This window comes from Cygnus atratus, chromosome 14 (genome assembly GCF_013377495.2).
Source record: "Cygnus atratus isolate AKBS03 ecotype Queensland, Australia chromosome 14, CAtr_DNAZoo_HiC_assembly, whole genome shotgun sequence".
NCBI classification, from domain to species: domain Eukaryota; kingdom Metazoa; phylum Chordata; class Aves; order Anseriformes; family Anatidae; genus Cygnus; species Cygnus atratus.
This window is the reverse complement of record NC_066375.1, coordinates 12,120,159-12,190,833: the sequence shown is the minus strand read 5'-3', so window position 1 is coordinate 12,190,833 and position 70,675 is coordinate 12,120,159. Positions and strand designations below refer to the sequence as shown.

The 70,675-nt window shown below is 50.1% G+C and overlaps 6 protein-coding genes across 6 annotated transcripts; all 6 read right to left on the bottom strand.

Annotated features, from left to right (window-relative positions):
- Positions 1–15,454: 15,454 nt before the first annotated feature.
- On the bottom strand, positions 15,455–19,724 carry PCDHAC1 (protocadherin alpha subfamily C, 1). The gene is made up of 2 exons (XM_050713687.1): positions 16,983–19,724; positions 15,455–15,478 (listed from the first exon to the last, which is right to left on the bottom strand). Exons 1-2 carry the CDS (start codon positions 19,410–19,412, stop codon positions 15,455–15,457), a joined length of 2,454 nt encoding a protein of 817 aa, XP_050569644.1. The 5' UTR covers positions 19,413–19,724.
- Positions 19,725–25,991: 6,267 nt separating this feature from the next.
- Positions 25,992–29,601, bottom strand: LOC118256190 (protocadherin alpha-2-like). The gene is made up of 2 exons (XM_035562929.1): positions 27,133–29,601; positions 25,992–26,060 (listed from the first exon to the last, which is right to left on the bottom strand). The coding sequence occupies exons 1-2, from the start codon at positions 29,599–29,601 to the stop codon at positions 25,992–25,994; spliced, it is 2,538 nt and encodes an 845-aa protein (XP_035418822.1).
- Positions 29,602–35,557: 5,956 nt separating this feature from the next.
- On the bottom strand, positions 35,558–38,729 carry LOC118256191 (protocadherin alpha-2-like). The gene is made up of 2 exons (XM_035562930.1): positions 36,258–38,729; positions 35,558–35,611 (listed from the first exon to the last, which is right to left on the bottom strand). The coding sequence occupies exons 1-2, from the start codon at positions 38,727–38,729 to the stop codon at positions 35,558–35,560; spliced, it is 2,526 nt and encodes an 841-aa protein (XP_035418823.1).
- A 7,940-nt stretch (positions 38,730–46,669) lies between these two features.
- On the bottom strand, positions 46,670–49,166 carry LOC118256192 (protocadherin alpha-2-like). The gene is given in 5 exon segments (XM_035562931.2): positions 46,670–47,032; positions 47,034–48,041; positions 48,043–48,237; positions 48,239–48,739; positions 48,741–49,166. Coding segments are annotated over 5 exon segments (2,493 nt in total).
- A 7,131-nt stretch (positions 49,167–56,297) lies between these two features.
- On the bottom strand, positions 56,298–59,237 carry LOC118254402 (protocadherin alpha-3-like). The gene is made up of 2 exons (XM_050713686.1): positions 56,763–59,237; positions 56,298–56,330 (listed from the first exon to the last, which is right to left on the bottom strand). Exons 1-2 carry the CDS (start codon positions 59,235–59,237, stop codon positions 56,298–56,300), a joined length of 2,508 nt encoding a protein of 835 aa, XP_050569643.1.
- An 8,547-nt stretch (positions 59,238–67,784) lies between these two features.
- Positions 67,785–70,289, bottom strand: LOC118254403 (protocadherin alpha-2-like). The gene has a single exon (XM_035559592.1). The coding sequence runs from the start codon at positions 70,287–70,289 to the stop codon at positions 67,785–67,787; it is 2,505 nt and encodes an 834-aa protein (XP_035415485.1).
- Positions 70,290–70,675: the final 386 nt, after the last annotated feature.

The following is a 70,675-nucleotide window of genomic DNA, read 5'->3' as shown; positions in this document are numbered from 1 at the left end:
CACCTTTCCTATTGAACTTGGTCTTAGAAGTTGGTAGGTGCTGAACCCCAGTGAAAGGCTCTTCCTAATTATCAGGATCTTCCTTCTCTGACCAGCCTACATGCATCATGACTCATTTGTAGTTGAGAAGCACTGGCTTTTAGCTTCGGTAGCTAAAGGAGCTTCTCTTAGAGAATAAAACAGTACTTCATAAACAGACCCAGCCCTTCTAATGTATTCCAACTGACAGACTCTTCTTTCCTCAGTCTCACACATAACCTTTCTCAACATCTCTTAAAATTTCTGTCTTTTTTGAACAGAAGTGGCAAAAAACAGATCTTGATATTCTTAGTACCATCTTTTCAATATTCCCCCAGGTCCACTACATACTTGACTGATGTGTCCTCAGACACATTTTTCTTACGGATGGACACATCTTCTGGGTAGCTTCCCTCCTCACCATAGTCCATTCACGAAATCCCACACATTAAAATAAATTATTTTAGTTCTGTTCCAACATTTAGTTGCATTTGTAAAGAGATAATAGGAGTGGCTGATGCTTTCAGCAGCCCCAGTCCAGGACCCTCCTGCCTGGCTGCTGGAGCCCAGTGTCCATGGACCTGGGGTCTCTGCCCTAACCGAGGAATGTGGCTGCCACTTTCCTCTTTGCAAGTCCAACCAGTAGTAATGCGGAGCACATATCCCAGAGGTAAACAGAAACACATGGGGCTGGTAACACTCACTGCCACAAACACGGCTCTGCCTTGAACAGCACCGACACACAGGACCCAGGTAAATCACAAGTTCCAACATACATCCCCTCCTCTGGGGCTTGCAGGGACAAGAAGCCACTGGTGCAGGCACACACACAGCACTTTCCAGGTTCACAAGCATACACATGGTCTCAGGTCCCCTGAGGACCAGAACAGCCCCTCTGTCTCCTCCAGCACCCATGCCTGGATCCCAGCCCCAACCCATCCCACTGGTCCCCTGTTCGCCAGCTGGTCAAGCTTGGTGCTTGCTGCAAAGACACACTGCTCACACTATGGCCCCCCAAACCACTGTCTGTAGGACCCTCAGGTTTACATCCTTAACTGCTGCAAAATCCTACTTTGCCTGCACTTTCTTGATAGCCCATCAATCCTTGTGACTGACATTGTTTCTGGTTATTGTCTTCATTAATGTTTATTGGTCAGATTTTATGTCTCTGTATGTTTATCTCCATACATTTCCTTATCATCCCAATTTGGAAAGGTCTTTAGTCAGATAATCTTACTAAAAAAAATTCTCACACTCTCCAGATCCTTAACAATTAGTGTGACTGACAAGGACAAGAGGCAAGGGGCACAAGCTGAAACACAGGTTCTGCCTGTGCATAAGGAAACACTTCATTACTGTGCAGGTGACTAAGCCCTGGCAAAGGTTGTCCAGAGAGGTTGTGGAGTCTCCCTCCTTATAAATACTCAAAAGTCATTTGGACATGGTCATGGGATCATTTGGGCTCCTGTGCAATGCATCTCTGTACCTTCTGCACTGACATTAGGGACTCTCCCTTTCCCTGCACCCTGGTCCTGGCCTGGACATCGCGTTTCCTTTGCTCCCAGTCTTCCTGTTCTCAGTTTCCATTCTCAGCTCCAGCTCCAACTTTGATCTGGGCCACAAGCAGACAACTGCAATTACAAGAAGGTCCTGCCAGCTCTTGGCTGAAATGGGGCTCTGTGTTGGCAGGACTTGCAAGGGTCTAACAAGTTCAGTGAACAAGAATTTCTCAAAAGCTTAGAACTCAGCCAACTTGAGGAGAGACCTCAACAGCTACCTAACATGACACAAAGATTATTTCTTAACAAATATCAAGTCTTTTTTCCAAAATATGCCTTGCCAAAGCTTTTAATGGAAAGTTCAGCCACATTTTCATTACAGGCAAAATGAATATTTTTCACCACTCTCAGCCTGAGAAATGACCAAACTGTTCAGTCAAACTTGGCTAATAGGCAACCCCCGGTTCACATGTATCACCACTCAAGAGGCCTAGAGGGTTTTATAATAAATAGCATCAGACCACTTTTATACTAAGCAGTGGTATGAACACAGCCTGAAACTCTGAAAGGTTTTCCTTCACTCAATAACGGAAAGAGATGGAAATACAGAAGTTCCTAACTCCAAGTTAGCCATTTGAATTGCTTTCATTAAACAAACAAACAACAACAAAACAACAATAATTAGAAGGTTGCTCACATTTCTGAATCTCCTTTCATCTGTTGCTGAAGTGACAGAGTTCTCTTCAGGTGACGCATATGATTAGAGCAAAATGTCCTCCATATAAACAAAATAGGTCTACTACTACAAGCAAATGCAGCTTGAACACAAGATGCTACTATATACAGTAATTACTACTATCCATTCTCTCTCTGTAAAAGTATTTTGAAAAACATTCCTTTTAGAAGAATTAATATTACATTAAAAATGCACTGTATTAAGTAACCCAACACTATTTATAATAGTAAGTGTGTCTTTCAGACAGAACAATTTTATATATAAAATTCTCACAGCTTTATTGGAAGCATGCCAGGCTTGTGCATTAGCAGAAGCTGAACATTCACTAGGAACAGTCTAATTGTACAGCATCATGGCTGATAAATAGCATATTTCTCCTACCTCTGTGAAGGTGGCTGGAAGCCCTTGGTACAGCAAGACAAAGTGTATTATGAGACAGTGTAATATATACTTGTTTGGTATTTTAATGCATTTTAAATAGTCACAAGCTATGGAAGTCTTCCAGAATGCACACCAAAATCTCTTATTCCCAGACTGTGATTTATTTAGATCCAATGTATTTTATATACATGAGAAGAAATGTGGCAGTGTTTTCAGAGGAAAAAAAAATACAATGTATAGCTATTTTAACTCACTTCTTTGATACTCCTGCTCTAGCTTGACTTTTGTTCTACTGAATCAGTTAGGAGGAAATAAAGACATTTAAAGGTTTTTGAAATTGAATGTCTTTGCCTTTTTCAATGCTTTGGACTGTCATGAGATGGCAATCATAACTCCTTAAGTCTTCTGGGTCCAGAAAAAAGTGCTGTCTCATTAACAAAAGGACATCTTCCTTCTCTAATGTGAGAAGAGCATCACTGACAGCTGCAAGCTGTCTAATCTTGAATACTAGATCCACTATAAAAGTTAAACTTTTCCATGAGTTTTGCAATAGTGTAATCTCAGATAATAAAACCCAGGCTGTGAAGTGAGGTGAAAGATGCTTGCAGGTGCTCAAGTATTTATTTCTGTCCCAAATCTACTTTGCATTAGTGACCACAAGATTGTTACAAGAATAATGGAAGAATAAATTCTTATAAAATCAATTTGCAAGTAAATAACTAAGCATTCAAAAGGGCATTACAAAGGAAATTTATGGCTGATATTACCATCGTTACATATTTTAAAGGAGATTTCAGAATTATTCCAAAAACCTCTATAGTATCTCACAGAAGGGACAAGGAATTAAAAACCCCTTACAGGACTTCAGTTTGGATGGACAGGTGCAGTGGCCACCATCACAAATAAAGTTACCTCTTAATTAGTATTAACAGTACAGTGCAAGCATAGGTCTAGGTAGGTACAGGCCCATTTTGGAGTATTAGCAATGATTTTCAGTAAACTGAATTTTATATTAAATTAGAATGATACTTAAACTAAGTGCACTACAAACCAGCCCTCCCTCTTGTTCTTTAATGTTACTGGTATGTCAAATCTGGCAGATATCTCTACTACATTGATGTGTATGCTTCTTATGTGCTGGTTTCAACAAATTCACAAAATGTTACTCAGAAGAATAAAAAAAAAAAAAAAAAACACATAATGTATCCTTTTAAATTATACCCAAATCATACCATACATAGAAGGATGAAGTTATTCAGCATGTATCATGTATGAAAACTGACATTTCCTTTCACCATCTTTCTGATGAAATTCGTAATTGTTTTTTTCCAAACACTGAAGCGGATTACAATGATTGCTTCTAATCCCTTTCCATCAACTTTACTTGGGTGCTAGAGTTACCAACAGGTCCAAGACAGAGTAACAAAAGCTGTGAATTTGCCAGCAGAAGAGCATTTAAAGGGAAGAGTAGGATTTCCTTACAAGATGTAGCATATAAACCACAGATTCTTATACAACGCAATACAAACTAGTAGCTGCGGTAAAGCCATTTCCACACCTCCTCATTGAGTAAGGACACCACTCCATGGAACATCTCTCCTCTTCCCTGCTTACAGCAATCCTAGAACCCTGAGTGCACAAGGCTATCAGCTGATTCAACTAATTAAGCTCATCATTTATATACTGCTGATTTATCCTATGAACCCTCATTTAATAAGGAGAGAGAGAAGAAATTTAATTTAAAGGTAAGATATAGACCTCTTGTGGAGACTGAATTATTAAAATAAATGCTTTCTATTTTCTAGAAAATACTTGTTCTACTGCAGGAAAAAAAAATATTTCAAAAGAGAGTACTGAGTTTAAATGGCAACATTTTGGACACAGGGGTGCAGGGGTGGCCTCTGTCAGCACAGCACAGCAGCTGCCCCATGTCAGATAAGAGCCAGTTTCAGCCAGCTCCAAAAGGACCTGCTGCTGGCCAGAGATGAGCCAATGAGCAATGTTGTTTGTGTCTCTGTGAGAGCAGATTTAAGAAAAGGAAAAAAAAAAACTGCTGTGCAACAGCAGCTGGGATAGAAGAGTGAAAAACAGCCTTACAGACACCAAGGTCACTGCAGAAGGAGGGCAGGAGGTGCTCCAGGAACGTGGTAAAAGTTCCCCTGTGGCCTGTGGAGAGGACCCTGGTGGAGCAGGCTGTCCCCATGCAGCCCATGGGTCCCACATGGAGCAGATCTCCACGCCGCAGCCTGTGGAGGAGCCCCTGGTGGAGCAGGTGGATGCGGCCTGGAGGAGGCTGCAGCCCATGAAGAGCCCCCGCAGGAGCAGGCCCTGGGCCGGAGCTGCAGCCCGTGGAGAGGAGCCCACGCAGGAGCAGGGGGTCTGGGGGGAGCTGCCGTCCATGGGGGACCCGTGATGGAGCAGTTTGCTCCTGATAGATGGACCCCATGGTACGGACCCATATGGGAGCAGTTCTTGAAGAGCTGCTGCCTGTGGGCAGCCCATGCAAGATCAGTTCAGGAAGGACGGCATCCCATGGGAGGGACCCCATGTGGAGCAGGGGCAAAGAGTGACCGTGAAAGAACAGCAGACACAAAGCATTAGAAACTGGCCGCAGCCCCCATTCACCATTCCCCTGTGCCACTTGGGGAAAAGACATAGAAGAGCGTGGATGGGGGGTGAAGGTGTTTTTAGTTTGAGTTTCTCACTTGTCTAGCTTGCTAGTAATAGACAATAAATTTCTCTAATCTCCCTATACTGAGTCTGTTTTGCCCATGATGATAATTGTAGGGTGATTTCCCTGTCTTTATTTCAACCCTTGAACCCATTTCATCATATTTTCTCCCTCTATCCCTTTGAGGAGGGGGAGTGAGAGAGTGGTTGTGGTGGACATCAGCTGCCTAGCAGGGTAAAACCACCACAAAGAGAACTTGAGATTACAGTCAAAAGTACAAAGCTACTTCCAGATACTGAAACTTTGCCTAAAGCTAGGTACGTGTGTTTTGGTTCACATGGCTATGTGGCAAAGCAGAGCTTCCTAAACTTGTGTTATTTGACTATAATTTTCACTTTAGTCACTGCTGGAGACAGCTCAGTGCAGCCTAGCATTAAGATTCATAACAGCAGAAGCCACTGGCTGTGCATCTGACGGGAGTTCAGATGTCCTGGCATGAATTTCAGGTCTTTCACAGTTTGAAGCATCTGTTGGGAAACAAGCATCTGTTGGGAAATATACAGACATCAGGAACCCCTGTAAACCCAGTGCAGATTTTTAAAATGGCATCATTTTCAGAAAGGCTAAAACAACTTTTAAATGTTTACATTTTGCCACATTGCAAAGAATCACAGGAAAAAATATAGGTTAGAAAGGACCTCAGAAGCTCTCTATTTCCATCTTCTACTCTAAGCAGAGTAGATTGGATTGCCCAGGGCCTTTGCCCAGTCAGGGTTTGAGCACCTCAAAGGATGGAGATCCCAGCACCATTCTGGGTCCTGTCCCTGGGTTGCACCCTTCATACAACAAGCAATTTCTTCTTCATGTCCAGCAAGAATTTCCCTTCCTGCAACTTGTAACTATTTCCTCTTTTTCTGTCACTGCAATGGCCTTTAGGTAGTGGAAGACTACTATTAGATCCTCTCTCACATTTTTTATTTTGTCTTGTTTTTAAATCAAGTTGAACTCCAACAATGGCTGTTTCCAAAGTTTCACAAGAACCTAAATTAGCTACATTAAAGAACATTGGCCCCTTTTCCTAGATGACAATATAAACAATACAAAAGAGGACCACTTGGATTTGGACTGTTCTTTCATGCAGTGGGGACATAGAGCTCCAGGCCCATCAGTTCAGAGTTCAGTTTTTTTCCAGAATAATCTGGTTCCTCTTTGAGCAGCGTGAATGAAGAAAAGCTGTTTCCTGAAACATATCATTGCAATAGTAAAAGGCCTCACCAGACAAAGAGCTCCAAAATGATAATATTCTTCAGTGTGTACATGTATTCTACACTTATGCTCTGACCCTGATCAAACTGGCATCTTTCCATGTTCTGCATTAACTCAAGTTATTTTTTCTTGTAGTTTTTCAAATAAGGTGAGATGCATTAAAGAGATTGAATGCCTTGTAGAGAAACGTGATGTTGTAAAAGAGGAGACAGGAACTCACTAATTCTAATCCCTTGACAAATATATAATATAATTAAAACAAAGACGAAAGTGCAAACAGCAGTCCAAAACCAACTACCCTAAATCCTTTGAAAGTATTCCAGCTGACAACTCAGATTAGACAAGTCATTTACTAGTGTGATTTTACTTCAAAAAAAGTGAGAGAAGGAGGCAGTCATCTCTTCTCTGACTGGAAGGAGGAAATCTTTTATCACCAGGTTTCCTTCCTGGCAATATTTGATTGAAAACAAATATCTTTAGAGTTCGATTATCTTCACTGTATCCATGATTGCCCAACTCATAAATAAACAAACAAACAAAAACAAATGAAGGATTCACTTAAAGGGATATATTGATGACAGAACTGATAGAGGCCAAACTGCCTGAGACTAGGGTTTTACAAAGAAAAATGAGTCAACAGGAGAAAGTACATTTACAACATCACATTTTAATGATTCCTGAAACATTGTGGATTTCCTTGTAATGTAAATCTGTACGAGATAAATTGCAGGCTGATATATATAGCAGAATTAAGATTATTTGAATTAATTTGGCTAGACTTTCTTTTCCTTTTGGGGAAGGGGGAGACTGAAGGCTGTGAGGGATAGAGGAAGAATGGGTAACTGCAAGCAAATGGGATTCTGGCTAAAAATCTGAAATCCTTTTAAAAAATTAAACACCTCAGCCTGCATCATTGCAAGGGTCTTTTGAGTTTACAATATAAAATGTTAAATCAGTCCTGTTTCAGCACCTTTAGCAATTCTTGTGCTCTTTGCAAGATCTGTGTCTTTTCACCAGATTTTTTCATTAAACAACCAACTAATCAATTACCCTGAGCAGCAAAGTGCTGATGCTTAACCAGTATTGATAAATTTCCCATTTTCTCCTAAACAAAGCTCCTTAAATTCTGTAGCTCTTTCTAACCAAATGCCAGATCTTTTGTGGTTTTGGTATGTTTGGTATCTTAAGGTATATGAAAACGAAAAACATAGGAACCTGTTTCTAAGCAAATGTGTAATTTAGATTTTTTTCTTTTCTTTCCAAAAAGAATAATTCAGAAGGCTATATAGAAAAAAAAAAGACTGTCTAGAAGTCCATTCTGTGTGAATTTTCAGATAGAAATTCCTTGACATCACAGATCTTATGGATAGATCATCCTCTCACAGAGTATGCAGTCACTAAAAACTTTTCTTCCATCAACTCATTTTTCTCCAAACTCATTTATTTTTAAATCTCCACTGCACTAACTTTGACTGAGCAACAAATATCCAGGGACATTCGACTAGTGTTGTAGACACAAACACAAAAGCCAAAAGTTCTGCTAAATCCTGTAACTTTAAAATGGCTTGCTTCCTCTAGCTGCTGTTCTCTCAATTTTGTTAAACCAAAGGCTTAAACTTGTTAAGTCTCTTAAAGGAAAAAACAAACAAACAAACAAACAAAAAAACAGTGAAAGACAAAATTTTAAATTCTATCTCTGTAGTCCACAAGCATTTACTCACACTTCAGCAACATCTGTCTACCTCACACATTTGCAGCCCAGCACCACACTCTTTCCTAGGAACTGCCCAAGAGTATTATTTCCAGTTGGAATCCTGCTGGAGGATACAGTCTGTATCCTAGAAGTTGCAGTATTTGTCCCTCATCATCCTACAGCTCTGTACAGTAGGGCACAGCCATCACACCCCCTCTATTAAGGGCATCACAGAATCATGGAGCGGTTGAGGTTAGCAGGGACATCTGGGTCCATTTGGTCCAATACCCTGCTCAAGCAGGGCCACCCAGAGCAGGCTGCCCAGGACCAGGTCCAGATGGCTTTTGACCACCTCCAAAGGGGAGACTCCACAACCTGTCTGTATAACCTGTATCAGTGCTGCATTACACTCACAGTAAAGAAGTGTTTCCTGATGTTCAGAGGGAACCTCCTGTGCTTCACTTTGCACCCACTGCCTCTTGTTCTGGCACTGGACACAACTGAAAAGAGCCTGGCTCCATCTTTTTTACACTCTCCCTTCAGATATTTACACACATTAATGAGATCTCCCCCATGAGCCTTCTCTTCTCCAGGCTGAAGAGTCCCAGATCTTTCAGCCCTTCCTCAAAGGAGAGATGCTCCAGTCCCTTAACCATCTTAGTGGCTCTTTACTGGACTCTCTCCAGTAGCTCTATATCTCTCTTGTACTTGGATTCATGGGATCTCACAAAATGAGAAGTCTGAAATCAGGCTTTATGCCTTAATACTATAGGTCTGATCACCCCCCTGTGAATTTAATATCATGCAATGAAAACTGCTTTAACCATAAGGATATTGTTCCAATCCCCATATAACTGTTGTCTACAAAGCAGAGACTGACAGCTATTTGAAGTGCATCCCCAAGACAAGTAAGAAATAACTATGCAGTTCAAAAGATGAAGAGCCCATTCAACTGTAAAAATACCTTGCTCAGCTCCTGCTCCCTACACAGGAATTGGCAAGTGATGAGGAACAGAACTTCTTGGAACCAACACGCCCATGTTTCTTAAATGAACATCATAAACTTTCATTTTGCAGACCCATCATACAAAGGTGTTTTACTTGGAGAAGACAGTTTTTTCAGAGCAAGAAACAAATGAAAAGCCTCTAAACAAGGTGTCAGGGAGAAAACACCCATCAGACTGGGACGAGCTGAGGGAGAGATGGAAGAAATAACCAATCAGAATAAATAATAATAATAATTAAAAAAATATATCATCCCATTGGAACAAGAAAGAATCCAAAGAACAAAAATATGTTCTTAGAGACACTGCTCAAAGACTGAAGAGTAAAAATCTCTCCTTTTTCTCTTAATGTACCTTCTTTCTCTGATATTTATTTCCTACTTGCTATGTTTGTCAAATCTGCTTTTATTCTCCAGATGCCTCTGATAGCATCAAGCCTTTGAGATTTTGTCTTGCCCTTTTCTTTGCTTTAAAAACCTCAACTGAATCTCATAATTCCTATAAGCCTGCTTGCTTCTCTTTTCAGTTCTGGTGTTGGATTTTTGCTGTTAATCTTTTGATTAACTGTGACTTCAAATAGTCCACAGCAAGTCTAACTCTAAGCAAATGGATGATAGCATAAGAAGTTGGGCTATTGTAATAATATTTGCTGAAGACAACCATATAGCACCATTTGGAAGAGTGTTGCCAGCAGGTCAAGGGAGGTGATCCTCCCCCTCTACTCAGCCCTGGTGAGGCCACACCTGGAGTATTGTGCCCAGTTCTGGGCTCCCCAGTACAAGAGGGACATGGAACTACTGGAGCAAGTCCAGAGGAGGGTTACAAAGATGATCAGAGGGCTGGAGCACCTGTTGTACAAGGGTTGGATGAGAAAACTGGGCCTGTTTATGCTGGAAAAGAGGAGACTGAGGGGAGACCTCACCAATGTGTATAAACATCTGAGGGGAGGGTGCCGAGAGGATGGAGCCAGTCTCTTTTCAGTTGTGCCCAGTAAAAGGACAAGAGGCAATGGGCACAAACTGAAGCACAGGAAGTTCTGGCTGAATATGAGAGGGCACTTCTTTACTGTGAGGGTGATAGAGCACTGGAACAGGTTTCCCAGAGAGGTTGTGGAGTCTCCTTCTCTGGAGGTATTCAAAACCCACCTGGATGCCATCCTGCACAATGTGGTCTAGGTGATCCTGCTTGGCAGGGGGGTTGGACCAGATGATCTTCAGAGGTCCCTTCCAATCTTGGCCATTTTGTGATTCACTGCAGGAACAACTTGACACCCATCACAGAATTGAGTGACATCTAAGAGCCCAATATACAGACTCCCACCTAATTTCAGACAATTAAAAGTTGTGCATCTTGTCTGAGTGCTGTCTATAGACTATGTCTAAACACATCAAAAAGAGACAAAATGTCTAAGACAGTATTAGATACTCTCAGCAGGCGGCTATGCCTTTCTAATGTGTAAGGCTCAAACATCAAGCATTTACACGGACAAAGTTAGGCAGAAGAAACACCATCTTGGGAACCAACCTTCCCCCCTCCACCTCACCATCAAAGTCTTGTGGTAATACTTACCTGACTGACCACAGAATCACAGAATGGGACCTTAAAGATCATCTAGTTCCAACCCCCCTGTCATGGGCAGGGATGCCACCCACTAGATTAGGTTGCCCAGGGCCTCATCCAAGCTGGCCTTGAACACTTCTAGGGATGAGACATCCACAGCTTCTCAGCAACCTGTTCCAGTGCCTCACCAACCTCTAAGAAAAGAATTTCTTCCTAACATCTCATCTAAATCTCCCCTCTTTTAGTTTAAAACCATTCCCCCTTGTTCTGTCATTTTCTGCCTGAGCAAAAAGTTGCTCCCCATCTTTTTTATAAGCACCCTTTAAGTATTAAAATGTTCCAATAAGGTCACCCCAGAGCTTTCTCTTCTATAGGTTGAACATCCCCAGCTCTCTCAGCCTTCCTTCATAGGAGAGGTGCTCCAGCCCAATCAATCAACACATTACGACTATGGAGAAGATAACTGCCATCTCAAGAACTATCAGGCAATGTATTTTCTATCCCCTGGATAGGGAAGTATTCCTATCACTGTGTAAAAGGCCTTCTGGAAATATATATAATTCTGGACACAACTTTGCAAGAAATATATATCCACATAGAAAGAGCAGATACAGAGATGGGATATTAGCATGATCAAACAAGCACAGAGATGACCTCAGAAAAAAAAATTAAAAGAGGTTGATCTGTTGTCAAGTAAAGCCTAAGAAAAATGTGGTTGTTTTCTAAGCTGTGAAGAAAACAAGCCATGAAGAGGGACAACGATTACTTATTAAAAGAATATTGCTGGCACAAGAACAAGCATCTACAAATTCATAGCAAATAACTATTGACAGGATGTCAGAAGAGAGTTTTTCAAGGCATTGGAAGAATAACTTTCCAACAGGAATAGTCAGCACAACATAGTGAATTTTGCAATTAAAAGGAGTATTTTCACTAGTAAAATTTAAATTTTTAAATGTGAAGATTTAAGATCAAATGATGCCTGATATAAAAAAGGACTGGACTTGATCCAAATGGTGTTTTCTTGTCTTATGCTTTCATATAAGTTGTACTACTCACATCCACTCTCCCGCAGCCCAGTTCATAATTTAGGCTTCCCCGCTCATCATTGCCTTTAAACGTCTCCAAATACAGACACATTACTCTTCACATCTCCTCAAGGCCTTTGTCTCAAGCTACTCCTTCTGTCACTCTCCCTTCCACTATTAAAAATAGAACTGCGAGGCAAACATCAGACATGCAAAGGTTCAGCTTAGGCATCTGTAGCCTTTTCTGAACACACTGTTGTTGAACTTTGAGGCTGCATTCTTCTTTGTGAAAGATAATAAGAGTGGTCAGGAAGAGGGAAACCTACTGAATTTCCATTGCTGAATTTTCTTTAACTATCACTGTTTCTAGGATTTTCTTGGCCAGACTCCAAGCCTTACTTCTGTAGCCAAGAAATCTGCCTACACAACAGAATTCTTACAATGTTGACATAAGACTGCTGTTTCTGGACATGTTCAGACAGGAAAAAAATGTAAGGTAGCTTTACTTTTATATTTGGCCATGTTATGAGGCATGGTCCCATCAGAATGAGATGCAGGGAGGACTTAACTCACATGTCTGGTCTTTACCTGTGTGAGTAAGCCACTGATGCTTAGCCTGCAGCAGTTCGGCACAGATTGCATGCCACTGTCAAAAAGTAAGTGCGTCCATTTTTGTCACCTGAAATGCATGACACCTTGTGTAAAATTATTCCACTGCCATTACAGTTTACCAGGAAATATTCTCCATTGCTAAATTTGTGTCTATTTTTTAATGTAACCTAAATATTGATTTCAAAATCACAGAGGAGTTACCCCACTCTGAATTTGCAAATATCTTACAGGCCTTTTATGTACACAATGGACAAAACAAGCAGACAAAAAGACTAAAAATCCATGGCCACATCATGACCCTGAAAACACTCAATGAACTAATGTTTCCTATAGTCAGTAAAGCCACCAATGCCTTTGTCTCAAACACAGCAAAGTAGCATTGCAATGTAAGATGCTTTTCACTTAGCTGTCACATATGCTACATTGAACAAAGAGACAGCAAGATACTGAAAGATATGCAGTTACAGTTCACTGTATTGCTATTACAGCCATACATTGTTCTATTTTTAGATTTAACCTAAATGGAAGATGTAAAAGCATAAAATGGTCTCATGCTTCTGTATATGTAAAAAGCATTCAAGCCTGTCATTTAAGTCAGAAGCAAAAGAGTACTAAGAATAAAGTAACAAACCTAAATTTTGAAAATACATTTAATTCGGGAACTGCAGCTAACTTTTAGTATATGTAGATATTTTTCCATCTTTCAGGTACTAAAAAAATATTTTTTTATAATCTGATAAATATATTTTATAATCCTAACAAAATGTATATTTTAAATTTGTAATTTAAGTTCTGCTTAAATTATAATTTTGGAATTTTTCCTGGTGCCTTGATTTATAACTAAAGGAGTTGCTCCCAATGTCTTTTAAGTATTTGATGTTTTCTTTTTGTTACATGTGTATTCTTAGGCAGTAATAGAATGCAGCCTCCTTTCACTTCAGAGGATCATGTAATGTTTATATTTGTAACTCCAAATGAGTTGGTCTGAAAGCACTTAAACACAAAATTCAGTCAACACCCAAACTTACAATTTGTTCGTCATTGAAATTTCTATTGGTTAATGACAAAAAAAAATCCTCTCATTTTAATATAAAAGGAGTAAAAATATTCATCACTAAAAAAGTGACTGTGATATTTCTGCACAGAAATCATATTCAAGACCATAGGGATTTGGAATAAAGAACAGTTTTCAAGAACGAGTAGCAGTCCTCTTTTCCACCTCAGATAGCTGGAAACTATTTTTCAAGTATCTCTTTAACTTAACTCTATTTTATTTTAAAACTTGGTGAAACTAAAGCAGCTACAGAAATGAAAGTACACAAACTGCAGCTTCTACCCACACCTGATTTTAATAACTTACCATTTTTACAAGAAATGTGTAGAACCACAGAATGTTCTGGGTTGGAAGGGACCTTAAAGATCATCGAGTTCCAAGCCCCCTGCCATGGGCAGGGACCCCTCCCACCAGACCAGGCTGCCCAAAGCCCCATCCAGCCTAGCCTTGAACACCTCTAGGGATGGGGCATCCACAGCTTCTCTGGGCAGCCTGTTCCATGCCTCACTGCCCTCATAGTGAAGTCTTTCTTCCTTATATCTAATTGAAACCTACCTTCTTCAGTTTAAAACTGTTATCCCTTGTCCTGTCACTACTCTCCCTGCTATAGAGTCCTAAAGAGTCCCTCCCCACCTTTCCTGTAGGCCCCCTTTAAGTACTGGAAGGCCGGTATAAGATCTCCCTGGAGCCTTCTCTTCTTTAATTTAATCCTCTCCAGCTCTCTCAGGCTGTCTTCACAGGAGAGCTGTTATAGCCCTCTGATTATCCTCATGGTCCTCCTCTAGATCCACTCTGTGGTGGCTCTAAGGTCCATGTCCTTATTATGCTGGGGGCCCCAGAGCCGAATGCAGTACATGTAAATTATATGCATGCATACATATGTGTGTGTATATATATATACATATAGTTGAATATCCAGTAAACAAATCACTATGCTCATCAGCACCAATTTAATAACTGACAAAATTTTGTTTCTAAGGGTAGATAAATTTTCAAAGTCTCTCCCCCTTATTCTTCTGCTCACTCAGTTAATGCATAGGCTTTGGACCTCCCACATGAGTCACATCTACAGTTTCCTATCTCTGCACATAGGAGCAAAGGAAAGAAAATTGCCCCCACCCACACCCCCCTCCAAAAATAAAATAAAATAATCTGGAATTTATTTTCCCTGCTATGAAAATTTCCTAAAAAGGTGTATCACATTTCAAGTCTAAAAATTCACCTGAAGGACTGAAATACAGCGAGATGTAATGAAACACACTTGGTTATTTCTGTTAAAGAGATCAGGGATACATTCGCATTTTTATTATTACTCAGTCTACTAATATGTTAGTAACCTGAGCTTCAAGATCTTGCTCAATAGGAACAAAGACAATAATCTATATATATATCACCTTTGTTATGAAAGTTTTTGCAATTATCATCTACTCTTCAGCCAAGGATACACTTCTAAGACAATATTAGCGTTCAGGCAGAAGATGACTCACTTAAGAGATTGCCAAAGAGGTTTTACACCTCTTTAAAGGTACTAACTTAGCCTTTTTTTTTTTCCCCCAGATCCTCAGAATAATCAACAGCATTCCTAAAGTGCACTAAATGTTCAGGTACAAATTCTTCTTTTGATACTGCCAACTGCTGTTTACTTGGACACTAGTTTCTTACTGAGAGACACTGACACTTCTGCTTTTGCAAGATTTAGTTATTCCACCCCCTTGTGTAGTGAGACATGTCACTATAGGGACTTAAAACTGGTTATGACTTTGGTTAAATTCTAGGTAGACCATCAGGAGTAAATCAAATAGCATGCATTTGAGAAAAGATCTTTCCTTGAGAGTAGAATTTATGTGTGAAAGGTATTCAGAAAAGAGGGAAAAATATATATAAATCACTTTGACAGCAGGTGAATCAGAGAAGGCATGATTAACTGCTTGGTTAAGGGCAAATAAGGAACCTTTTCTAGAACAAGGGAAGACATTAAAATCACTACACAGAAATTCAAGAGTTATAAAAGGAAGTGCTTTTCAGATACAGTAAAGCTGAATATGTATTCGATTAGCTAAAGAAGTTGCTGAAGCTACCCATTTATCTAGGTTCAAAATAGGACTGGCCATTTCTAAGTATTAAAAGGTATAATAATGATTTCAGAACTGAAAATAAATATCATGATTACACACTTAGTACAATCTCTAATAATTGTTTACTTGGATAAAAACAACTGCGGGTAGCGTATTATACCATGTTTGTCTACCAAGGGTTCTCACATTTGCCTTGGGAACATCTGGAATCGCTCTTACCACAGAACATTGGCCTGGATGGAGCCAACACTGGTCACAACTCTGTAATCCTAAAAGAACTGACACCTGATTTCTCCTAATGTTGGAACATGAGACATACTGGAGCACCAAGTCTCAGAAACTGTTCCCTGAAGATCAGGATTCCCCCAGTTGCTTAAACTGAGGCATTAAAAGCTGACGTAACTGAAGAAAAAAATAAATCGCTCTTTAATACGTTTAATTTTGGTATAAACCAAATTAAATGACTGAGCCTACCTGAGCAATGCATCTGGTTCATAGTCACAATGATGCTATTATGGCCCGTAGCTGCTAACTAGACAAATAAGTTGCTGTCATACATAACAGAGAAAGCTGATGATCTGAAGGCAAAACATCTCAAAACTTCACAAAAATATACCTCGTGTTGATGCACAACACTGATTAAAAATATAACCAATGTTACTTTGCATATAAGAACACTGAATCTTGGACAAAGTAACACAGTAACACACAGAAGATTAAACCTACAACACATCCCACCTTGTAACCTTACACTGTGATGACAATAAGACATAACAGTAATGAGGAGAAAACAGATTGGTCAAAGGGTCAGAAGAGAATTATTTTAGTTTCACAAAACATGTGGATTGTTTTAAAACAGAGCTGAGCACTACAAATGATACTTTCTAAAGAGGTGTTAGATATTGAATTCCTGCTATTACAACATAGGCCTACCTTGCACATTGTAATCCAGCATCTTGGCTCAGCAAACCACTCACCCCTCAATGAAAAAAATCTCAGGAATTAGAAGAGAAATCAATTACTCCATACAGTGTAAAAACCTCACATGAATCAGAAACTTGCACGGACTCTTATCATGACCCTACTTAGCTATCTGAATAGAATGACACAGCTTGTAAGGTATTTACCTTTCATTTACAATTTCTTTATCTTCAGCTATATCTGCATGTCCTAAATGTTTGTGGCAGAAATTCTCTTTTATCATCCCATGACCATGTTCCACCCAAAGAGAGCTTTTCAGACAGATCCTGGCTTTAGGAAAGATATAAAAGGTCCTGAAGTTTCCTCCAGGTGCCATGAAATTACACTTGCTCTCCTGCAAACACCCTCAGGAGCTTCTAGGTGGCCACATGCATGGGAGAAAAAAATAAGATAGAAGTACTTACCATGAGGACAGCACTCAAGCGATCACTTTGGACCTGCTGCACTTGGAGGCAGGGTCCTGGCACCTGTAACCTTGAGCCACTGGGAATGTTCCCAGCATCACCATTTGGGATGCTGCTGTTACCATGCCCAAAGCCTACAGATGCCCTGTATAAGTAGGTATGAGTCAGTTTACCCACACCAGTGACCTCCAGCATGTCCGGTGGGAGGTGGGAGCTGGGAAGCATGTGCACACTGTAGCAATACTTTTCATACTCATCAGCTGGGCAGCAACAGCTACTGCTGCAGCAGCCTTGGTGGTGACAAGCCCGGCAGTGGCACAGCCGTGCAAGAGCAAGAAAGAGAAGGAACACTGTGAAGATGCAGGAGACACAAGCAAGGGAAACAATCAAGTAGAGGTTTGTAGCGTTGAGCAGTGGTGGTGGCTCCCCATTGTCATCAAAGTCAGGCAGAGCCTGGGGCAGACTGTCAGCCAGCAGGATGCCCACAGTCACCGTGGAGGACAGTGGTGGGTCCCCATGGTCCCGCACCACCACAACTACCTTGTGCTTGAGGAAGTCAGTGGTACGCATTGAGCGTGTGGTGCGCAGCTCACCGGAGTGTGGTGCCAGGTGGAACAGGGTGGAATCAGAGGAGTGGGCAAGATGATAGGAGAGCCAGGCGTTCTCTGCATTGTCTTCATCATCTGCCACCACTTTGGTCACAAGGTAACCCTCATCAGCCAGGCGGGGCACAATTTCCACTGCCACTGAGCCGTTCTGGCTGACAGGATATAGAATGGCTGGGGCATTGTCATTCTGGTCTGAGATGTAAACATTCACAGTTATGGCAGCACTCAAAGCTGGTGACCCATTGTCCTTGGCTTCCACTTGGAAATAGAAGCTCCTAAGCTGCTCAAAGTCAAAGGCACGTTTTGCATAGATGCTCCCATTGGCCAAGCTCACAGACAAAAAGCTGGCCAGGGCACTGCCTGCAACTGTGGAATTCCTGAGCGTATAAGAGATCTGTCCATTCTCCCCTATATCAGAGTCAGATGCTGAGACCTGGTAGAGAAAAGCACCAACTGGATTGTTCTCTTCCACAAACACATCAAATGTGTCAGCAGCAAAGACAGGGGGGTTGTCATTCACATCAGAAATCTGCACCCAGAGGGTCTTCTGAGTGGTGATGGGAGGAGAGCCCAAGTCTGTAGCAGTAATGGTGATGTTGTACCCACTGATCAGCTCTCGGTCCAGAAGCCCACTGGTGACCAGGCTGTAGTAGTTTTCCAGGGAAGGTTTTAACTGGAAGGGAAGGTTATCAGGGATCTGGCAGGTTACTTTCCCGTTCTCCCCAGGGTCCTCATCCATAATACTCAGCAGAGCTATCACTGTGCCAGGAACAGCATCCTCAGGAATGGGACTGGAAAGGGATGCAATTGTTATCTCTGGGCCATGATTGTTTACATCAGTGATCTCCACCAGCAGCTTAGCTGTGCTGGACATAGCAAATGCCCCTTTATCCTTTGCTTCAATAAGCATCTCGACGAGTGGTCTCTGAACAGCTGAAACATCACTGACTGTCACCTCCCCAGTGTGCGGGTGAATTAAGAACATTCGCTGTAGGTCAGCAGCAGTAGTATTGCTAAATGAATATATGACCTCTCCATTGGGACCTTCATCCAAATCCGTAGCATGCAATTGCACTACCAAAGTGCCATTGGGGGAGTTTTCCAAGACACTCGCCCTGTAGACTGATTGTTCAAATTCTGGTGCGTTGTCATTGGTATCCAGCACAGTCACAATGACCGGAACATCACCAGACTTTGGAGGATCCCCACCATCTTTGGCTGTAAGAACAAGTCTGTGAGTGGCTTGCTGCTCTCTGTCTAAGGCTTTCTTCAGAACCAATTCAGGATACTTACTCCCTTCCCCACGCATCTGTATTTCCAAATGGAAATGTTCATTGGGATTCAGGGTATAATTCTGGACACTGTTGGTACCTTCATCAAGATCTTGGGCACTGGGGAGTGCAAACCGTGCCCCGGGTGACAGGAATTCAGGCACATTTATATGATATTCACTTACGGGAAAGATGGGGGAGTTGTCATTTATGTCCAGGACTTTAAATTCCATCCTATAAAGCTCTAGAGGGTTTTCTAGCACAAGTTCAAAATTCAGAAGACAGGTAGGTTTTAATTCACAAATCTGCTCTCTGTCTATGGGCTCGTTAATAGATAAAACCCCCGTGCTTGCATTTATATTAAAATATTGCTTACTTGAACCGGTGATCATGCGAAATTTCCGGGCTGAAAGTGCAGCCGCATCTATTCCTATATCCTCCGCTATGTTCCCCACAGACGCTCCGCGCTCTGTTCCCTCGGCGATGGAGTACACTACTTGCCCGTTCGCGGTGCAGCAAGTAAGGCAGAAGACCATTAAATAGACCCGCATTCTTCCTCCCCTGCTCAGCTCCCCGCAGCCCGGCTCGGCAGGAACATAATCCGGTATTTCATCAGACGCCCGAAGTTCCCAGCGAGCGGGCACCGGGGCGCACCGACGGCAAGGCGAGAAGTTCGCTGCAGCCGTGGTGGCGCCCCGGCCCCGCGCGGCTCCGCCGCTGCCGCCGTGTGCGGAGAGGCGACCGCTGCGCTCCGCTGCCCCCGCCGCCGCCGCTCGCTGTGGCCGGCGCGGCGGCCCCGCGCGCCTCTTACCGGGCGCACGGCGGCGGCCCGCGGCGGCGGCGCCACCCAGAGGCCGTGGCGCCACCTGCGCCGCCGGGGGAGGGGGCTGCGACACCCCCCGCCGCTGCCACCCCCCCGCTCCGTTCCCTTTTTTTTTTTCTTCTTTTTTTTTAAACGCCCCGATGGAGACATGGAGAAGGGACGGCGGGGTGTGGGGGGGTGAAGGTGGCTCTGGGTCCCCTACTCTGCGGCAGGGCTGGGTTTCCGTAAGGGAAAGCTTCGGAGAAGCCCCAGCTCCCTCCCCCTTTCTGCTCCAGCGAGACGATGCGCCCGCCGCCCGCTATCAGAGTAACAGGGCGGAAAGGAAACGCGTATGAGAAGTGACAAGCATCGGCTAAACATGGGTCAGCATAGTCCCAGCACGCTCTGGCTAAGAACAACATCTCCCAGAGGGGTTTTAAGAGCACAATTAAAGGAGGCAGTCGGCTCTGTCTTTGTTAATCTAAAAAGAAGGGGAAAAAAAGGAAAAGAAAATGAAAGAGAGAGAGAGAGAGACTCTTTCCTGTTTCTTCTTCTAGGCACGGTAAATTAACTCGGATTATTGGATAGAAGGTGGGTCTCTTCTCTGACAGTCCCAGTCTGACCACCCGCAGCCACAGACAAGCTCCCATCCAAGCCACCGAAGCAGGATGGGACAGCTCGGGTGGGCGGGGGGAACTGGGAAGCTGCAGAATGGAAATTACTTGCAGAGAAGTAAATACCGGCGCCAGAAAGCTCTTACACTTAGGACAAGCCCAGGAACTGTTGGAAGACGAGTTGCTACCACACAGAGGTAACAGTCCATGCATGAAAATCAAAGCTGTCTGCTCCCCCGACCCACTAAGCAGATGGGAGAAGGCAGAATGCACTGCAAAATACCTTCCTGGAGTGACCTTCAGCAGCAATTTACCCCGGCTTTGACCCTGACAAACCCTCTGGTCTCCTGAGATTCCAGCTTCCTTCTTGAGAGCTTATTAACATGAGATCCTGATCAATCAAAAGCAAGAGGCTATAAACGTGTGGCAAGAAAAGATCTTAACCCTTCTGCATCTGCTGCTTCTTTATGCAGCTGACAATTTCTGTGCAAGTGGAGAAGATGGTGATGGGTCTGGAGCAGAAGAGGATGAGGAGCAGCTGAGGTCTCTCGGTTTGTTCAGACCAGAGAAGCAGAGGCTGAGGGGAGGGAGGCCTCATAGCAGCCTGCCTCATAGCAGCTTCCTCCCAAGTGGAGCGGAAGGGCAGGTGCTGATCTCTGCTCTCTGAGGACAGCGACAAGACCCGAGAGAACGGCATGGACCTGCGACAGGGGAGAATCAGGCTGGGTGTTAGGAAAAGGTTCTTCACCGAGAGGGTTGTCAGGCACTGGAACAAGCTACCCAGGGCAGTGGTCATGGCACCGATCCTGCCAGCGTTCAAGAAGTGTTCGGACAACGCTCTCAGACACATGGTCTGATTTTTGAGTGGTCCTGTGTGGATCCAGGAGTTAGATCCTTGTCAGTCCCTTCCATCTCAGGATATTTTATGACTCCATAATTCTAAGAGCATTTCTATTACACAGAATATACGGCCTTTTAAAAAATGGAGAAAATCGGGAGCACAGCCAGAAACTAGATATTAAGTTAAATAAATAAATAAATAAATAAATAAAATCAATAGATCTCTTTGAATCCTCACAGCTCAGCAAAAACTCCCAGTGAGGTTTCTACCCTGTCAGCACCAGAGCAAGCCTCGGTCAGCCCCAGCACAAGTATCTGTAGTTATTATCATTTTCTAACTCCCGATGATCCTGGGAGTGCCCGAATGTTGCATTTTCCTTTTATTGCATTGACTATACAGCCTCTGTTAGAGCTGCAGGGGTCTGAGTGAAGAAATTGTGAGGCTGGTGTGCACACACCTTATTTTACACACCATGTAAATTTGTCAAGGGACTACTGGATACAGCACATAATGTAAATATCTATAATACCCTATTTATCTTGGTGTTTGATTTTTTTGTTTGTTTGCTTGCTAACAGCAGAAATCCCCAATTCCCCCTTAGTGACTCTAAAAGTGTCATCAAGACCTCCACATCCCAAATTTTCTCTAGATATCTTGCCTGCCAAGATATGATGTCCTCTACCATATATGAAAAAGATGTTCTTACTGTTCTGTAGTGATACACAATCGTTATAAACACCCTGACCCAATGGATTAACACCTATTAAAGTTAAACGAAATACTTATAACCTCTGTTAGCGTTGGCCAGTGACAAAGATAAACCAATCCACATGGGAAGGCTGGGCCAGGCGGGTGTTGGTGTCCCAATTGCACACACAGGTAAAACACAGACTGTAGTAACCAGTATGTGACTGATTTTGCAAACCCAAGAATTTTGGGTCCAAGAGCCCCCTGTTGAACATGCAGACCCACTCAAAAGTACATTAAAAAAAATATAATATTTTAATAACCAACTGTGGCTATCTGTACTGGTGCCTGAAATACCATCAGTGCTGGAAGAAACTGGTTAATGAACAGTGGACAAAATCAATCAAAGTAAGTGTAGATTTGCATCTTTCCAAGATATACCCCCCTGTTTAGAACTATCTAGCAGCCTATATCGATTTTGGCTTTAATTCATTCATTTACTATTCTTTTACCATCCAAGGTAAGTTCTTCAGCTTTCTGCTACGTCTCAAGTCCTTCTCAATGTTGCCTAATGCTTGTCTTCAAGACTTTATGGTGACCTGCCTTCAACTCTCCTTTATAAATTTTTTTTAAAACCTTTCAGCCCTGCTTTAATATTTTGGCACCCGTTGTGCTATTGTACTCTGCTGTGGACAGTGATGTCCCCAGTAGTCAGGCAGCTTCGTTCATCAGCACATGTGTCTCAACAGCCAGCCATGGTGCTTGCTTTGCCACCCTTCCTCCTAACCCAATTTTCACGGTTTTCATCATTCCTAATTTCAAGGTCTCCTCTTCATATCCGGTCGCTTATCCTAATTATGTTATTCGAACATCAGCCAGACTAAATACCTTTAACGTAGACACTTACCCTTGGCACCACAGAGGATAACGTAACCACTGTTTTAAACCCCTCGCCTCTGATCTCACGTTTGCCTTCAATCTGTCACCTCTGCACCGTTCTCTGTTGCCCTCCCCTGACAGCTGAGCGACCCGAATCGCCGAAGAATTCAACTTTTTGCCACCCGGAGGGCATGGTCCGGGACCTTCGGGGTCTCGCTCACCATAACCCCTCCCATCACTTCCCGCCCCCGATGCGCGCTTCCCTCACGTCCCTCCTCCCGGTAGGCGGCTGCAACGTTGCATTTACCCCGCCTCAGAGCCCCGGTCAGCCCTTACGTTCTCTTCGTCCCGCCCTATTTTATATTTTCAGCCAATCACCTCCTTTCCCAGCAAGAAGACGTCATTCGTCCAGACGTGCACGTTGTGCCTGGGACAATGGTAGCGGCCAGAAGAAACCGTTAAGCGAGCAAAGACAAAAAAAAAAAAAAAAAGGCGAATAGGAGGGAGGTTGGCAGAACACGGACACGGCCCACTCGGTCCGTGGGGAAATCCCAGGGATGCCCACCAGAACCGAGGGCCCCGCTGGTGCTAGCCGCCGACCAGGCAGCTGAGTCCCAGTCGGGAGACAGCAGAAGGGGCCGAAGCCGCTGGGGAAGTGGAAGGACCGACAGCCCTGCGGTTTCTCCTCGGCGGGGAACGGGCGAGCTCGCCACGCCGGCAGCTGTCCTGTACAGGCAGCCGCAGCCTTCATCTCCGCCCGGACAGGAGCGTGAGCAAAGCTCGTAGCCCGACGGAGAAGAGAGTCTGCTGGCGGACTGAGGAAGACCGGGGCCAGAAGCCAGGGGAAGCTCTTCGGACCGAGCCCAAATTGCCGGCGCGGAGCAGGGAGACAACGGCTGCCGACGGAGGGGCAGGGACGCTGCTATCGCCTTTCTTATGGGAGCTCCTCAGGGCAGGCACGAACGCAAGGATGGCGATGCCCCCAGCGGCCCGAAACAGCGGGCACCCCGCGCTGTCCCGCGTGGACTGATCCGACTCCCGTGCCTAGCCCCCCCGGCAAGCTCCCTGCCCCGGCGGTCGGGGCGGGCAGAGCCGCTCCGCAACGCGCTGCAGCCCCGCGCTGTCGGCTTTTGTTAACGCAGGGCTGACCGCCCCCTGCGGAGGCAGGATCTGACCGCTGCCTGAGCAGCTAGCGACGTCGAGATGCCCTTCAGCAAGCCGAGGGAGCTCGCAGGTGCTACGTGGGCACTGCGGGAGCGGCGATTGCTGAAATGAGCCGGGGAGAATTATCTCGTACGCAGAGGATTTCTAGATTTCAGTGAACCCCGGGAAAATCCTCACTATCCACATCCTCATCATCCACATCAAGCTGCAGAAACAAGTACTCACGACGTGCTATTCGCTACTTAGCAAACAAGAACTCGTCTACTGAATCCAAGGGCAGAGTCTGGTTTACTTTCCCCAGGCAGAGACCGCGCTTGGAGGAAGATGCCGGGGGTGGGGAGAGGCGGCTACCAGGGACCGGACCCGCGTGTGCGGCAGAGCAGCTCCGAGCCGAGAACCCGGCGTCTCTCGCAGCACCTCCTACAGCTGCGTCGGGCATTTCCCTGCCTGCAAAATGCAGGGACCTAAGGCTGCGAAGCCGCCTCCCGCCAGCACAGCGGAGCGCGGCAGCTGCTGTGCCACCGCCCTCTTCCGCTCCCGGAGCCGCCCACGGACGCGCTCTGCAGCGCGCCCAGCTCCAGCTCTGAGCTCTGCCCCAGCTGCCCCTCACACACCCACGGTCTTCGCCCACCATGACGGCGTCGTGCCTGAGAGATTAATCTGCACCACGTTCCAGGACAACGAGCGGCGGGAATGAGGAATGAGAGCCTGGGCTTGCAGCGACTGACAAGCCTTTTACTCAAGAAACAGACGGGATATTCTTGTGCCTTCTGTTAACGACTCCTTCCCCGGCGAGGCTACGAGCGAAAAGCATCCGTGACGCTTGTTTCTGAAGTTAAGACCAATATATATTTATAAAAGAAATCCCGAAATATTTCCTGCCAGTGTACGTCTATAGCAAATCTCGTTCAGATCTTCATTTCATTAGTGCAGTCAGAGAAATTAAGAGAAACCGTACGAAAGCCAAATGATCGGCATTAAGAGACTCCACATCGCCCTTAACCATAGCCCAGGGAAATGAGCTGTGGTTTTGTATCCTTTTAAACCGTTGACTCAACGAATGGTTGAATCAACTCAACCAGTTGATTCAATTTAAACTAGAGGATTCTCCTCTAGGAGATCGCGGTTTGCTTCTCCTGCTTTCTATCACATCCATGTGAATAAAAGAAAATTTAAGGAAAGAAAATGACTGTTCTACAGCCCTGGGATAAGCCTCACTCACAGACAAATGAAGGCAGCTCACACATACTCAAGAGGTTATCATCCATTCTTTGCTTTATATGCATCAGCTGCCGGATGTGACCAAAGGAGTTTACAAACACAATCCCCACCAAATACACAAAGAACTCAAAGTCCCTATTAAGAGATCTAAAACAGATGCAGGAAGGAAACAGAAATTCGAGGGACTCGGTCACACTTTTTAATGGATCAGCGGGGTAAGCCACTCCTACGATTTTCTGTTTCGTTAAATGACACGAAGTTTTCAGCTTTCTTTACTGGATTTCGATACACCTATCAGCAACATCCGTGTCAATTCCGGATCAAGGATCAGCGATTTTATTTTTTGTAGTCCACCGCCTTCGCGTAGTAGAAAGCCCAACAGAATACAAGTTATCAAAAGAAATTGTCAATAGATCTATGGTAATTATCCAAACGCACATCTTTAGCAAATTGAATGCATAACAAGGAGAGTGATATCAAAGTACTGTTTGTTCTTACTGCTCTGGCAGCCCAACGGACCACATTTTTAAACTAAAACGAAAATTAAATCAGATATAAGCGATTTTTGAGCTTCCCCGCAGAAGTCGTATCCAGTTTCTAACATCAAGCAAGAAACCCTAATATTTCACACATCACACAGAGTACTTTGGAGTTGGTCTGGATGAGGAAAGAGTTGACCAGTGCCATCAGTGCACGGCCAGGATAAGTCACTTTGATAATGACATTAAAACAACACGGTAAGTAAACAATCACTCTCTACATAGGGAAATCAATCTGGAAACAACTTTTGAGAACTTCTCTATAGCTGTATCAGCGTTTCCCAGCGTCTTGTAGCCTATAGCCGGGAAAGGCAAAACTTTTCATCCTATCATCTCTACGCTACTTAATATTGCATATAGAAATTCCGTCTTCAACTTTTCCCTCAGTCACTCTTCCTCTTTCGACTAATGGCAACGGAACGATTTTCGACCTTATTTTTCACAGCACGTTTCTGAGGAGCACAGTGTAGAACAGAGGCCACAATGCTCTGAGAGTGGGGTCAGGTCATGGAGAGAGGCATGCAAGGCCAAAAAAAAAACCAACTCCCTCCAACAGTTCTCCATGCATCCAATCTCTCATTTCTCCCTACTTTTCAATGCACATCCGGGGGCAGAACAAAATCCACCAACGCTATCCAGAACTTCCAAAAGCTTTTCTGTCCCTCATCACATCCCATAGTTCTCAGTTCATGAAGTTCATCTTCCTAATATTACCGAAGCCCACCAACCAGCAAATACCGAGTCCAAAAAATCCCTACCAAGCATTGATGCATATGGACCACTTCATAAAAATAGGTGTATATACAGCAATTCGTAAAACCAAATTTCATCAAAGCAGACTTCAAAAATAATGAATACCCAGATTACAGTCATTTTGAGGGAGCTACCAAGCTCCTCGACATGCACACATGGGTCTTTCTACAGGCTAAAGGATTCGAATACAGGAAAATAAAAGAGTAGCTAATTCATACCATCAACATCGAGATTTCACACACAGGTGATAACACGATCGCAAATGTTTAAACAAGGGCTTCGCGGAAACACCTACAGAACTGAAACCACATCAAGGGGAAGAAAAGACATTCCTGAACCACTCGAAGAATGAGAAAGAATGGAATAAGGGCAGACAGAAAAGAGCAAGGACACCAAGACACAGTGATGCTGAAAAGCGCCCATCGTTGCAACAATACTCCATGCTAATTTAAAGCATCCAATGTCTCATTTCTCCCTGCTTTTTAACATAAAGTCGCCCATGAAAAAGAATGGAGCTCTGCAAATTCTACTAAACATTCACGTAGGCATACGGAGAACGCAAAACAGTCGAGCACTCACTTTCAGAACGACAAACACCTGTCTCTAAAGCGAAAGCCAAGGGTACACCCAAGAGTACTACATGGCTCGGAATCTCCTCGTAAAATTAATTCCACAAGCACATCGTTTTAATGATCAACGTGCCGTGAAATATCATCGGAAAACAGAACAGAAGAAGTGGGAAAAAAAGTGAAAACACAACGGGCAACTTACCGCGCCTGAAGAGTATGGGGAGAGCGAAGGTCCCTTCTCGGCAGAACCGTTTTCTGCCGCGGGGCCGGGCGGCGGCGGGCAGTTGGGGCTGAAAACCATCAGGTCGCTCTTGCCCGCGCCGTCCGCCACGCACAGGCTCCGGCTCTGGCGCTGCGAGTACGACCAGCTGCCCACCTCGCTGGCGCACACCAGCGTCGCCGGACCGGGCCCCGACAGCACGGCCGCCCGCGGCGCCCAGCGCGACGCCCCGTACAGCACCACCGCCAGCAGGAACAGGCTCGACACCGCGCAGATGGCCACCACCAGCCACACGTTCGTCGCCGCCGCCGCCGCCGCGCCGCCCTCCGCGCCCGCCGCCGGCCGCAGCCCCGCCCCCGCCGACACCGCCCCCGCCGCCGCCAGCGCCGCCTCGGCGCCCTCCACCAGCGACACGCTCAGCGTGGCCGTGGCCGAGCGCGACGGCTCCCCGTGGTCCCGCACCACGATCAGCAGCCGCTGCCGCGGGCCGTCCGCCTCCTCCAGCGCCCGCGCCGTGCTCACCTCGCCGCTGTACAGCCCCACGCGGAACGGGCCCTTGCCCCGCGGCTCCCACAGCTCGTAGCGCAGCCACGCGTTGTAGCCCGAGTCCGCGTCCACCGCGCGGATCTTCGCCACCACCTGCCCCGCCGGCGCCCCCCACGCCGCCCACGCCCACAGCGACCCCGGCGCCGAAGCCGACGCCGACGCCTCGCCCGCAGCCCAGGGCCCCGGCCCGCCGCCGGCGGGCGGGAGCAGCGCCGGCGCGTTGTCGTTCTCGTCCACCACGAAGAGCTGCACCGTGGCGTTGCCGCACAGCGGCGGCTTGCCCGCGTCCACCGCCCGCACCTCGAACTGCAGCACCTGCAGCTCCTCGTAGTCCAGGGGCTGCAGCGCCCACAGCCGCCCGCTCTCCGCGTCCACCGACACGTAGCTCGACGCCGGACGCCACCCCGACCCCGACCCCGCGCCCGCGCCGCCCTCCGCCACCGAGTAGCTCACGCGCCCGTTGCCCGCCTCGTCCGGGTCCCGCGCCCACAGCCGCGCCAGCTCCGCGCCCGCCGCGTTGTTCTCCCGCGCCAGCACCGTGTACACGGCCTGCGCGAACGCCGGCGCGTTGTCGTTCACGTCCGACACCGGCACCCGCAGCCCGCGGCTGGCGCGCAGCGGCGGCGCCCCGCCGTCCTCCGCCCGCACCTCCACCTCGTACTCCGACACCCGCTCCCGGTCCAGCGCCTCCCGCAGCACCAGCGAGTACGAGCCCGCGAACGTCGCCACCAGCCCGAACGGCGACGGCGGCCACACCGCGCACCGCACCCGCCCGTTCGACCCCGAGTCCCGGTCCGACACGCTCAGCAGCGCCACCACCGTCCCCAACGACGCGTCCTCGGCCACCGGCACCGACAGCGACGTCACCCACACCTCGGGCGCGTTGTCGTTCACGTCCAACACCTCCAGCTCCACGCTGCAGTGTCCTGACAACGGCGGAACGCCCTTGTCTCTCGCCTCGACCTCCAGGTCGTACGACTGAACATCTTCGAAATCCAGTTGTCCTGCAGTCCTCATTTCCCCTGATACTCTGTCAATTATGAACAAATCCTTCAATTTATCAGAAACTGCCTCGCTAAGGCCATAAGAGATTTCCTGGTTAATTCCCTCGTCCTTATCAGTCGCCTTTAGATGCAGAAACACAGTTCCCGGCGGCGCACTCTCCGGCAGCCGAACCTTATAGATCGACTGGTTGAAATGGGGCGCGTTGTCGTTCGCATCCAGCACCGACACCACCAGCTCCACCGTGCCCGTCAGCGACGGCCTGCCCCCGTCACTCGCCGTCAGCAACAGACGGTGCTCGGCCAGCGACTCGCGGTCCAGAGATTTCATTAAGACGAGTGCTACGGAATTTTTGTTCTCGCCTTTAGATTTCACGTCCAGGGCGAAGTGCTCGCTGGGGCTGAGGGTATAGGAGAGCTGCGCGTTGGCTCCGATATCCGCATCCGACGCGCCCTCCAGCGGAAAGCGGGACCCCGGCATCGTATTTAATTCCGGGATGCTGAGGTTTTTGGTGGCGGCGGGGAAGAGCGGGGCATTGTCGTTGATGTCGGTGACCTCCACCTCCACGTGGAAGACGCGCAGCGGCCGCTCCAGCAGCACCTCCAGGCGCAGGGCGCAGGGCGCGCTCTTCCCGCACAGCTCCTCCCGGTCCAGCCGCGAGCTCACCACCAGCGCCCCGCTCGCCCCGCTCAACTCCACGCTCGCCCGCCGGCCCTGCGACACCAGCCGCAGCCGCCGCGCCTCCGCCTCGCCCGCCTCCAGGCCCAGGTCCTGCGCCAGCCGCCCCACCACCGTGCCGCCCTTGGCTTCCTCCGGCACCGAGTAGCGCACCTGCCCGCCGCCCAGCGCCCAGGCCGCCTGCAGCACCAGCACCCGCACCACGGCCCGCACGCACACCGACATGGCCGCCGCCGCCGCCGCCCGCGCCCCGCACGGCTCCCGCCGCCCGCACGCCACCGCTCGCCGCCCCGCCGCCGAACCGCAGTCCGCTGACCCGGCCCACCCGGACGAGCCGCTGCATCCGGGCTCCCTCCGCCGCCCGCCCGCTGTCGGCAGCCGTGACACAGGCTCGGGGTGGAGCCGCCGCCTTCTTGATGGCTCACACCGCCTTTCTGGCCGACAGCGGCACCTTGTGTCCGATCGCGGCTTCCTCCCGCGGCGGCTCTCCGAAGGATGGGGACGTGGCCGCTCCCGCTCTGCCAACACGCTCCGGGATTTCCCACCGGAACGTTTCCGCAGAAAACGTCTCTGACGGCAGCTGGCCTCTTCTTCTTCCCTCTTCTTTTTCTTTTTTCTTTTTGTCTTTTGTTTTTCTTTTTCCTTAAGGCCCTGTAATTGCTTTATACTTGCCAAAATGTTTCCTAAATGCCTCCATTAACCCAGGAATCACACCTGCGAAGATCTCCACTCAAAACACCCTCCTCCACTTCTGGTCTCCTGATTTGGTTTTCCCTGTGTGTTCCTGATGAGGCGTAACTTGGCCTGCTTCTTTCCTGCTTTCTCTGCAAAGAGAATTCAGCTCTTTCCTCTACAGAACAAGACGGTAGCCTCGGGCCTCCATCCATGGAAAGAACACGTTTTCACATGGAAATAGTTTTTTGACTTGTGCAGCAACGCTGAAAACAAGCAGATAATGCTTTCTTTGGCAAAGCTTTATGACAGTGATGTAGCTGAGCAATCCCATACATTCTCCTTCACTTTCAAAACATAAACAGTAGAGCGAGGGCCGCGTATTACAAAGAGTATCTCCATCCATCATCTCCAGCAGAATGGTTTTGCGTTTGAGATATAGGTCCAACCTAAGAAACCATCAATGCATAGAAATTCCAAAGACTTACAACTCCATCGATGACTCCCCAGTCCCCCCATGACAGTCTAAACATAACTCATATGGCATAAATCCTCTCAGAAAAGAGAAACAGCACAAGGAAACAGAGCTCTCTACAACTCTTTATGTACCTTAGTAATGCATTCCCTGGGAGTTTCATCTCTCACTTGGAGCTGCACAATAAATAGCAGGTTCTTACCTTTTTAGGCAGGCAGGTGCTCGCAGGACAGCCTTTCAATGAGTCCATTACCAATAGCAACAAGCCCTTGCAGGATGCCTCTCAGTAGTACTCAGCCACACATCACGGAACAAAAGACAACACAGAAGGGTTGCACCACTGCTCTGCCAAGGTACAGCTTGTCTGACATCCTCTCCCCATGATCCCACCTCACTCACTGAGATGAACACTTCAGGGTCCATTCCCTACACAACTACGGATGCTTGCTGCTATCCCCACCACAAAGGCCAAGCAGCAACATGAAACAGACAATTTCACACAGTAGTCAGTTTCTGGGTCTAGCACAGAAACACCAGTGTCCTAACATCAGGTCAAAGCAAAACAAAGACGTCAAATGCTAACCAAATGCTACCAATTATGACAAATATGTCTGTTGATAGTCCCTGTTCAAATACACCTGAATCCACATGGCTAGGATAAAGTTACTGATTCATCTCTGGGTCTCCGTTGTCAGGAGTTTTAAGGGATATTTTCAGGGATCACTGACCATGATTTCAGCGAAATGGAACTAGACAAACACGCAGGTTTTCTCCAGCCTTGAGCTTAAATCACAGCTTGTATTGCCAGTGTTCTTGTATCCACTTCTATGAAGAAGGAAACAAAAATTAAACTTGAACCCTCATGGTGTCATTGCCAGGTAAACCTCGTCTGAAGCAACTGCAAGAAAGCTACCCATTGTCATGCCAAGGGACACAAATTATGAAATGAAACAGTCAACAATATTTGGCGGAGTGGCTCTTACAATTCCCAACACATCTCCTCGGAAAGGCAAATTTAGGGGGAATTGGGAGTTTCAAGTGTCATTCCAGTTCCTATTCACATGATCGCCATAACACTCACACATACACACAGAAACACAAAATAACCCTTTTTTAAAAAATATTCTCAGGGAAGAAAAAAGGAAGCAATACAAAAACTACTTCTGCAAGGTAGATGGAATTTGCAGGGTCAGGACTAATAACTGAGTTGTTTCTACATACACATTCAGTCACCCAAAATACAGACCTCCAGCAATGCATATTGCCTAACAGAGATATATCACTGCACGCTTTTCACACCTACCATAGTTCATGCTCTTCTGCCCTTAACTACCTTGTGTTATAAAGTACATGTACCCCTTGCTTGCAAAGGGGTATCATGAAACATTTCTCCTATCTTTTCCATGTCCACAATAAATCTGTAGCATTTCACAAACCTATTTATGTGTGGTGGTTTTACCCAGCTGAGCCTCACCACAACCGCTCTCTCACTCCCCTTCCCCAAAGGCTAAGAGGGGGAAAACAAAATGGAAAGGGATCAAGGGATGAGATAAGGATAGGGAGATCACTCAATAATTATCGTCATGGGCAAAACAACACAGGGAGATTGGAGAAATTTATTACCTATTACCAGCAAGTTAGACAAATGAGAAAAAAAGAAAACAAACTAAGAACACCATCCCCCATCTACCCTCTTCCACCATTCTACCCTCTTCCTCTTGCCACCCCCCGAGTGGCACAGGGGAACAAAGAATGGGGTTGCAGTACTTTGTCTCCGATGCTCCTTCACGGTCACTCTCTGCCCCTGCTCCAACGTGGGGTCCCTCTCACAGGATGCAGTCCTTCCCAAACTGATCCTGTCTGCGCTTCCCACAGGCAGCAGCTCTTCAAAAAACCGCTCCAAGTATGGGTCTGTACCATGGCTCCAACATGGGTCCCCCACTGGCAGCAGCCCCTGCCAGACCAGCTGCTCCTGTATGGGCTCCTCTCCATGGGCTACAGCTCTGGCCCAAAGTCTGCTCTGGTGGGGTTTCTTCACAGGCCGCAGCCTTCTTGAGGTCAGATCCACCTGCTCCACTGTGGGCTCCTCCATGGGCTGCAGGGTGGAAATGTGCTCCACTGTGCTCCCCATGTGCTGCAGGGGGACAGCCTGCTCCGCCATGCCGCAGGGGAACTTCTGCTTCACAGGCCACAGGGGAACTTCTGCTCCAGCACCTGGAGCACCTCTTCCCCTCCTTCTTCACTGACCTTGGTGTCTGTAAGGCTGTTTCTCATTCCACGCTCTCCAACTGCAGTTGCACAGCAGCTTTTTTCCCTTTCTTAAATCTGCTCTCACAGAGGCATTCACAGCATCGTTGTTGCATTAAAGGGTGTAGCCAGTTAGCTGTTATAAGTCCAGTCGCATTCAGGGTACTGAACTACCACGATTATGGATTCACAAATAACATAGCACACACTCACTCTAGTCACATTCCATGAACAGCCACGTTCACAATTAAAAAGTTCAATGAGGTCGTGTCCAATGAGAACTATCACAGCTAGGTTCAATACAATCTAGTGCAATTTATTAAAGCAACAGGTACACAGGTTCTTTGGATTGCCTGCGATAAATTCACTGTCTGCAAAGCACACTCAAATGCCAAAAGTATGAGTAACACAGCCTGGTTATTAATGCATTAAAAAGCATAAAGACTGTACAGAGATTTCTAAGTTTCCTGGGGAGGCAATTGGTATAATCAACTATTCAAATCTTACCCAAAGGCGTTCCAACGGGTGGGAGAAGAGAGACTCAGCCCATGAACTGATCCCAGAAGTTACAATGTTATCTTCCCTCACATCCCCTCTCTCTTAAACTAATTTATATTATTTTCTATCTTTTAGGTGGAGCTTGAGTGACTCTATTCATGTATATATTGGTTATGATTGGTGAAAAGATTTCTCGCTTTTGTTTAAAAGTATAGGCTATGAGAAATTCAGAGTGCTTGCTCGGTGAGGGGTGATTGCACTTTGGAGGCGGGTACCTTTTGGGATGGAGATGTGTTTTGGTATTATAATGATATTATAATGAGCAAAGTTCACTAGAGTACAGCATTTTGTCAAAAACATGACAGGTCGTTGGCTCAGGGTAGCAAATGTGTTTATCAGTCTTGGTGTGCACAAGAACAATCAGTTCCCATCTTGTCACAGAGCCTAGCTGCAGCATCTTCACTCTGCTCTACACTCCATACTGTTCCTTAGAGTCAGCACACCAGGTCCCCCAGTATGATTAACATCTAAGGTGGGAGGCCTAGGGAACGTTTAGGTAAAGCAGCTACACTCCACCCTTCTTCAGCTGAAGAAGTTTACAGCTTCTTCAATGCCGTACATTTTCTTTAAAATGTGAATATCTGTTTGATTTCCAAGTCACCTTAGGCAATTATTCCACAGTCCCTTAATGGCTCAGATCTGGACAGTGGTGGGTCCCTTTTGAGCCAGCTAACATGGGGCAGCTTCTGGATTCTTCTCACAGAGGACAGCACTGCAGTCCCCCCGCACCAAAGCCTTGCCACTTAAACACAATATATTATGCCACACAAGACCAACAGAGAAGAGCCTGGAGTACCAACCGTGCTCACCTTGCATAATCACTAAGCCAGAGGAGAATCCAAGAGGGGGAGGACAAAGTTCCGATCAAGAAAAGGCTGAAAGCCAGCACTTTGTAGCAGCCAAAAGAAAAAGGGCATTAGAACTGGGATACCAGCATGACAGAAAAGCATACACAAGTGAAGACACTCCATACAAAATGAAGGGAAGCTCTAAGAGTTATGATTAACTACACAGATGGCAGGAAGACCAAAGCTGAGAGCTTGACTAAGATCTTGACCAAGAGCTTGACCAAGGTCAATACTGCAGATGGGCAAAGAATTCTGCCGGGACACGTGACACTAAATGCCTCCTTCAGAGGTCTCAAAAACTCATGTCGAGTGATATTACAAACATCGCAAGACCTATTAACCCATGCAGCTGAGTAAATAAACAGGGCACCTGCCAAGAACTACAGAAAGAGTTTATGATGCAGACCACCTGGGTGGGTAAATGGCAGAAGATTTTCCATGAAGGACACCACCAAGCCAAGCAGATGAGGAAAACAATGTTGCCTCAACAGTGACTGTGCTTGAACTGCAACCAAACATTTAGGGGTATGAAATGACATCTGCATAGGGAAAACAGTGACATGGATATGTCAGCTCTAGCCTCAGTGCCAATCAAAAGGGTAAGACTTATGATAACACAGAAGACACCAATCTCTTTCATTCCTCTTGACAGAACGGCAAAGTTGACTTTCAAATAGAATTTTGTATGTAAGCTGTTCCCACCCTAATTAAATTATTTACAAAACAGGAGACCAGGAAGACTTTCAGAGAATGCCAGCATGATGCCCAAAGCAGGTTCTCTTTGAGGAACACTTTCCCGTGTTCAAACAGAAAAGACTGAAAGGGCATACGGAAAAGGCCTTCAAAAGCAGGAGAACTATGAAGAATGGGAGGAAAAAAAGATATGAAGAATTAGATTGGACAACAATCCCAAGAAAACACACTCAACTTCTAACACATCTGCCTTTTAGGATGCTTTCAAGTGGAGGATTCCACTTGTCACATCAATCTCAAATTTTCCTCTGCTTCTCCCCATTCACGGTAGACTTCTGTAGAAAATAAAATTGGGAAAGGAAAAAGGAAAGAGCCCTTGCCCACCCACGTCTTTATCAGAAATAACAGAAGTAACGATCATGTGAGCATTCATATACAGGTGCTAATATGATGGCAACTGACTAAACAAGGGCTTCATAGAACCATCTACAGCACTGAAACCACATCAAGGGGAAGAAAAGACACTCCTGTATGACTCGCAGAATGAGAAAGAATGGACGAAGGGCAGACAGGAAAGAGAGCAACGAGAGCAATGACAGCAAGGCACAGTGAGGCTGGGAGGCACCCTTTCCTCCAACAGTTCTCCATGCTGAATTAAAGCATCCAATGTCTCATTTCTCCCTACTTTTCAACACACTTCCAGAGGCAGAACGTTCTCCACCACGTCCACCAAATTTTCTACCTTATCATCACACCGCATATTACTCAGTTCACGTAGATCAGCTTCCTAACATTACCAAAGCCCACCACCCAGTGAGAGATCCGAAGACAAAAAAAAATAAAAAATAGCCATAGAGTACATTGGCGCATACGGACACAACATTCATAAACACAACTATATTGCCAGCAGATTTTAAAAATAATAAATACTGTGATGGTACTCATCCTGAGGGAACCACCAAGCTCCTCCGCACGCACAAAGGGGTCTTTGGACAGGCAAAAGGATTCTAATACAAGAAAAATGACAGAACGGCTAATTCATACGATCAGCATTCGATGCCGCACAATGGGAAAAAGATATCTTACAAAACTAGGAATACACATCACCACGAAGTCACCCACGAAAAAGAATGGAGCTCTGCAAATTCTACTAAACATTCACGTAGGCGTACAGAACACACTAAACAGTCGAGCACTTGCTTTTAGAACAACGAACTCACACGTCTAAAGCAAAAGCCAAGGATACATCTAAGAGCACTACATGGCTCGGACTCTCCTTGTAAAATTAATTCCACAAGCACATCGTTTTAATGATCAACGTGCCGTGAAATATCATCGGAAAACAGAACAGAAGGGGGAAAAAAAATAAAAACCAAGGGGCAACTTACCGCGCCTGAAGAGTATGGGGAGAGCGAAGGTCCCTTCTCGGCAGAACCGTTTTCTGCCGCGGGGCCGGGCGGCGGCGGGCAGTTGGGGCTGAAAACCATCAGGTCGCTCTTGCCCGCGCCGTCCGCCACGCACAGGCTCCGGCTCTGGCGCTGCGAGTACGACCAGCTGCCCACCTCGCTGGCGCACACCAGCGTCGCCGGACCGGGCCCCGACAGCACGGCCGCCCGCGGCGCCCAGCGCGACGCCCCGTACAGCACCACCGCCAGCAGGAACAGGCTCGACACCGCGCAGATGGCCACCACCAGCCACACGTTCGTCGCCGCCGCCGCCGCCGCGCCGTCCTCCGCGCCCGCCGCCGGCCGCAGCCCCGCCCCCGCCGACACCGCCCCCGCCGCCGCCAGCGCCGCCTCGGCGCCCTCCACCAGCGACACGCTCAGCGTGGCCGTGGCCGAGCGCGACGGCTCCCCGTGGTCCCGCACCACGATCAGCAGCCGCTGCCGCGGGCCGTCCGCCTCCTCCAGCGCCCGCGCCGTGCTCACCTCGCCGCTGTACAGCCCCACGCGGAACGGGCCCTTGCCCCGCGGCTCCCACAGCTCGTAGCGCAGCCACGCGTTGTAGCCCGAGTCCGCGTCCACCGCGCGGATCTTCGCCACCACCTGCCCCGCCGGCGCCCCCCACGCCGCCCACGCCCACAGCGACCCCGGCGCCGAAGCCGACGCCGACGCCGACGCCTCGCTCGCAGCCCAGGGCCCCGGCCCGCCGCCGGCGGGCGGGAGCAGCGCCGGCGCGTTGTCGTTCTCGTCCACCACGAAGAGCTGCACCGTGGCGTTGCCGCACAGCGGCGGCTCGCCCGCGTCCACCGCCCGCACCTCGAACTGCAGCACCTGCAGCTCCTCGTAGTCCAGGGGCTGCAGCGCCCACAGCCGCCCGCTCTCCGCGTCCACCGACACGTAGCTCGACGCCGGACGCCACCCCGACCCCGACCCCGCGCCCGCGCCGCCCTCCGCCACCGAGTAGCTCACGCGCCCGTTGCCCGCCTCGTCCGGGTCCCGCGCCCACAGCCGCGCCAGCTCCGCGCCCGCCGCGTTGTTCTCCCGCGCCAGCACCGTGTACACGGCCTGCGCGAACGCCGGCGCGTTGTCGTTCACGTCCGACACCGGCACCCGCAGCCCGCGGCTGGCGCGCAGCGGCGGCGCCCCGCCGTCCTCCGCCCGCACCTCCACCTCGTACTCCGACACCCGCTCCCGGTCCAGCGCCTCCCGCAGCACCAGCGAGTACGAGCCCGCGAACGTCGCCACCAGCCCGAACGGCGACGGCGGCCACACCGCGCACCGCACCCGCCCGTTCGACCCCGAGTCCCGGTCCGACACGCTCAGCAGCGCCACCACCGTCCCCAACGACGCGTCCTCGGCCACCGGCACCGACAGCGACGTCACCCACACCTCGGGCGCGTTGTCGTTCACGTCCAACACCTCCACCACCACCTTGCAGTGCCCCGACAACGGGGGCGTACCCTTATCTTTCGCTTCGATTTGTAATTCGTAAAAGCGGACTTCTTCAAAGTCCAAAGGTCCGCGGAGACGGATCTCCCCCGACTGCAGGTTTAATTCGAACAGGTTTAATCCTCCGGATGGAAAGGTATTGCTTCTACTGAACGTTATTTCACTGTTGATTCCCTCGTCCGGGTCTGTGGCGCTCACCCGCGCCACCAACGTCCCCTCAGCTGCGCTCTCCAGTACCTGCACTTTATACACCGACTGGTTGAACTGGGGCGCGTTGTCGTTCGCATCCAGCACCGACACCACCAGCTCCACCGTGCCCGTTAGCGACGGCCTGCCCCCGTCACTCGCCGTCAGCAACAGACGGTGCTCGGCCAGCGACTCGCGGTCCAGACCTTTCGTCAGCACCAGGAATAACGACTCTCGATATTCACCACTCCTCTGCAAATCCAGAGCGAAGTGCTCGCTGGGGCTGAGCGTATAGGAGAGCTGCGCGTTGGCTCCGATATCCGCATCCGACGCGCCCTCCAGCGGAAAGCGGGATCCCGGCAGCGACGATTCCGCGATGCTGAGGTTTTTGGTGGCGGCGGGGAAGAGCGGGGCATTGTCGTTGATGTCGGTGACCTCCACCTCCACGTGGAAGACGCGCAGCGGCCGCTCCAGCAGCACCTCCAGGCGCAGGGCGCAGGGCGCGCTCTTCCCGCACAGCTCCTCCCGGTCCAGCCGCGAGCTCACCACCAGCGCCCCGCTCGCCCCGCTCACCTCCACGCTCGCCCGCCGGCCCTGCGACACCAGCCGCAGCCGCCGCGCCTCCGCCTCGCCCGCCTCCAGGCCCAGGTCCTGCGCCAGCCGCCCCACCACCGTGCCGCCCTTGGCTTCCTCCGGCACCGAGTAGCGCACCTGCCCGCCGCCCAGCGCCCAGGCCGCCTGCAGCACCAGCACCCGCACCACGGCCCGCACGCACACCGACATGGCCGCCGCCGCCCGCGCCCCGCACGGCTCCCGCCGCCGCCGCCGCCGCCGCTCTCCTGCCCGCCCCGCGCCGCTCCCCCCGCGCGCACAGCCGCCCTTCCCGCCGCCCCGGGGCGGAGCCGCCCTCCCGCCGCTCCCGCGCCGTTCCTGAGCCTGCAGCGACACCGTGTGCTCCGCCGCCTCACTCGCGCCCGCCGCCGCCAGCACGGCAGCGACACCGCCCCCGCCTCGCGGGACACCCCCGGCACTCGCGGGACACACCGCGGCGACGGCGCCGACACCGAGCCCAGCACGGGCCGAGACAGCAGCGCTAACGAGGGGGGCAACAGCCCCGCAGCGCTGCGCTCCAGACGGCGCTCCCCGCACACCGACCGGCTCCCAGCCCTGCACGCACCACGCCGACGGACGCTCCTCCTTGCTTCTTTGCTTGCTTGCTTCCTTTCCCGTCTCTCTTCTCCTTTGCCTCTCCTCCATTCACTGTCTTGCTTGCTTGCCTGCTTGCTTCTTGCTTGCATGCATTCTTCCGGACGTCTTCCTTCTTTCTCTTCTTTCCATCTTTCTGCTCCATCTTTCATTTCGGTACCTTCTTTCGTTTTTCCTTCTTTCCTTGACTCCTTCTATTCATCTTCTCCTCTGTCCTTTATATGTTTTTCTACTGCTTCCTTCATTCTTTTAGGTTCTTCCTTTTTTCCTTCCATTCGTCCCTCCATTTATATGTCTGCCTCTTCCTTTCCTCTTTCCTTTCTGCTGCCCTATTGCTTCTTTGCTTTTTGCTTGTATGCTCTCTTTTCTTCCTTCCTTCCCTCCTTTCACCTTTCCTCTCTTCCACTCCTCTTCATTTGCTTCCTTGTTTTCATGCTTCCTTCCTCTTTGCTTATTTGATCTATTCTTTTCTATTCTCTTCCTTTTGTTACCACTCTATTTCCTCTGTCCTTCTTCTCTCACTTTTTCAATTTCTGCATTAGAAAAAGTTTTTTACCTGTCTGCCTTCATTTCTTGCTCACTTCTATACTTCCCTTGTTGTCAGTTATTTGTTCCTTTTTTTTCTACTTTTTTCTTTCTTTTCAAGGTCTTCTTCCTTTCTTCTCTCCCATATGTCTTTCTCTTAGCCTCCGATCATTGCCTGGATATTCTGCCTCTTCATTTATTTCCCTCCATTGACCAAATCTTTTCTAAAGTAACTACACTACTCTCATCATCCAGCATGGATATGCCCTTAGGTAAGACCTCTCCTTCCTTGCCCTCACCACCTTCAATTGAGCCACGTGCAGCACTCACAAGGATGAAGTTCCCTTGGCAATTACTCTTCCAGTGATCTCACTCTCCACCTCTCCATGGACCGTGGCACTCAGAGGCACTGTGCAGGCATTACACCTTGCAAAGCCTTCAGCAACACAAACCTGCTCTCACTTCTAACCCTGCACTGTGGCTTCATGCTCATCAATGAGGATTTGCAAAAAGGAAAGAACGCAGCATGAGAATCACATGGCAAAGGATACCTCTGCTTGATCGATACAGAATGAAGCACCCTTGCAAACAGAGCACCAGCACCAGCATACCAGGACATCAGTGCAAACAGGCTCAAGGCGTCCACAGAGCTCAGGAGAGTCTTTCATTTGACAACTCAAACCCATAATACCCTAGCACAAAAATCTTCCAAGAGGGGGGAAAAGCACGCGATACCCTCAGCTCTATTGAACTCCCACACACCTCAAGGAAGACGCATTTCTTGAGGATCACATGCCACCCACACACCAAAGGGTGAGCTCTTGCTTTGCTTTTCAGGCACACATCCACTGCCAGAACATAAAAGCAGCAAGAACCTCAGGACCCAGGGAAATTACTCCCAGCGAAAACATCTCATCCATAACTTGAGCCACCCATCACACAACCCAGCAATTCCGGGAAGGTAACACCACTGCTTTTCCACTTAAAAAAAAAAAAAAAAAAAAGAAGACCCTCAACCAGGAACACATCCCCCCAGAGAAACACAGTAGTGTCTCTCCTCTACATGCACATCCCCCCAGAGAAACACAGTAGTGTCTCTCCTCTACATGTCTTTGCTGTTGCCTGCTCACACTGACCTGGGAAGCAAAAGGAGAGGAACGAGATCAGGCAACAGGACTCTGCTGCTCCAAAACTAAAGACATTACCCAGGCTACATACTGTCCATCCAACATAAACATATTGCAGTTAAATAGCAAAAAGCCATCATTGCTCTCTTGAACACATCTTCTCGGAGTACAAGTCACTTACCTGTAGGATCAGTGCTTGCTTGTTTAGAAAAAGAAGCATTTCCATGACAGGAGAACGGCTTGTAAAGGGCAATTTCTATAAAAGTTATTACAGATTTCTTGGGAAACTGGATGGAAAGATTTCCTTCAGATGTGGGACAGCTTTGAAATCATTGGACACCACACACTGCTCCCATACACATGTTCAAGATTTGAAATGAGCCAAGCTGCAAGACACGCACCATCTCCACCAAGGCCAACTATGCAAGTGTACCGTCTGGGGGGAGGCGTACAAAGATTACACCCACCCCATCACATCTCCTTAGAAATTTCCTGCATTTTTGATTACAGGCAGACACCAGGGTAAGGGACTGTAGCCAGTGGGAGGAACTGCTCTGCCCATTGGTACCCACACACTCACCAGAAGGCTCCAAACCTATAGGCATTCCCCAGGCAATGTTCAGGCCATCCAACATAAAGGGATCACAACTAAACAGCAAATAAACATACACCTGTCTCTCAAACACATAGTCTTTGGGTATAAATGGTTTACCTGCAGCATCACGTGTAGATTGTTCATGTCAGGAGAAGTGGTTTAAAAGGGACATTCTCATTTAAAGTTACCAGTGATTTCTAGGGAAACTGGACAGAACAAAAATCATCAAGCTTTGCAAAAGCTCCTCAATCATGGGAGAGAGTGTGCCCTGCCACACAGCTATCACATGGGAAGCAAGAGGCAGACCTGAAAGCCAATGACATTCTCTCAAGGACAACTTCCGCTCTGAACAGTGCAAAAAACAGCACCCACACACAGCCAACTGCTCAAGTGTCTGCTCTCTGGCAGCAGCCACAATTCAACAGACTACATCTCATCCACTGTTACCAACAGATTTCCAATGTGAGAGAAGAAAAACAGCAGAGTGGAACATTTTCATTACAGGAGAGAAGACAAGAGGATCTCAATCCACTTCACTGAAACACAAGCTTTGCCTACATCGTGAATACAAACAGCACTTCTTCCTGTCCCTCTCAAGCATACAATCAGAGGGAAGATTGCGGTGAGGTTTTGACAACTCAGGCAGAATCATCAATAGTGGGAAAAGCTCCTGCCCGAGCAACAACACTCCAGCTTCAGACAGACATGATTAAAGGCACCTATGGCAGATGTCTTCACAAGCAGGAACACCACAAGAACAACAGGGAGTGAGGACATTCAGAACTTGACTTCACAGGGCCCTGCAGAAGTTCATCATTCTTCACGCATGGCCCTGCTGTCCCCAGTCACTTGCTGGAATGCCTCCACAGGTCTCATCCTACGTAAACCATGCTGCAGTTTCTCTCAATTTACTTGAGCTTCCTCTACATGCAGGAAGGGGATCCCCAGGGATCAGGCAATATCAGGCAAAAAAAAACGTCAGGCAAAGCCTCCGAACACGCAGAACAAGGAAGACGTGTGGCAGCATGAATAACACACTGCCTTGTATGCTCTAGCTGAATTTCTGGGAATCCCGAGAGGTTCCTGGCCAAGGACCACACTGTGCAAGGCCTCTTCTCCACACTGTCCTCTGGTATATCCTATCCTGCACCCTGGAAAATCAGATCTCCAGCTCAGTAGACATTCACCATTTTTTGATCAATGCCACACTTTGTCTTCATACATGGCAAGAAGATTTGACAGCCTATCCACAACTAGGTTTAAAGCTAAAAACAAGAAACATCATAAGGGGATTAATGTAAGGGACAGAATTTTTTTAGAAATGTTTCAAGTGCAATCTGAATGCCTGCAGGACTATCACCACCAGATCCACCCCTCACCTCTTGCACTCCTTCAGTGGTCTCAAGGAGAAATGCTGCACACCTGGAAGAAACAGCATTTGTGGAGCCCATGTCATGACAGTTCTAAACACAGTCGGTATTGATTTTATTCTGACAGAGAAAAACTCAAATACTGAACAGCTAGCCTCAGTATAAAGTTCCAAAAGTGGGAGCTGAGGAGGTCTGCAATGCATGCCAAGATATATGTGACAGTTAAAAAAATATCATAAGGGGGTGACACACAAGAAGTCCATAAAACAAACAGCAATGCAATGCAAGAAGAATTACTAGAACAAATACCAAAGGTGCTCGCGTATATGATGCTCCATTACCAGCTGTGTGTGTGAGAAGGAAAACTCCAACATTGCTGTCTCATGACCATCAGACAACCCACCAACTGCACCCAGCTGTAAGGAACATTAGCTGGGCACAAGGAAAGTACCACACCTTCACAAGACAAGGCCCTCTGCAACCTCATCTAACTCAACTTCAGCCCTTCACACAAGGACAACACATCCTTGCCACTATGGAACTCACCCACTCCACTTCCTGGTCCACTTCTCTGCAACGCCTGAAGTTTTTCCTTCTCATTCAACACATCCCAGAGGAGAGAGAGGGATTCAAAACTAATGCAGGGGTTATTCTCAGAAGGCATAAATCTCAAATGACATTCTGGGCATTTCAACACCACATAATATTTTGAAGTTACAGAAGACCTGAAATCTTGAAGCCTGGGAGAGGGTCTTGCCCAGGAACACTCTGGGACCATTCTGCCTCACGATTTGCTTTAGGCACCCTTGATCCCCATTCTGGGATGTGTGTTTTCAACACAAGTAGACATCTCTCCATCGTGTGTTATGGCATTCAATGCAGACTATTGATTTCCTTTTCCCTTAAGCAGGGGGACTTCCCCAAACATCATGGTTCATACCAGGAAACAGCCGGGTCCCATTCAGTGCCATTGCCACATTCACCTCCGCCAGATGACACACTTTCCCTTCCCACCCCAAGACTCACTCCAGCTTTCACAGACCTTTTCCATCAATGACAGCTCTGAAAACTGCAAAACCATGCCAATGGTTCCATATGCACAGTGTCTTGTAGATTACCTGAAAGAACATCAAAACAGGCCAGTGTGCGACATGCCACATGACCAACTCTCTTTTGAACAGTGATGTCATGACAATACTAACATCAGTAGGCTTTAATTTCATTCTGTGAGACCACAACCCAGATGGTGACAAGCGGAGAGCTGTTATTTTCAATAGCAACAGTATAGAAGGATATGGCACCTTCTCATGCAAAGTCAGCTTCCAGGATTTTATGAGGTGTTGGCTGATGATGATGCACATGTTGAAAGTATGTCAAAACAGGACACTGTAAGTCAAAACATTTCTCTGACCAGGAACTTAAGGCCACAACCAGGTGAAGACGACAGCACAACCGTTTCACTTGCGTGCCTGGAACGCATTTCTGAGCAATTAGGTACACTCGTAAACATCAGACTGAAGAGAGAGAAAGAGAGAAAGAGAGGAAGGGAGGAAGAGAGGAATGAAGGAAGAGAGGCAGGCAGGAAGAAAGAAAGAATGAAAAAGAAAGAAAGAGAGAGAGAGAAAGAAGGAAAGAAGGAAAGAAGGAAAGAAGGAAAGAAGGAAAGAAGGAAAGAAAGAAAAGAAAGAAAAAGAAAGAAAGAAACTTCATTATGAAGGTTTCAAGTGCTAACAGAATGCCAAAGAACACTGACTGCTGGACTACCACCACTGGACCCACCCCTCACCTCTAGCACTCCTTCAAAAACTGCGCTTCCCATTGGTACCAAAATGCTCACAAAAAAGGCTCCGAACCTGCAGGCATTATCCAGGCAATGTTCAGTCCATCCAACATAACAGGAACACAACTAAACAGCAAGCAAACATACATTTGTCTTTCAAACACACATTTTTTGCATGTGAAAGCCTTACCTGCAGTGTCAGTCATTGATGGCTCAGGAAAACAACTGGATTTTTAGCAGGAGAATTGGTTTAAAAAGGGGCATTCTCATTTAAAGTTATCAGTGTTTTCTAAGGAAGCTGGACAGAACAAGCTTTGCAAAATCTCCCCAAACATGGGAGAGTGGCGGTGCTCCCTGCAACACAGCTATCACAACGGGAAGTGAGAGGGAGACCTGAAAGCCAAAGACAATCTCTCAAGGACAACCTCAGCCATCATAAGGGGTTTACACATGTTAAGTCCATAAAACAAACAGCAATGCAATGCAAGAAGAACAACTAGAACAAACACCAAAGATGCTCGCCTATCTCATGTTCCATTACAAGACCTGTGTGAGAAGAAGGAAGACTCCAACATTGCTGTCTCATGACCATCACACAACCCACCAACTGCACCCAGCTGTAATGAACATGAGCTGGGCACAGGGAAAGTACCACACCACATTTACTAGCACTCTCCAGAAACAAGAGAGGCTGGTCACTGCAGAATGCATATAACTGGCACAGTCAGATCTTCGCAAGATGTCTCAAACAAAACAACTTGCCTGATGCAGAAAGACAGCTCTGTTGCTCTGTTCCTTCCCCAACCTCTGGCTGTGCTCTTCTACCTCTATATTGCAAACTCCACAAACAGCATTACTCATAAAGGAAAACTATAATATGATTTTTGTTGCATCTTCCTTTGTACATACTACTTTCTGGTGGTAAAGAGAGTTAAAAAAGTTGCATATTTTCGATATGCACAGTGTCTGGCAGACTCTTTGAAAGAACATCAAAGCAGGCCAGTATGCAACACGCTAAAAGAGTAACTCTCTTTCAAACGGTGATGTCATAACAGCTCTAACAGCAAGGGGCATTGATTTCATTCTGTGAGATAGATAGACTTCCATGAGAGACTTGCTATCTACGATAGCAACCTCAGCAACCTCAGCTGAGGTTAACAACCTCAGGATGGATGTCAACCTCCGCTGACATTAGAAACCTCTGTTACCATCTGTCATAGCAACTGTATAGAAGGATTTGGTACCTTATCTTGCAAAGAAGACTTCCAAGATTTTGTGAGGCATTGGCTGATGATGATGCACATGTTGAAAGCACGTCAAAAAAGGACACTGTACGTCAAACCATTTCTCTGGCCAACAACACAAGTTCAAAAACAGGCAAAGTCAAACTAATAATAATTCTGTTCTCCTCCCTGGAAAGCATCTCTGAGCAAGGCAATGACATCTCAACACCAACACATGTAGGAACTAAGACCGCCTGCTGGAACCACACAGACCAAGAAGATTTGACACATCACCCTTCCACAACAACCTGCACGCAATGCATTCATCAAAAAGCTTTCAAGTGCTAGCTGTACAGAATAGGATTAGAGGCAACAGGGAAAGTCTGCACTGCCTTTTCTCCTTTCATGGTAACTCCCCTGTGAGAACCAAAGTGAAGAAGTTTACATCCTGGACAGAGAAAACCCTCAAGTCCGAGTTGTCACCTTGCAGCAAGTCACCTTCACAGGAGAATCAGGCAACAGGAGGAAAGACTTTCAGGCATGAAACCACATCTAATATCAGCAAGTTCTGTCCTCCACAGCCCCAAAAGGAAGTGAATAGTGCCTGCTGAACTATCACAGGAAGACAACTATTCAAGGGCCCTGTCCCAAAAGCAACAGCGGGGCTCCGAGCACAACAGCCCTTGGCAGGACCCGCGCTGGGGCACAGACCCAGGCCACAGAGCAGTCAGCACTCGCAGCTCGGGCACCTGACGAGCACCAACAGGCTGCGGACCCGAAGGCTTTGCTCGGCTGCCACAACTGATTCCGAGGGGGCGAGAGTGGAGAAGGCAAAAGGAGATGAAGAGGGCGAGAAAAAAATTTAAAGGGCGAGTAAGAAAGACGAAGAGGAACAGATTAAGGGTCGAAGGGAGGGCGAGTGGCACTGACCGTGTCCAGGAGAGCGGGCGGCTCCTGCGGCGTCTCCTTCGGCGCGGGACCGGGCGGCGGCGGGCAGTTGGGGCTGAAAACCATCAGGTCGCTCTTGCCCGCGCCGTCCGCCACGCACAGGCTCCGGCTCTGGCGCTGCGAGTACGACCAGCTGCCCACCTCGCTGGCACACACCAGCGTCGCCGGACCGGGCCCCGACAGCACGGCCGCCCGCGGCGCCCAGCGCGACGCCCCGTACAGCACCACCGCCAGCAGGAACAGGCTCGACACCGCGCAGATGGCCACCACCAGCCACACGTTCGTCGCCGCCGCCGCCGCCGCGCCGCCCTCCCGCGCCCGCCGCCGGCCGCAGCCCCGCCCCCGCCGACACCGCCCCCGCCGCCGCCAGCGCCGCCTCGGCGCCCTCCACCAGCGACACGCTCAGCGTGGCCGTGGCCGAGCGCGACGGCTCCCCGTGGTCCCGCACCACGATCAGCAGCCGCTGCCGCGGGCCGTCCGCCTCCTCCAGCGCCCGCGCCGTGCTCACCTCGCCGCTGTACAGCCCCACGCGGAACGGGCCCTTGCCCCGCGGCTCCCACAGCTCGTAGCGCAGCCACGCGTTGTAGCCCGAGTCCGCGTCCACCGCGCGGATCTTCGCCACCACCTGCCCCGCCGGCGCCCCCCACGCCGCCCACGCCCACAGCGACCCCGGCGCCGAAGCCGACGCCGACGCCGACGCCTCGCCCGCAGCCCAGGGCCCCGGCCCGCCGCCGGCGGGCGGGAGCAGCGCCGGCGCGTTGTCGTTCTCGTCCACCACGAAGAGCTGCACCGTGGCGTTGCCGCACAGCGGCGGCTCGCCCGCGTCCACCGCCCGCACCTCGAACTGCAGCACCTGCAGCTCCTCGTAGTCCAGGGGCTGCAGCGCCCACAGCCGCCCGCTCTCCGCGTCCACCGACACGTAGCTCGACGCCGGACGCCACCCCGACCCCGACCCCGCGCCCGCGCCGCCCTCCGCCACCGAGTAGCTCACGCGCCCGTTGCCCGCCTCGTCCGGGTCCCGCGCCCACAGCCGCGCCAGCTCCGCGCCCGCCGCGTTGTTCTCCCGCGCCAGCACCGTGTACACGGCCTGCGCGAACGCCGGCGCGTTGTCGTTCACGTCCGACACCGGCACCCGCAGCCCGCGGCTGGCGCGCAGCGGCGGCGCCCCGCCGTCCTCCGCCCGCACCTCCACCTCGTACTCCGACACCCGCTCCCGGTCCAGCGCCTCCCGCAGCACCAGCGAGTACGAGCCCGCGAACGTCGCCACCAGCCCGAACGGCGACGGCGGCCACACCGCGCACCGCACCCGCCCGTTCGACCCCCGAGTCCCGGTCCGACACGCTCAGCAGCGCCACCACCGTCCCCAACGACGCGTCCTCGGCCACCGGCACCGACAGCGACGTCACCCACACCTCGGGCGCGTTGTCGTTCACGTCCAACACCTCCAGCTCCACGCTGCAGTGTCCTGACAATGGCGGAACGCCCTTGTCTCTCGCTGCGATTTGTAATTCGAAAAAAGCGCACTTCTTCAAAGTCCAGAGTGCCCTGGAGACGGATTTCCCCGGTCTGCGGATCAATGCCAAAGACATCTCTCTTGGCAGCAGGAACTGAACTGACGATGCTAAAGGAAAATTCGTGATTAATTCCCTCGTCCGGGTCGGTGGCGCTCACCTGCGCCACCAACGTCCCCTCGGCCGCGTTCTCCAGCAGACGCACTTTATACACCGACTGGTTGAACTGGGGCGCGTTGTCGTTCGCATCCAGCACCGACACCACCAGCTCCACCGTGCCCGTCAGCGACGGCCTGCCCCCGTCACTCGCCGTCAGCAACAGACGGTGCTCGGCCAGCGACTCGCGGTCCAGACCTTTCGTCAGCACCAGGAACAGCGACTTCCTACCATCATCCGAAGATTTCACGTCCAGGGCGAAGTGCTCGCTGGGGCTGAGGGTATAGGAGAGCTGCGCGTTGGCTCCGATATCCGCATCCGACGCGCCCTCCAGCGGGAAGCGGGAACCCCGGCATCGTATTTAATTCCGGGATGCTGAGGTTTTTGGTGGCGGCGGGGAAGAGCGGGGCATTGTCGTTGATGTCGGTGACCTCCACCTCCACGTGGAAGACGCGCAGCGGCCGCTCCAGCAGCACCTCCAGGCGCAGGGCGCAGGGCGCGCTCTTCCCGCACAGCTCCTCCCGGTCCAGCCGCGAGCTCACCACCAGCGCCCCGCTCGCCCCGCTCACCTCCACGCTCGCCCGCCGGCCCTGCGACACCAGCCGCAGCCGCCGCGCCTCCGCCTCGCCCGCCTCCAGGCCCAGGTCCTGCGCCAGCCGCCCCACCACCGTGCCGCCCTTGGCTTCCTCCGGCACCGAGTAGCGCACCTGCCCGCCGCCCAGCGCCCAGGCCGCCTGCAGCACCAGCACCCGCACCACGGCCCGCACGCACACCGACATGGCCGCCGCCGCCCGCGCCCCGCACGGCTCCCGCCGCCGCCGCCGCCGCCGCTCTCCTGCCCGCCCCGCGCCGCTCCCCCCGCGCGCACAGCCGCCCTTCCCGCCGCCCCGGGGCGGAGCCGCCCTCCCGCCGCTCCCGCGCCGTTCCTGAGCCTGCAGCGACACCGTGTGCTCCGCCGCCTCACTCGCGCCCGCCGCCGCCAGCACGGCAGCGACACCGCCCCCGCCTCGCGGGACACCCCCGGCACTCGCGGGACACACCGCGGCGACGGCGCCGACACCGAGCCCAGCACGGGCCGAGACAGCAGCGCTAACGAGGGGGCAACAGCCCCGCAGCGCTGCGCTCCAGACGGCGCTCCCCGCACACCGACCGGCTCCCAGCCCTGCACGCACCACGCCGACGGACGCTCCTCCTTGCTTGCTTGCATGCTTTTCCCGTCTCTCTCCTTCATTTACTTCTACTCCGTTCTCAGTCTTGCTTGCTTTCCTGCTTGCTTCTTGCTTGCATGCTTTCTTCTGCATGCATACTTCTTTCCTTCTTTCTCCCTTTTCCTTCTTTCACTTCTTTCCTCCTTTCACTTCTTTCCTTCTCTCACTTCCTTCCTTCTCTCACCTTGTTCCTTCTTTCATTTCTTTCCTTCTTTCTGAAACTAATTTCCTTCTTCATATACCTTAATTCTTTCTCTATTTTCCTTCATTATTCTTTTAATTTTTTCATTCAATTTCTTCTTCCTTTTTTATTCTTATGTTACTTCTTTTTTTCTTTTACTTCCTTTCAGTCTTTCAATTTCTTCTTTTATTCTTACAATTTCTTCCTGGTTTTCTTCTTTCCTTCACTCCTTCCCTCCAACTGCTTCTCTTCCTCTCCTCTTTAATCTTCACATTTCCCTTCACTGCATTATCCTTCATAACCTTTCCCTTTCCCTCCTTGCCGTTTTTTCTTCTTCCTTCACTTTTTTTTCCTGCTTTATCAAAACGCTATCCAAATGCCTGTACCACCCTCACCATCAAGCACAGACATGACATAAGCTCTCTTCATCTTCCTCACAGCCTTCCATTCAGCTCTGTACAGTGTCCCTCAGCACTCACGAGGATGACATCCCCTCAGGAATTACTCTTCCAGAGAACTCGCTCTACTCCTCTCAATAGGCCACTGCAGACCAGGATACCAGGATGCCCACTGCAAGCAGGTTCCAAGGACTCCACACTGCTCAGGTGAGTCTTTCATTCAGCAGCTCAGATCCATCATAACCCAGCATGCAAATCCTCCAAGATGGGGAAAAGCATGAGGCAAACGCAGATCCCCCACACAACCGCACACTCCAAGAAAGACACTTTGGTCAGCTCACTTGCCAACGACATGCCAAACGGTGAGCTCTCGTTTAGCTCAGCAACACAAACCTGCTCTCACTTCTAACCCTGCACTGTGGATTTCATGCTCATCAATGAGGATTTGCAAAAAGGAAAGAACGCAGCATGAGAATCACATGGCAAAGGATACCTCTGCTTGATCGATACAGAATGAAGCACCCTTGCAAACAGAGCACCAGCACCAGCATACCAGGACATCAGTGCAAACAGGCTCAAGGCGTCCACAGAGCTCAGGAGAGTCTTTCATTTGACAACTCAAACCCATAATACCCTAGCACAAAAATCTTCCAAGAGGGGGGAAAAGCACGCGATACCCTCAGCTCTATTGAACTCCCACACACCTCAAGGAAGACGCATTTCTTGAGGATCACATGCCACCCACACACCAAAGGGTGAGCTCTTGCTTTGCTTTTCAGGCACACATCCACTGCCAGAACATAAAAGCAGCAAGAACCTCAGGACCCAGGGAAATTACTCCCAGCGAAAACATCTCATCCATAACTTGAGCCACCCATCACACAACCCAGCAATTCCGGGAAGGTAACACCACTGCTTTTCCACTTAAAAAAAAAAAAAAAAAAAAAAGAAGACCCTCAACCAGGAACACATCCCCCCAGAGAAACACAGTAGTGTCTCTCCTCTACATGCACATCCCCCCAGAGAAACACAGTAGTGTCTCTCCTCTACATGTCTTTGCTGTTGCCTGCTCACACTGACCTGGGAAGCAAAAGGAGAGGAACGAGATCAGGCAACAGGACTCTGCTGCTCCAAAACTAAAGACATTACCCAGGCTACATACTGTCCATCCAACATAAACATATTGCAGTTAAATAGCAAAAAGCCATCATTGCTCTCTTGAACACATCTTCTCGGAGTACAAGTCACTTACCTGTAGGATCAGTGCTTGCTTGTTTAGAAAAAGAAGCATTTCCATGACAGGAGAACGGCTTGTAAAGGGCAATTTCTATAAAAGTTATTACAGATTTCTTGGGAAATTGGATGGAAAGATTCCTTCAGATGTGGGACAGCTTTGAAATCATTGGACACCACACACTGCTCCCATACACATGTTCAAGATTTGAAATGAGCCAAGCTGCAAGACATGCACCATCTCCACCAAGGCCAAACTATGCAAGTGTACCGTCTGGGGGGAGGCGTACAAAGATTACACCCACCCCATCACATCTCCTTAGAAATTTCCTGCATTTTTGATTACAGGCAGACACCAGGGTAAGGGACTGTAGCCAGTGGGAGGAACTGCTCTGCCCATTGGTACCCACACACTCACCAGAAGGCTCCAAACCTATAGGCATTCCCCAGGCAATGTTCAGGCCATCCAACATAAAGGGATCACAACTAAACAGCAAATAAACATAACACCTGTCTCTCAAACACATAGTCTTTGGGTATAAATGGTTTACCTGCACATCACGTGTAGATTGTTCATGTCAGGAGAAGTGGTTTAAAAGGGACATTCTCATTTAAAGTTACCAGTGATTTCTAGGAAACTGGACAGAACAAAAATCATCAAGCTTTGCAAAAGCTCCTCAATCATGGGAGAGAGTGTGCCCTGCCACACAGCTATCACATGGGAAGCAAGAGGCAGACCTGAAAGCCAATGACATTCTCTCAAGGACAACTTCCGCTCTGAACAGTGCAAAAAACAGCACCCACACACAGCCAACTGCTCAAGTGTCTGCTCTCTGGCAGCAGCCACAATTCAACAGACTACATCTCATCCACTGTTTACCAACAGATTTCCAATGTGAGAGAAAAAAACAGCAGAGTGGAACATTTTCATTACAGAGAGAGAAGACAAGAGGATCTCAATCCACTTCACTGAAACACAAGCTTTGCCTACATCGTGAATACAAACAGCACTTCTTCCTGTCCCTCTCAAGCATACAATCAGAGGGAAGATTGCGGTGAGGTTTTTGACAACTCAGGCAGAATCATCAATAGTGGGAAAAGCTCCTGCCCGAGCAACAACACTCCAGCTTCAGACAGACATGATTAAAGGCACCTATGGCAGATGTCTTCACAAGCAGGAACACCACAAGAACAACAGGGAGTGAGGACATTCAGAACTTGACTTCACAGGGCCCTGCAGAAGTTCATCATTCTTCACGGCATGGCCCTGCTGTCCCCATTCACTTGCTTGGAATGCCTCCACAGGTCTCAAATCCTACGTAAACCATGCTGCAGTTTCTCTCAATTTACTTGAGCTTCCTCTACATGCAGGAAGGGGATCCCCAGGGATCAGGCAATATCAGGCAAAAAAAAACGTCAGGCAAAGCCTCCGAACACGCAGAACAAGGAAGACGTGTGGCAGCATGAATAACACACTGCCTTGTATGCTCTAGCTGAATTTCTGGGAATCCCGAGAGGTTCCTGGCCAAGGACCACACTGTGCAAGGCCTCTTCTCCACACTGTCCTCTGGTATATCCTATCCTGCACCCTGGAAAATCAGATCTCCAGCTCAGTAGACATTCACCATTTTTTGATCAATGCCACACTTTGTCTTCATACATGGCAAGAAGATTTGACAGCCTATCCACAACTAGGTTTAAAGCTAAAAACAAGAAACATCATAAGGGGATTAATGTAAGGGACAGAATTTTTTTTAGAAATGTTTCAAGTGCAATCTGAATGCCTGCAGGACTATCACCACCAGATCCACCCCTCACCTCTTGCACTCCTTCAGTGGTCTCAAGGAGAAATGCTGCACACCTGGAAGAAACAGCATTTGTGGAGCCCATGTCATGACAGTTCTAAACACAGTCGGTATTGATTTTATTCTGACAGAGAAAAACTCAAATACTGAACAGCTAGCCTCAGTATAAAGTTCCAAAAGTGGGAGCTGAGGAGGTCTGCAATGCATGCCAAGATATATGTGACAGTTAAAAAAATATCATAAGGGGGTGACACACAAGAAGTCCATAAAACAAACAGCAATGCAATGCAAGAAGAATTACTAGAACAAATACCAAAGGTGCTCGCGTATATGATGCTCCATTACCAGCTGTGTGTGTGAAGAAGGAAAACTCCAACATTGCTGTCTCATGACCATCAGACAACCCACCAACTGCACCCAGCTGTAAGGAACATTAGCTGGGCACAAGGAAAGTACCACACCTTCACAAGACAAGGCCCTCTGCAACCTCATCTAACTCAACTTCAGCCCTTCACACAAGGACAACACATCCTTGCCACTATGGAACTCACCCACTCCACTTCCTGGTCCCACTTCTCTGCAACGCCTGAAGTTTTTTTCCTTCTCATTCAACACATCCCAGAGGAGAGAGAGGGATTCAAAACTAAATGCAGGGGTTATTCTCAGAAGGCATAAATCTCAAATGACATTCTGGCATTTCAACACCACATAATATTTTGAAGTTACAGAAGACCTGAAATCTTGAAGCCTGGGAAAGGGTCTTGCCCAGGAACACTCTGGGACCATTCTGCTTCACGATTTGCTTTAGGCACCCTTGATCCCCCATTCTGGATGTGTTTTCAACACAAGTAGACATCTCTCCATCGTGTGTTATGGCATTCAATGCAGACTATTGATTTCCTTTTCCCTTAAGCAGGGGGACTTCCCCCAAACATCATGGTTCATACCAGGAAACAGCCGGGTCCCATTCAGTGCCATTGCCACATTCACCTCGCCAGATAACACACTTTCCCTTCCCACCCCAAGACTCACTCCAGCTTTCACAGACCTTTTCCATCAATGACAGCTCTGAAAACTGCAAAACCATGCCAATGGTTCCATATGCACAGTGTCTTGTAGATTACCTGAAAGAACATCAAAACAGGCCAGTGTGCGACATGCCACATGACCAACTCTCTTTTGAACAGTGATGTCATGACAATACTAACATCAGTAGGCTTTAATTTCATTCTGTGAGAACCACAACCCAGATGGTGACAAGCGGAGAGCTGTTATTTTCAATAGCAACAGTATAGAAGGATATGGCACCTTCTCATGCAAAGTCAGCTTCCAGGATTTTATGAGGTGTTGGCTGATGATGATGCACATGTTGAAAGTATGTCAAAACAGGACACTGTAAGTCAAAACATTTCTCTGACCAGGAACTTAAGGCCACAACCAGGTGAAGACGACAGCACAACCGTTTCACTTGCGTGCCTGGAACGCATTTCTGAGCAATTAGGTACACTCGTAAACATCAGAAAAAGAGAGAAAGAAGAGAGGAAAAGAAGAAAGAGAAAGAAAAAAGAGGAAGGGAGGAAGAAGAGGAATGAAGGAAAGAAAAAGGGAAGGGGAAGAAAGAAAGAAAGAAAAAGGAAAGAAAGAGAGAAAGAGAAAAAAAAAAGAAAAGGAAAGAAGGAAAGAAGAAAAAGAAGAAAGAAGAAGGAAAGAAGAAAGTAAAGAAAGCCCCCAAACATGGGAGAGTGGCGGTGCTCCCTGCAACACAGCTATCACACGGGAAGTGAGAGGGAGACCTGAAAGCCAAAGACAATCTCTCAAGGACAACCTCAGCCATCATAAGGGGTTTACACATGTTAAGTCCATAAAACAAACAGCAATGCAATGCAAGAAGAACAACTAGAACAAACACCAAAGATGCTCGCCTATCTCATGTTCCATTACAAGACCTGTGTGAGAAGAAGGAAGACTCCAACATTGCTGTCTCATGACCATCACACAACCCACCAACTGCACCCAGCTGTAATGAACATGAGCTGGGCACAGGGAAAGTACCACACCACATTTACTAGCACTCTCCAGAAACAAGAGAGGCTGGTCACTGCAGAATGCATATAACTGGCACAGTCAGATCTTCGCAAGATGTCTCAAACAAAACAACTTGCCTGATGCAGAAAGACAGCTCTGTTGCTCTGTTCCTTCCCCAACCTCTGGCTGTGCTCTTCTACCTCTATATTGCAAACTCCACAAACAGCATTACTCATAAAGGAAAACTATAATATGATTTTTGTTGCATCTTCCTTTGTACATACTACTTTCTGGTGGTAAAGAGAGTTAAAAAAGTTGCATATTTTCGATATGCACAGTGTCTGGCAGACTCTTTGAAAGAACATCAAAGCAGGCCAGTATGCAACACGCTAAAAGAGTAACTCTCTTTCAAACGGTGATGTCATAACAGCTCTAACAGCAAGGGGCATTGATTTCATTCTGTGAGATAGATAGACTTCCATGAGAGACTTGCTATCTACGATAGCAACCTCAGCAACCTCAGCTGAGGTTAACAACCTCAGGATGGATGTCAACCTCCGCTGACATTAGAAACCTCTGTTACCATCTGTCATAGCAACTGTATAGAAGGATTTGGTACCTTATCTTGCAAAGAAGACTTCCAAGATTTTGTGAGGCATTGGCTGATGATGATGCACATGTTGAAAAGCACGTCAAAAAAGGACACTGTACGTCAAACCATTTCTCTGGCCAACAACACAAGTTCAAAAACAGCAAAGTCAAACTAATAATAATTCTGTTCTCCTCCCTGGAAAGCATCTCTGAGCAAGGCAATGACATCTCAACACCAACACATGTAGGAACTAAGACCGCCTGCTGGAACCACACAGACCAAGAAGATTTGACACATCACCCTTCCACAACAACCTGCACGCAATGCATTCATCAAAAAGCTTTCAAGTGCTAGCTGTACAGAATAGGATTAGAGGCAACAGGGAAAGTCTGCACTGCCTTTTTTCTCCTTTCATGGTAACTCCCCTGTGAGAACCAAAGTGAAGAGCATCCTGGACAGAGAAAACCCTCAAGTCCGAGTTGTCACCTTGCAGCAAGTCACCTTCACAGGAGAATCAGGCAACAGGAGGAAAGACTTTCAGGCATGAAACCACATCTAATATCAGCAAGTTCTGTCCTCCACAGCCCCAAAAGGAAGTGAATAGTGCCTGCTGAACTATCACAGGAAGACAACTATTCAAGGGCCCTGTCCCAAAAGCAACAGCGGGGGCTCCGAGCACAACAGCCCTTGGCAGGACCCGCGCTGGGGCACAGACCCAGGCCACAGAGCAGTCAGCACTCGCAGCTCGGGCACCTGACGAGCACCAACAGGCTGCGGACCCGAAGGCTTTGCTCGGCTGCCACAACTGATTCCGAGGGGGCGAGAGTGGAGAAGGCAAAAGGAGATGAAGAGGGCGAGAAAAAAATTTAAAGGGCGAGTAAGAAAGACGAAGAGGAACAGATTAAGGGTCGAAGGGAGGGCGAGTGGACTGACCGTGTCCAGGAGAGTGGGCGGCTCCTGCGGCGTCTCCTTCGGCGCGGGGCCGGGCGGCGGCGGGCAGTTGGGGCTGAAAACCATCAGGTCGCTCTTGCCCGCGCCGTCCGCCACGCACAGGCTCCGGCTCTGGCGCTGCGAGTACGACCAGCTGCCCACCTCGCTGGCGCACACCAGCGTCGCCGGACCGGGCCCCGACAGCACGGCCGCCCGCGGCGCCCAGCGCGACGCCCCGTACAGCACCACCGCCAGCAGGAACAGGCTCGACACCGCGCAGATGGCCACCACCAGCCACACGTTCGTCGCCGCCGCCGCCGCCGCCGCCGCGCCGCCCTCCGCGCCCGCCGCCGGCCGCAGCCCCGCCCCCGCCGACACCGCCCCCGCCGCCGCCAGCGCCGCCTCGGCGCCCTCCACCAGCGACACGCTCAGCGTGGCCGTGGCCGAGCGCGACGGCTCCCCGTGGTCCCGCACCACGATCAGCAGCCGCTGCCGCGGGCCGTCCGCCTCCTCCAGCGCCCGCGCCGTGCTCACCTCGCCGCTGTACAGCCCCACGCGGAACGGGCCCTTGCCCCGCGGCTCCCACAGCTCGTAGCGCAGCCACGCGTTGTAGCCCGAGTCCGCGTCCACCGCGCGGATCTTCGCCACCACCTGCCCCGCCGGCCCCCCCCACGCCGCCCACGCCCACAGCGACCCCGGCGCCGACGCCGACGCCTCGCCCGCAGCCCAGGGCCCCGGCCCGCCGCCGGCGGGCGGGAGCAGCGCCGGCGCGTTGTCGTTCTCGTCCACCACGAAGAGCTGCACCGTGGCGTTGCCGCACAGCGGCGGCTCGCCCGCGTCCACCGCCCGCACCTCGAACTGCAGCACCTGCAGCTCCTCGTAGTCCAGGGGCTGCAGCGCCCACAGCCGCCCGCTCTCCGCGTCCACCGACACGTAGCTCGACGCCGGACGCCACCCCGACCCCGACCCCGACCCCGACCCCGACCCCGACCCCGCGCCCGCGCCGCCCTCCGCCACCGAGTAGCTCACGCGCCCGTTGCCCGCCTCGTCCGGGTCCCGCGCCCACAGCCGCGCCAGCTCCGCGCCCGCCGCGTTGTTCTCCCGCGCCAGCACCGTGTACACGGCCTGCGCGAACGCCGGCGCGTTGTCGTTCACGTCCGACACCGGCACCCGCAGCCCGCGGCTGGCGCGCAGCGGCGGCGCCCCGCCGTCCTCCGCCCGCACCTCCACCTCGTACTCCGACACCCGCTCCCGGTCCAGCGCCTCCCGCAGCACCAGCGAGTACGAGCCCGCGAACGTCGCCACCAGCCCGAACGGCGACGGCGGCCACACCGCGCACCGCACCCGCCCGTTCGACCCCGAGTCCCGGTCCGACACGCTCAGCAGCGCCACCACCGTCCCCAACGACGCGTCCTCGGCCACCGGCACCGACAGCGACGTCACCCACACCTCGGGCGCGTTGTCGTTCACGTCCGACACCTCCAGCATCACGCTGCAGTGCCCTGACAACGGCGGAACGCCCTTGTCTCTCGCTTCGATTTGTAATTCGTGGACGCGCACTTCTTCAAAGTCCAGAGTGCCCAGGAGACGGATCTCCCCGGTCTGCGGATCAATGCCAAAGACATCTCTCTTGGCAGCAGGAACTGAACTGACGGTGCTGAAGGAAAATTCTTGATTAATTCCCTCGTCCGGGTCTGTGGCACCCACGTGCGCCACCAACGTCCCCTCCGCCGAGTTCTCTGGCAGACGCACTTTATACACCGACTGGTTGAACTGGGGCGCGTTGTCGTTCGCATCCAGCACCGACACCACCAGCTCCACCGTGCCCGTCAGCGACGGTCTGCCCCCATCACTCGCCGTCAGCACCAGACGGTGCTCGGCCAGAGACTCGCGGTCCAGACCTTTCGTCAGCACCAGGAACAGCGACTTCATATTTTCATCCGAAGATTTCATATCGAGAGCGAAGTGCTCGCTGGGGCTGAGGGTATAGGAGAGCTGCGCGTTGGCTCCGATATCCGCATCCGACGCGCCCTCCAGCGGAAAGCGGGACCCCGGCAGCGACAGCTCCGCGATGCTGAGGTTTTTGGTGGCGGCGGGGAAGAGCGGGGCATTGTCGTTGATGTCGGTGACCTCCACCTCCACGTGGAAGACGCGCAGCGGCCGCTCCAGCAGCACCTCCAGGCGCAGGGCGCAGGGCGCGCTCTTCCCGCACAGCTCCTCCCGGTCCAGCCGCGAGCTCACCACCAGCGCCCCGCTCGCCCCGCTCACCTCCACGCTCGCCCGCCGGCCCTGCGACACCAGCCGCAGCCGCCGCGCCTCCGCCTCGCCCGCCTCCAGGCCCAGGTCCTGCGCCAGCCGCCCCACCACCGTGCCGCCCTTGGCTTCCTCCGGCACCGAGTAGCGCACCTGCCCGCCGCCCAGCGCCCAGGCCGCCTGCAGCACCAGCACCCGCACCACGGCCCGCACGCACACCGACATGGCCGCCGCCGCCGCCGCCCGCGCCCCGCACGGCTCCCGCCGCCGCCGCCGCCGCCGCTCTCCTGCCCGCCCCGCGCCGCTCCCCCCGCGCGCACAGCCGCCCTTCCCGCCGCCCCGGGGCGGAGCCGCCCTCCCGCCGCTCCCGCGCCGTTCCTGAGCCTGCAGCGACACCGTGTGCTCCGCCGCCTCACTCGCGCCCGCCGCCGCCAGCACGGCAGCGACACCGCCCCCGCCTCGCGGGACACCCCCGGCACTCGCGGGACACACCGCGGCGACGGCGCCGCCATCGAGCCCAGCACGGGCCGAGACAGCAGCGCTAACGAGGGGGCAACAGCCCCGCAGCGCTGCGCTCCAGACGGCGCTCCCCGCACACCGACCGGCTCCCAGCCCTGCACGCACCACGCCGACGGACGCTCCTCCTTGCTTCTTTGCTTGCTTGCTTCCTTTCCCGTCTCTCTTCTCCTTTGCTTCTCCTCCATTCTCTGCCTTGCTTGCTTGCCTGCTTGCTTCTTGCTTGCATGCATTCTTCTGGACGTCTTCCTTCTTTCTCTACTTTTCCATCTTTCTGCTCCGTCTTTCATTTCGGTACCTTCTTTCGCTTTTCCTTCCTTCCTTGCCTCCTTCTATTTATCTTCTTCTCTGTCCTTTATATGTTTCTCTATTCCTTCCTTCATTCTTTTAGTTTCTTCCTTTTTTCCTTCCATTCGTCCCTCCATTTATATGTCTGCCTCTTCCTTTCCTCTTTCCTTTCTGCTGCCCTATTGCTTCTTTGCTTTTTGCTTGTATGCTCTCTTTTCTTCCTTCCTTCCCTCCTTTCACCTTTCCTCTCTTCCACTCCTCTTCATTTGCTTCCTTGTTTTCATGCTTCCTTCCTCTTTGCTTATTTGATCTATTCTTTTCTATTCTCTTCCTTTTGTTACCACTCTATTTCCTCTGTCCTTCTCTCAGTTTTTCAATTTCTGCATTAGAAAAAGTTTTTTACCTGTCTGCCTTCATTTCTTGCTCACTTCTATACTTCCCTTGTTGTCAGTTATTTGTTCCTTTTTTTTTTCTACTTTTTTCTTTCTTTTCAAGGTCTTCTTCCTTTCTTCTCTCCCATATGTCTTTCTCTTAGCCTCCGATCATTGCCTGGATATTCTGCCTCTTCTTCACTCCTTCTCTCTTCATTTATTTCCCTCCAGTGACCAAATCTTTTCTAAGTAACTACTCAACTCTCATCATTGAGCATGGATGTGCCCTTAGTCAAGACCTCTCCTTCCTCTCCCTCACCACCTTCAGTTGAGCCATGTGCAGCACTCACAAGAATGAAGTCCCCTTGGCAATTACTCTTCCAGTGATCTCACTCTCCACCTCTCCGTGGGCCGCGGCACTCAGAGCCACTGTGCAGGTATTGCACCTCATTTTCTGCATTAGAAAAACTGTTATTTTTTACCTGTCTGCCTTCATTTCTTGCTCGCTTCTATACTTCCCTTCTTGTTAGTTATTTGTTCCTTTTTCTTCTACTTTTTTTTCCTTCTTTACAAGGTCTTCTTCTTTTCTTCCTCCCATATGTCTTTCTCTTAGCCTCCAATCATTGCCTGGATATTCTGCCTCTTCATTTATCTCCCTCCATTGACCAAATCTTTTCTAAAGTAACTACACTACTCTCATCATCCAGCATGGATATGCCCTTAGGTAAGACCTCTCCTTCCTTGCCCTCACCACCTTCAATTGAGCCACGTGCAGCATTCACAAGGATGAAGTTCCCTTGGCAATTACTCTTCCAGTGATCTCACTCTCCACCTCTCCACGGGCCGTGGCACTCAGAGGCACTGTGCAGGCATTACACCTTGCAAAGCCTTCAGCAACACAAACCTGCTCTCACTTCTAACCCTGCACTGTGGCTTCATGCTCATCAATGAGGATTTGCAAAAAGGAAAGAACGCAGCATGAGAATCACATGGCAAAGGATACCTCTGCTTGATCGATACAGAATGAAGCACCCTTGCAAACAGAGCACCAGCACCAGCATACCAGGACATCAGTGCAAACAGGCTCAAGGCGTCCACAGAGCTCAGGAGAGTCTTTCATTTGACAACTCAAACCCATAATACCCTAGCACACAAACCTTCCAAGAGGGGGGAAAAGCACGCGATACCCTCAGCTCTATTGAACTCCCACACACCTCAAGGAAGACGCATTTCTTGAGGATCACATGCCACCCACACACCAAATGGTGAGCTCTTGCTTTGCTTTTCAGGCACACATCCACTGCCAGAACATAAAAGCAGCAAGAACCTCAGGACCCAGGGAAATTACTCCCAGCGAAAACATCTCATCCATAACTTGAGCCACCCATCACACAACCCAGCAATTCCGGGAAGGTAACACCACTGCTTTTCCACTTAAAAAAAAAAAAAAAAAAAGAAGACCCTCAACCAGGAACACATCCCCCCAGAGAAACACAGTAGTGTCTCTCCTCTACATGTCTTTGCTGTTGCCTGCTCACACTGACCTGGGAAGCAAAAGGAGAGGAACGAGATCAGGCAACAGGACTCTGCTGCTCCAAAACTAAAGACATTACCCAGGCTACATACTGTCCATCCAACATAAACATATTGCAGTTAAATAGCAAAAAGCCATCATTGCTCTCTTGAACACATCTTCTCGGAGTACAAGTCACTTACCTGTAGGATCAGTGCTTGCTTGTTTAGAAAAAGAAGCATTTCCATGACAGGAGAACGGTTTGTAAAGGGCAATTTCTATAAAAGTTATTATAGATTTCTTGGGAAACTGGATGGAAAGATTTCCTTCAGATGTGGGACAACTTTGAAATCATTGGACACCACACACTGCTCCCATACGCATGTTCAAGATTTGAAATGAGCCAAGCTACAAGACACGCACCATCTCCACCAACACCAACTATGCAAGTGTACCGTCTGGGGGGAAGTGTACAAAGATTACACCCACCCCGTCACATCTCCTTAGAAATTTCCTGCATTTTTGATTACAGGCAGACACCAGGGTAAGGGACTGTAGCCAGTGGGAGGAACTGCTCTGCCCATTGGTACCCACACACTCACCAGAAGGCTCCAAGCCTACAGGCATTCCCCAGGCAATGTTCAGGCCATCCAACATAAAGGGATCACAACTAAACAGCAAATAAACATACACCTGTCTCTCAAACACATAGTCTTTGGGTATAAATGGTTTACCTGCAGCATCACGTGTAGATTGTTCATGTCAGGAGAAGTGGTTTAAAAGGGACATTCTCATTCAAAGTTACCAGTGATTTCTAGGGAAACTGGACAGAACAAAAATCATCAAGCTTTGCAAAAGCTCCTCAATCATGGGAGAGAGTGTGCCCTGCCACACAGCTATCACATGGGAAGCAAGAGGCAGACCTGAAAGCCAATGACATTCTCTTAAGAACAACCTCCGCTCTGAACAGTGCAAAAAACAGCACCCACACTCACAGCCACACGCACACGCAGCTCAAGTGTCTGCTCTCTGGCAGCAGCCACAATTCAACAGACTACATCTCATCCACTGTTACCAACAGATTTCCAATGTGAGAGAAGAAAAAACAGCAGAGTGGAACATTTTCATTACAGGAGAGAAGACAACAAGAGGATCTCAATCCACTTCACTGAAACACAAGCTTTGCCTACATCGTGAATACAAACAGCACTTCTTCCTGTCCCTCTCAAGCATACAATCAGAGGGAAGATTGCGGTGAGGTTTTGACAACTCAGGCAGAATCATCAATAGTGGGAAAAGCTCCTGCCCGAGCAACAACACTCCAGCTTCAGACAGACATGATTAAAGGCACCTATGGCAGATGTCTTCACAAGCAGGAACACCACAAGAACAACAGGGAGTGAGGACATTCAGAACTTGACTTCACAGGGCCCTGCAGAAGTTCATCATTCTTCACGCATGGCCCTGCTGTCCCCCAGTCACTTGCTGGAATGCCTCCACAGGTCTCATCCTACGTAAACCATGCTGCAGTTTCCCTCAATTTACTTGAGCTTCCTCTACATGCAGGAAGGGGATCCCCATGGATCAGGCAACATCAGGCAAAAAAAAACGTCAGGCAAAGCCTCCGAACACGCAGAACAAGGAAGACGTGTGGCAGCATGAATAACACACTGCCTTGTATGCTCTAGCTGAATTTCTGGGAATCCCGAGAGGTTCCTGGCCAAGGACCACATTGTGCAAGGCCTCTTCTCCACACTGTCCTCTGGTATATCCTATCCTGCACCCTGGAAAATCGGATCTCCAGCTCAACAGACATTCACCATTTTTTGATCAATGCCACACTTTGTCTTCATACGTGGCAAGAAGATTTGACAGCCTATCCACAACTAGGTTTAAAGCTAAAAACAAGAAACATCATAAGGGGATTAATATAAGGGACAGAATTTTTTTTAGAAATGTTTCAAGTGCTATCTGAATGCCTGCAGGACTATCACCACCAGATCCACCCCTCACCTCTTGCACTCCTTCAGTGGTCTCAAGGAGAAATGCTGCACACCTGGAAGAAACAGCATTTGTGGAGCCCATGTCATGACAGTTCTAAACACAGTCGGTATTGATTTTATTCTGACAGAGAAAAACTCAAATACTGAACAGCAACCTCAGTATAAAGTTCCAAAAGTGGGAGCTGAGGAGGTCTGCAATGCATGCCAAGATATATGTGACAGTTAAAAAAATATCATAAGGGGGTGACACACAAGAAGTCCATAAAACAAACAGCAATGCAATGCAAGAAGAATTACTAGAACAAATACCAAAGGTGCTCGCGTATATGATGCTCCATTACCAGCTGTGTGTGTGAAGAAGGAAAACTCCAACATTGCTGTCTCATGACCATCAGACAACCCACCAACTGCACCCAGCTGTAAGGAACATTAGCTGGGCACAAGGAAAGTACCACACCACATTTTCTGGGCACGGGGAGCTCCACATTAGCTGGGCACAAGGAAAGTACCACACCTTCACAAGACAAGGCCCTCTGCAACCTCATCTAACTCAACTTCAGCCCTTCACACAAGGACAACACATCCTTGCCACTATGGAACTCACCCACTCCACTTCCTGGTCCACTTCTCTGCAATGCCTGAAGTTTTTCCTTCTCATTCAACACATCCCAGAGGAGAGAGAGGGATTCAAAACTAATGCAGGGGTTATTCTCAGAAGGCATAAATCTCAAATGACATTCTGGGCATTTCAACACCACATAATATTTTGAAGTTACAGAAGACCTGAAATCTTGGAGCCTGGGAAAGGGTCTTGCCCAGGAACACTCTGGGACCATTCTGCTTCACGATTTGCTTTAGGCACCCTTGATCCCCCATTCTGGGATGCATGTTTTCAACACAAGTAGACATCTCTCCATCGTGTGTTATGGCATTCAATGCAGACTATTGATTTCCTTTTCCCTTAAGCAGGGGGACTTCCCCCAAACATCATGGTTCATACCAGGAAACAGCCGGGTCCCATTCAGTGCCATTGCCACATTCACCTCCGCCAGATGACACACTTTCCCTTCCCACCCCAAGACTCACTCCAGCTTTCACAGACCTTTTCCATCAATGACAGCTCTGAAAACTGCAAAACCATGCCAATGGTTCCATACGCACAGTGTCTTGTAGATTACCTGAAAGAACATCAAAACAGGCCAGTGTGCGACATGCCACATGACCAACTCTCTTTTGAACAGTGATGTCATGACAATACTAACATCAGTAGGCTTTAATTTCATTCTGTGAGACCACAACCCAGATGGTGACAAGCGGAGAGCTGTTATTTCCAATAGCAACAGTATAGAAGGATATGGCACCTTCTCATGCAAAGTCAGCTTCCAGGATTTTATGAGGTGTTGGCTGATGATGATGCACATGTTGAAAGTATGTCAAAACAGGACACTGTAAGTCAAAACATTTCTCTGACCAGGAACTTAAGGCCACAACCAGGTGAAGACGACAGCACAACTGTTTCACTTGCGTGCCTGGGAACGCATTTCTGAGCAATTAGGTACACTCGTAAACATCAGACTGAAGAGAGAGAAAGAGAGAAAGAGAGGAAGGGAGGAAGAGAGGAAGGGAGGAAGAGAGGAAGGGAGGAAGGGAGGAAGGGAGGAAGGGAGGAAGGAAGAGAGTAAGGAAGAGAGGAAGAGAGGTAGAGAGGAATGAAGGAAGAGAGGCAGGCAGGCAGGAAGAAAGAAAGAGAAAGAAAGAAAGGAAAAAGAAAGAAAGAAAGAGAAAGAAAAAGAAAGAAAGAAAGAAAGAAAGAAGAAAGAAAGAAAGAAAGAAAGAAAGAAAGAAAGAAAAAGAAAGAAAGAAGGAAAGAAGGAAAGAAGGAAAGAAAGAAAGAAAATTTCATTATGAAGGTTTCAAGTGCTAACAGAATGCCAAAGAACACTGACTGCTGGACTACCACCACTGGACCCACCCCTCACCTCTAGCACTCCTTCAAAAACTGCGCTTCCCATTGGTACCAAAATGCTCACAAAAAGGCTCCGAACCTGCAGGCATTATCCAGGCAATGTTCAGTCCATCCAACATAACAGGAACACAACTAAACAGCAAGCAAACATACATTTGTCTTTCAAACACACATTTTTTGCATGTGAAAGCCTTACCTGCAGTGTCAGTCATTGATGGCTCAGGAAAACAACTGGATTTTTAGCAGGAGAATTGGTTTAAAAGGGGCATTCTCATTTAAAGTTATCAGTGTTTTCTAAGGAAGCTGGACAGAACAAGCTTTGCAAAATCTCCCCAAACATGGGAGTGGCGGTGCTCCCTGCAACACAGCTATCACACGGGAAGTGAGAGGGAGACCTGAAAGCCAAAGACAATCTCTCAAGGACAACCTCAGCCATCATAAGGGGTTTACACATGTTAAGTCCATAAAACAAACAGCAATGCAATGCAAGAAGAACAACTAGAACAAACACCAAAGATGCTCGCCTATCTCATGTTCCATTACAAGACCTGTGTGAGAAGAAGGAAGACTCCAACAATGCTGTCTCATGACCATCACACAACCCACCAACTGCACCCAGCTGTAATGAACATGAGCTGGGCACAGGGAAAGTACCACACCACATTTACTAGCACTCCCTGGAAACAAGAGAGGCCGGTCACTGTAGAATGCATATAACTGGCACAGTCAGATCTTTGCAAGATGTCTCAAACAAAACAACTTGCCTGATGCAGAAAGACAGTTCTCTGTTGCTCTGTTCCTTCCCTGACCTCTGCTCTTCTACCTCTATATTGCAAACTCCACAAACAGCATTACTCATAAAGGAAAACTATAATATGATTTTTGTTGCATCTTCCTTTGTACATACTACTTTCTGGTGGTAAAGAGAGTTAAAAAAGTTGCATATTTTCGATATGCACAGTGTCTGGCAGACTCTTTGAAAGAACATCAAAGCAGGCCAGTGTGCAACACGCTAAAAGAGTAACTCTCTTTCAAACGGTGATGTCATAACAGCTCTAACAGCAAGGGGCATTGATTTCATTCTGTGAGATAGATAGACTTCCATGAGAGACTTGCTATCTACGATAGCAACCTCAGCAACCTCAGCTGAGGTTAACAACCTCAGGATGGATGTCAACCTCCGCTGACATTAGAAACCTCTGTTACCATCTGTCATAGCAACTGTATAGAAGGATTTGGTACCCTATCTTGCAAAGAAGACTTCCAAGATTTTGTGAGGCATTGGCTGGTGATGATGCACATGTTCAAAGAACGTCAGAAAAGGACACTGTACGTCAAACCATTTCTCTGGCCAACAACACAAGTCCACAAACAGACAAAGTCAAACTAATAATAAATATGTTTTCCTCCATGGAAAACATCTCTGAGCAAGGCAACGACATCTCAACACCAACACATGTAGGAACTAAGACCGCCTGCTGGAACCACAAAGACCAAGAAGATTTGACGTTACCCTTCCATAACAACCTGCACACAATGCATTCATCAAAAAGCTTTCAAGTGCTAGCTGCACAGAATAGGATTACAGGCAACACGGAAAGTCTGAACTGCCTTTTCTCCTTTCATGGTAACTCCCCTGTGAGAACCAAAATGAAGAAGTTTACATCCTGGACAGAGAAAACCCTCAAGTCCGAGTTGTCACCTTGCAGCAAGTCACCTTCACAGGAGAATCAGGCAACAGGAGGAAAGACTTTCAGGCATGAAAATACATCTAATATCAGCAAGTTCTGTCCTCCACAGCCCCAAAAGGAAGTGACTAGTGCCTGCTGAACTATCACAGGAAGACAACTATTCAAGGGCCCTGTCCCAAAAGCAACAGCGGGGCTCCAAGCACAACAGCCCTTGGCAGGACCCGCGCTGGGGCACAGACCCAGGCCACAGAGCAGTCAGCACTCGCAGCTCGGGCACCTGACGAGCACCAACAGGCTGCGGACCCGAAGGCTTTGCTCGGCTGCCACAACTGATTCCGAGGGGGCGAGAGTGGAGAAGGCAAAGGAGATGAAGAGGGCGAGAAAAAAATTTAAAGGGCAAGTAAGAAAGACGAAGAGGAAAAGATTAAGGGTCGAAGGGAGGGCGAGTGGCACTGACCGTGTCCAGGAGAGCGGGCGGCTCCTGCGGCGTCTCCTTCGGCGCGGGACCGGGCGGCGGCGGGCAGTTGGGGCTGAAAACCATCAGGTCGCTCTTGCCCGCGCCGTCCGCCACGCACAGGCTCCGGCTCTGGCGCTGCGAGTACGACCAGCTGCCCACCTCGCTGGCGCACACCAGCGTCGCCGGACCGGGCCCCGACAGCACGGCCGCCCGCGGCGCCCAGCGCGACGCCCCGTACAGCACCACCGCCAGCAGGAACAGGCTCGACACCGCGCAGATGGCCACCACCAGCCACACGTTCGTCGCCGCCGCCGCCGCCGCCGCCGCCGCCGCGCCGCCCTCCGCGCCCGCCGCCGGCCGCAGCCCCGCCCCCGCCGACACCGCCCCCGCCGCCGCCAGCGCCGCCTCGGCGCCCTCCACCAGCGACACGCTCAGCGTGGCCGTGGCCGAGCGCGACGGCTCCCCGTGGTCCCGCACCACGATCAGCAGCCGCTGCCGCGGGCCGTCCGCCTCCTCCAGCGCCCGCGCCGTGCTCACCTCGCCGCTGTACAGCCCCACGCGGAACGGGCCCTTGCCCCGCGGCTCCCACAGCTCGTAGCGCAGCCACGCGTTGTAGCCCGAGTCCGCGTCCACCGCGCGGATCTTCGCCACCACCTGCCCCGCCGGCGCCCCCCACGCCGCCCACGCCCACAGCGACCCCGGCGCCGAAGCCGACGCCGACGCCGACGCCTCGCCCGCAGCCCAGGGCCCCGGCCCGCCGCCGGCGGGCGGGAGCAGCGCCGGCGCGTTGTCGTTCTCGTCCACCACGAAGAGCTGCACCGTGGCGTTGCCGCACAGCGGCGGCTCGCCCGCGTCCACCGCCCGCACCTCGAACTGCAGCACCTGCAGCTCCTCGTAGTCCAGGGGCTGCAGCGCCCACAGCCGCCCGCTCTCCGCGTCCACCGACACGTAGCTCGACGCCGGACGCCACCCCGACCCCGACCCCGCGCCCGCGCCGCCCTCCGCCACCGAGTAGCTCACGCGCCCGTTGCCCGCCTCGTCCGGGTCCCGCGCCCACAGCCGCGCCAGCTCCGCGCCCGCCGCGTTGTTCTCCCGCGCCAGCACCGTGTACACGGCCTGCGCGAACGCCGGCGCGTTGTCGTTCACGTCCGACACCGGCACCCGCAGCCCGCGGCTGGCGCGCAGCGGCGGCGCCCCGCCGTCCTCCGCCCGCACCTCCACCTCGTACTCCGACACCCGCTCCCGGTCCAGCGCCTCCCGCAGCACCAGCGAGTACGAGCCCGCGAACGTCGCCACCAGCCCGAACGGCGACGGCGGCCACACCGCGCACCGCACCCGCCCGTTCGACCCCGAGTCCCGGTCCGACACGCTCAGCAGCGCCACCACCGTCCCCAACGACGCGTCCTCGGCCACCGGCACCGACAGCGACGTCACCCACACCTCGGGCGCGTTGTCGTTCACGTCCAACACCTCCAGCTCCACGCTGCAGTGCCCTGATAACGAGGGCGTACCCTTGTCTCTCGCCTCAATGCGCAAGTCAAACACACTGACTTCTTCAAAGTCCAGAGGACCGACGAGTCGGATCTCGCCCGTCTGCGCATTAACGGAAATGAGATCTCTTCCACTCAGGGGAATAAAGTTGCTCGCGCTGTAGGTCACTTCACTGTTACTTCCCTCGTCCGGGTCTGTGGCACACACCCGCGCCAACAGTGTCCCCTCCTCTGCGTTCTCCGGCACCTGCACTTTATACACCGACTGGTTGAACTGGGGCGCGTTGTCGTTCGCATCCAGCACCGACACCACCAGCTCCACCGTGCCCGTTAGCGACGGTCTGCCCCCATCACTCGCCGTCAGCAACAGACGGTGCTCGGCCAGAGACTCGCGGTCCAGAGATTTCTTTAATACAAGATAAGGAATGATATTCCGTTCATTCTCTTTTTGTAATTCCAGAGCGAAGTGCTCGCTGGGGCTGAGGGTATAGGAGAGCTGCGCGTTGGCTCCGATATCCGCATCCGACGCGCCCTCCAGCGGGAAGCGGGACCCCGGCATCGTATTTAATTCCGGGATGCTGAGGTTTTTGGTGGCGGCGGGGAAGAGCGGGGCATTGTCGTTGATGTCGGTGACCTCCACCTCCACGTGGAAGACGCGCAGCGGCCGCTCCAGCAGCACCTCCAGGCGCAGGGCGCAGGGCGCGCTCTTCCCGCACAGCTCCTCCCGGTCCAGCCGCGAGCTCACCACCAGCGCCCCGCTCGCCCCGCTCACCTCCACGCTCGCCCGCCGGCCCTGCGACACCAGCCGCAGCCGCCGCGCCTCCGCCTCGCCCGCCTCCAGGCCCAGGTCCTGCGCCAGCCGCCCCACCACCGTGCCGCCCTTGGCTTCCTCCGGCACCGAGTAGCGCACCTGCCCGCCGCCCAGCGCCCAGGCCGCCTGCAGCACCAGCACCCGCACCACGGCCCGCACGCACACCGACATGGCCGCCGCCGCCCGCGCCCCGCACGGCTCCCGCCGCCGCCGCCGCCGCCGCTCTCCTGCCCGCCCCGCGCCGCTCCCCCCGCGCGCACAGCCGCCCTTCCCGCCGCCCCGGGGCGGAGCCGCCCTCCCGCCGCTCCCGCGCCGTTCCTGAGCCTGCAGCGACACCGTGTGCTCCGCCGCCTCACTCGCGCCCGCCGCCGCCAGCACGGCAGCGACACCGCCCCCGCCTCGCGGGACACCCCCGGCACTCGCGGGACACACCGCGGCGACGGCGCCGCCATCGAGCCCAGCACGGGCCGAGACAGCAGCGCTAACGAGGGGGCAACAGCCCCGCAGCGCTGCGCTCCAGACGACGCTCCCCGCACACCGACCGGCTCCCAGCCCTG

Bases quoted from the DNA above. Each gene is read 5' to 3' on its own strand.
- PCDHAC1 (XM_050713687.1), bottom strand. From the start codon at position 19,412: ATGCGGGTCTATTTAATGGTCTTCTGCCTTACTTGCTGCACCGCGAAC. The intron at 15,479-16,982 runs GTAAGTACTTCT...CCCTTGTTCTAG, and splicing joins GCTTGAGTGCTGTCCTCATG to AAAAGGTTCCTTATTTGCCC.
- LOC118254402 (XM_050713686.1), bottom strand. From the start codon at position 59,237: ATGTCGGTGTGCGTGCGGGCCGTGGTGCGGGTGCTGGTGCTGCAGGCG. The intron at 56,331-56,762 runs GTCAGTCCACTC...TCTCCTGTGAAG, and splicing joins CGCCCACTCTCCTGGACACG to GTGACTTGCTGCAAGGTGAC.
- LOC118254403 (XM_035559592.1), bottom strand. From the start codon at position 70,289: ATGTCGGTGTGCGTGCGGGCCGTGGTGCGGGTGCTGGTGCTGCAGGCG.
- LOC118256190 (XM_035562929.1), bottom strand. From the start codon at position 29,601: ATGTCGGTGTGCGTGCGGGCCGTGGTGCGGGTGCTGGTGCTGCAGGCG. The intron at 26,061-27,132 runs GTAAGTTGCCCG...TGTGCTCCTCAG, and splicing joins CCCCATACTCTTCAGGCGCG to AAACGTGCTGTGAAAAATAA.
- LOC118256191 (XM_035562930.1), bottom strand. From the start codon at position 38,729: ATGTCGGTGTGCGTGCGGGCCGTGGTGCGGGTGCTGGTGCTGCAGGCG. The intron at 35,612-36,257 runs GTAAGTTGCCCC...TGTGATGATAAG, and splicing joins CCCCATACTCTTCAGGCGCG to GTAGAAAATTTGGTGGACGT.